This window comes from Pseudochaenichthys georgianus, chromosome 15 (assembly GCF_902827115.2).
Source record: "Pseudochaenichthys georgianus chromosome 15, fPseGeo1.2, whole genome shotgun sequence".
Lineage (NCBI taxonomy): Eukaryota > Metazoa > Chordata > Actinopteri > Perciformes > Channichthyidae > Pseudochaenichthys > Pseudochaenichthys georgianus.
In genome coordinates, this window is record NC_047517.1 from 25,814,681 (window position 1) to 25,884,053 (window position 69,373).

General features: G+C 41.3%; 1 protein-coding gene across 2 annotated transcripts; it reads left to right on the top strand.

Moving 5' to 3' along the window:
- Positions 1-11,759: 11,759 nt before the first annotated feature.
- pax2a (paired box 2a) lies at positions 11,760-40,989 on the top strand. 2 transcript variants are annotated; one of them, XM_034101394.1, is made up of 11 exons: positions 11,760-12,575; positions 13,997-14,162; positions 15,187-15,384; positions 18,925-19,010; positions 19,174-19,293; positions 20,200-20,244; positions 26,714-26,889; positions 28,777-28,897; positions 36,489-36,590; positions 38,000-38,086; positions 38,217-40,989. In XM_034101394.1, exons 1-11 carry the CDS (start codon positions 12,533-12,535, stop codon positions 38,291-38,293), a joined length of 1,221 nt encoding a protein of 406 aa, XP_033957285.1. In that variant the 5' UTR covers positions 11,760-12,532; the 3' UTR covers positions 38,294-40,989. The 2 variants fall into 2 exon arrangements, with proteins under 2 accessions (XP_033957285.1, XP_033957283.1); XM_034101392.1 differs by having other exon boundaries at positions 38,236-40,989.
- The last annotated feature ends 28,384 nt before the right edge of the window (positions 40,990-69,373 follow it).

Here is a 69,373-nt window from a genome sequence, read left to right on the forward strand (position 1 = left end):
AAACAAAACAATTGTGAATGCATCATAATGGGAGATGAATTAATATTGAAACAGTAATCACTGACCCCATGAGTGGACATGTGCTTTGATCAGCTCGGTGCATCCACCAAGAAAATGACGGACAAATTAGCATCACTTGCGCATGATTACATATCGCCATGTTGTATTGATCCCAGCAGATATCACCACATTTCCCAGAGACAGGTTTTAACAGAGACACGTTCAAAGGTCCGCTGCCTCAGAGTCGTAAACTTTTGCTTAGTTTGTGACCCATGCAGGAGCAGGTCAGTGAGTCAAATCAGGACCAGATTTGTCAAAGTCACCATGTGGGGATAATCGTTACACTTGGCTTTGATGAATCCCACACAAGGATCTGTTTCCTGTGACTACACATTATGCTGGAAATATGTGTGGTGGCATTTGGATTTTCCGGTTGTAGTCTTCTGTGCAGCTAAAGCTAGCCGGCTTTGCTGATATTCCTGCACAGAAACCGTAACTCATACATCTATTCAATGCATTATTTGCTTGTGTGAATAAACCCCTGGTTGCAAGCATTTCCGTCTGTGTAAAACAAATGATGTTTTGTGAACGTGCCCCCAACTTTCATTGTTTGACTCTGAGAGCAATGTAGCCTGGGTACATCCATCCTTGACCTATTTAATGGCTGGGTTCTGTTGAAGACCCCCGCGCAAATTGAAAAGTTTTCAGTCACTAAGTGAAATGTATGGCTCTGCCTCCGGTCCAGAAAAATTGGGGATTGTTCTATTTTAATTCCAAACTCAATTTCAGACATCCTCCACGCTGCGACAAAGTGGATTTCTGGCCCATCCATTGTGCCGTGTTTGTCGACATTTCAGCTGCCAGGACACACGATGAATGAGTGAATATTGATGAACACAAAAGATGTACCAGGGCCATTTTTTCCTGTTATTGTTGACGTGGAGGTGGGGAAAAGAGGAGAGGCACCCTTTGGAACCCTCCTGGGATTGAGGAACCCCTCTCCATATTCAGAATATTCCCTGTGAAGTTCAGAAAGAGATATCAATCTCACTTTGAGGCTCTGGGCCTTCATTTGTTTGTGAGAGATGCGGAGCGCTGCTCAGATGACTGTGCCAATTCTTCAAATCCCACTTACAGTAGGAGTTCACACACACTAAAGCACGCATACACACCATGCACAGCAAAGCATCTGCCACTTTCCTCAGCCTGTGTGTCCCGGGCGTCAGTGTCTTCAGCGCTGGAGTCTGCACTGTGCCACTCGGAGGTCTTGATTGAGGAAGCTCTGTCGGCAGCTGAGAGTTAGGAATACAAAATACACCATGGCTGTTTGAGCAGAAGCAACATAGTCTATATTGGATACATGGGTTTGGTTTTCTTTGTCAAATGTTGTGCAAGAAAAGGCATGTTCTCTCTGTTTCTTATTCCATATCTAACAGAACTGCTCGGGTCTTGATAGATTGAGTGGGGAAGTTCATGAGATCTTTCTAGAGGGTTATCAAGAATAACTTTTATCCAATGACCTTTTCCCTCTCTGGCTGTATCTGTGTATTTTCATCTTCTTATTACAGACACATGCATTTCCTAACATTCGGTCTATATGCTGTAAAATGTATTATCTCTTCGATTTACACACGGCATCTATTGCACGTCTGTCCGTCCTGGGAGAGGGATCCCTCCTTGTTGCTCTCCCTGAGGTTTCTCCCATGTTCCCTTTAAACTGTGGGGTTTTCTCTGGAAGTGTTTCCTTGTACGATGTGAGGGTCTAAGGACAGAGGGTGTCGTTTTTCTCATACTGATATTCTGAACAATCTGTGCTGTTGTATTTGCTGAAAAGTGTCTCTACTGTAGGCTATTTTTATTATATGTACAGCACTTTGGCTCAACCAAAAATCGTTTATAAATGAGCTATATAAATAAAACTTGATTTGATGTGTGTGTGGAAGAAAGTGGTGATATGGTTGTGTAAAATAATTTTATAATGCTTAGCTGGATGATTTTTTCCCCCAATGTGAGACACAGATTTGGGGGTTTTATGTGTTTATAAATAAAATCACACTTGATCTCTCAACAACAGTACACCTGGATAGAGTATTTTATAACTTAGATACAAAATAAAGGTTAGGAGACTCACGTTTTCAGGCACTGACCACGTAATCGCAATTTATTGTACATATTTGTTGCAGAATACCTCTTCTCACACCCTATTTCCTGTCATCTTAATATTTCTCTATCAAAATAAAGGCACAAATCTAAGAACGTAAAATAAACTACATAGAAGAAATGGTCCGAAATGATGTGCAAATTAGTATAACAAAAAAACTATAATGGAAATGTCTACATTCTTCCAGCATAAATATTCAGGGTCTTCGTCATTAAAATTGAAGTCATGTCTCACCGTTTTTCAAACCATGTTTAGCCTTGCTGCCTATTTGTATAAGATGGAGGAGGTGCTTGCCCTTATTTGGAGCGGTCTGATAATCATGATCAGAGGTAAGAGAGCAATTTGAGGGAAACACGTGTTAGATTGCTACAGTGGAACATTACACTTGTGCTCTGCATGTAGATGTAAGGTTCCTAGCTGCTGACAGTGCAGCAAGCAGGGCCAATAATGACTCTAAGAAGTGAAATAATTACATGCATCCCCACAAATACAGCCATTCCTCACCTCACTGAACATCCCCTCCCTCTCTCTCATGGTGTGATGTGTCCTCATGTAGCCCACTGCAACAAATAGAATCATGTTATTAGTTACTCATATTTACCGGTAATGTTGAGTATATCACATCATATATATACTTTGATTTTCTCAAAATCCCACTCTCTTCTTTCTGCCTCGGTCCCTATTTGACCATGTTTCCACCTCTCTTCCAAAGACACCAGTGTGGCAGGCGTCTAAACCTGGCTGTGGTTTGGTTTATAGCAAGGCAATGGGCCATGCAGGCCTTTTTTCCCCACAGTGGGCTTCCGAGTGGAGTCTTTGCCCTCACACGCGTTCACTTGGGCCTGCTTTACCCACACTATTGATTGCAGGTGATGTTCTGGACTCAGTCCAGCTGACCTTGAAGGGGAGTCCGATATATCATTGTCCGAAGAGGAACCTCTGGAGACAGGACAGAAGCTGCACACGTGTTAAACAGTCTGACTTTGTCCAGCTGCTGAATCTGTCAACAAATGCTTTGGACACGTGTTTGGGCTGCTTAGCATGGACCAGTCACTTCAATAGTGAAACAGAAATTATTTTAGAAGCCCACAGACAACACACACCCATGATTCAGCTGCCGTGTTTCTTGAATGGCACCACATGGCACTGTTTCCTTCTGCTTGCCAATTAGAAATCTTAATATGCAATAATTTTAACATTGGGTCTAATTTGTGTATCTTTGTTTCTTACACACCTCACAGCAATTGATGGATATCCAATGAGACGCAGAGTCGCTGCCAAAGGGAGTAGTTATGCAGCTTGTGACACATCGCTGAGGCTGGGGGGAAGTACGCCTTAAATTAATTAACATCGGACCTCTTGTAGCTGCTCACTTCTGTAAACAAACATTTTAATATGCAGTAATTAATTAAATCTGCCAAGCTTCTCTGCTCCTCCCATAGATCTCCCTTCATTCTTACTTTCCCCGTCTTGTTAAAGAGTTTATTATCTGCTGCGTGAGATGAGGAGTACATTCAGAACTTTGCCCAGCGCCATCTCTCCAACACACAGATTTCTACATTTCTACATGTAACTGCGATCAGATGTGTAATATTGTCATGCTAGTTTCCCATTCCTGCCCAGAACTCACATCACATGTAGGGTGAAAGATATAAGCAGCAAATGTTACTTGGCACTTGTGAGGAATGGACCAATACATCGTACATCGCACCAGTCCTGCCCTCTCTAATAGCTTCTGGGTTCTGACTGTGAGAGAATAAAAAAGGTACCAAAGCCTCTTGGGCTACTCTGACCGACTGCAATGAATAATGTTTGGTCTGACAGACAGTCACAAATGTGTGTGTTTGACATCCAATATACTGTACTTGTCCACTATGAGTGTGTGTCTAATTTTATGGTCCAATAAGATGTTTTCATGAGATACATTGTATTTTTCTTGTGTTTCTTTATGTACCTGAAGATTAAGCGTTCAACCTTTGAATTATGCTAAGCGTTGATATATAAGCAGTTGAATTGACTCTACTGCAAACATAATCTCGTCGAGTATAAAATCAGATCAATGTTAATGTGTATGGTAATTCTAAAAATAAACAAACAGACATTGACTGGAATTTCTAGGCTGACTACAGTGCATTATAATACAACTGTGCCAAATATCAATGGATTAAGATGTATTTGGAGAGATTTCTTATTCAAGATGAATACATTAAAACTCTTCAATAAATCCCTCAAATTATCTACAGTGCATAGTTTTGCATTTATCAGACATGGGGTGAAACAAAAATATTGCATAAGTTTATGGAAATCCACATCAGCAGGGAATGAATGCAGACTCAAGGGGCATCACTGCACAGGTAAGCTGCTTTTGGAGGGTTCATGTAAATCCTAAAGTCCAAAAGTCAATTACTGGGGCATCTCAAGCGTGTGTTACTGAAAGACTCTGATGTTTTATTGAAGAGAGGCTTTAATTCATCAGGCTTCTCAGCTCCCTTTCATGCAGCTTGGAGAGGGAGAGCAAGGCACCTCCTTCAGATGGCCAGTGTCATATATCACCACACACACACACACACACACACAAAGAAAGAGAGAGAGAGAGAGAGAGAAAGAACACACTAATGCCCAAAAACAACTCTCAGGTGGTCTGCTTCACTCCACTGACCAGACCATTACCCACTACACACACACACACACACACACACACACACACACCCCTCTCAGTCCAGACCACACAGACTAAGCATACAATTCATCCATGTGCTTTTCCTGTGCAAAATTAACATTTCAAATTATAAAAAATGTAAATGACAAATTTCATTTACACAAAAAAAAGGATCTCCTAGTGTGACCACCCACAGTGTTATTGACAGTCGCCCTTCCCGCTGCATTGCCAGGCCTTGAGATGTTTTATTTTTGATGTAATCCTCAGCACCTTGGTAGCTCATTTCCTCACAGCTGGTTTAATGTTTTGGGAAGACGGGAGGTTTTGTTCCAACTGCATTGTACCGCCATTCCTCACACTGCGTCTCTGTGCTTTGTTCCTTCTGGAATATTCATAAATAAATACTGTTGGCAGGCTGACACAGTCCCATCACAACGGAACGAGCCCTCTGTCTCTAATGTCTCCACAGCTGGAATGAAGGCTCATGGTGGCATTGCCCAGAGTGAGGCAAGCAGACAGCTTATTTTTCCACCGTGATTAGCCAAACTGTGCTGCTCATATACAAATGGAAATGGGATGTGCATGAGTGTCCTCCTCTCCTCAGCCTCTCTCTCTCTCCCTCTCTCTCCCATCTGTCAAGACAATAGATTTGAATCTTTAATCCATGAGCAGCCATTGAATACTTGAGAATTACAAATTACAGATGTTTTACTGTGTGTTTTTTCTCAGACGACACCTCCTGCCCGCTGTCGGTCGGCCCCTTCAGCTATCATGATGTTACCACACAAAGGTGTTCACACTCGAACATTTGCCACAAACAAATGTGTACAACAGAGACAGGGAGAGGGAGAGACAAACATACACACGTACTCACATTACACTCCCTCATTCTGTGCCATCATGGTACCATATGACACTGTCATCATTTGGTAATTAAACCCTTGCTGGCTTTAAATATGAAAAGCTGGCAAGAGTTGATGATGATGATACTGGCTGTCGCTCAGCCCAGATTTCCAGCAAACCATCCAGACACCAGGCAGGAAACATGTTGTCCCGTTGTTGTCTTAGTTTGGCCATTTCCCATTAGAAGAAAATAAATCTGATGCAAACTATATATTTTAAAAATGAGTATACTGTTAAGAGATAATACTGGCATAGTATTTATAATATTGAAATAATTTGTCTAAAGAGCTAACTTCAGACCTCGGGGTGATAAATGAGGGGCACAGCCAAGTTTCAGTGGCCTCGGAGTGAGGAGAGGGGGGTGGTGCCAGGGAGAGATGGGGGGCATGAAGGGTGAAGGAGGGAGGTTTATTTAATGTTCAGCCCATGAGCAAGTGGGACACTATTTTTTTTTTTTAAAAGAGGAAAGGAGGGGAGGAGGAAGAGGTGGCTGTGTGGTGGGGGTCTGGGAGGATGCAGGGTGGAAGTGCAGGTGAGAACTTTGGCTTTGTGTGGAGGGGAGACAGGAAGAGAGGGTTTGAAGATACTTCAACATTAACCTGACCCCCACACCCACCCCACTCCCACAGCGCACACACACACTCTCCCTCCCTTTCAGCCCCCTGGCAATCTTGAACAGAGTAGATAGCATTGACCAGTCTAATGGACTATGCCATAAGATCTCTCTCCCCCCACAACGCCGTCCAACCAAAATCACTCCTCTCCCTCAATTTTCAATCTGCCTCTCCGGACTCCGGTCATAACCCGTAAATGTGCTGTGTGGCTCTGAGAAGAGCTTAGGTTCCATTACTGACAGCCCACACAGCTTTATGGCCATTTAAGCTTCTCGATTTGGGTTCCTCCCATTCGGATGTTCCTGCAGACCCCCAGTGCATCGCCTGAACAGATAGAGGGAAAAAACACTTATTAAGGTCATTAATGTCAAGATTACCAAGGCAGACTTAGCTCTTACTGCTGGAAATGTATTTTTAATACTCACAGCAATCAACAGTTACAATTTAAACACAACACTGAGTGTGTGTGTGAGTGTGCACCACCCTCTAAATCTAAGTTTGTATATTAGCATAAATTAAATATATTGGCTATTTCTTGCTTGCTGTTGATTATTTTGGAGAATTTGGATAACTATAATTCCATAAACTGTTTATGGATTATTATTTTTTAAACAACATTTCATTGTATAGATTATTTTATATATTTTCCATACAGGATCATACAATTTAAATTACAAATATAGATATTAATGTGCATCTTTTCTTCTGTTTGAAAGAAAGACATTGCAATGTGCAAGGTTAGCTAATGTTTAAATGACATTTCTAAAGAGTAAGTAAGGAACAAGTCATTTTTAAGCTGAGTATCTCAGATATAAAGTGTTCCATAATATCCATTACAGGTCCTTGGTCCAGTGGCAGCCTTATTACAATTTCTGAACTCAAGCACTGTAAAGAGTCTTATAATACAGAATGTTTGTTAAATAGCCAATAGAGAAGCTATAATCTTTTAATGTTGAATTTTATAGCTTTATCACGCTCTGTCGTTCTTGTGGATATTGTAATATTGCATTTTTACTGGTTATTCATCTGTTAATGTTCCAGTTACTAAGTTTTATACTCTCCCTTATACTCTTTTTTGTATTCCTTCACACTGTTAAACACACAGAGAAAGTTTCCTCCGGGAAGTTTATGTATCTGTGTGATATCTGACTGGACTTAATCTCTTGAGAAGCACTTTGAGAAAACTGTGGGCAATGGTCAAAGCATTTGATAAGGAAAAATGCGAAGAAACTCAAAATATCAGATGTGTTCGACGAAGTATAGGCTTGATAAATAAATGTATAAGTATTAAGTGAATTCTGAATGTTCACTATTGTTTTATGCCTCTATCCTTCCTGCCCCCACCACCACAAAGTGTGCGTGCGTGTGTGTGCACGTGTGTATGTGTGTGTTTGTGTGCGTGCGTGCGTGCGTGTGTGTGTGTGTGTGTGTGTGTGTGTGTGTGTGTGTGTGTGTGTGTGTGTGTGTGTGTGTGTGTGTGTGTGGTGTGTGTGTGTGTGAGAGAGAGAGAGAGAGGAGAGAGAGAGAGAGAGAGAGGGAAAGAGACTCATTATAATTTAGTAAATGTTTACCAGTGTTGTCATACGCCTGCACTTGAACGCGCACAAGTTTATACAAATAAAGAAATCTCATTTTAATCAATTATTATTATCCAGTAGTGTTTCCAAAGCATGTTGAATGTTGGGCAACTTCATGACTAATATCGATTTATTATTCTGTGTTGATATTATTTCTGCTACAAAAATTATTTCACAAAAGAATGACAAAGCTATTCAACCACAGCCCAACTCAATATATTTCCTGCGTTTTCAGACAAAACGGAGTAATTGCAATTAAATTAAATCCAGACTATTGCAAATATAGTTTTTTTTTTTATTATTATTATTATTATTATTATTATTATTATTATGTTATCGATATAGCTGAAACACTGCTCCAGCTGTTTGGTTACTAAAATTGAGGTTTTAAACACAATTTAAGCAAGTTTAACAGTTTGTTTAATTCAGCACCTGCAATGCTCTTTTTGTATTTACTTCATCAAATCCTAGTTTATTGGAGCCGGGTTACTTCCGCTTTTTGTTGTCGCCTAAACCGTTTAGTTTTGGATGATCGGTCAAAGATTCTGACAACCAGCGGGGAGAAGCTCGACGCCCAGCCGTGGAGGGAGCGCAGGAGGCCGGACTGATCTACTGGGCTGCATCGGGGAGACGCACCATTAGATAAGGGGAGAGCCATGCCTCACAGCGCTGGTCGACCAGGTAAGGATTTCTCCGTCTGCCTCATACTAATGTCACTGTTTGTTTGCAGTATGTTGGAGCACTGTGTGGGACAAAACTGCGAGGAGGCTCCCATACCTATGTGTCTGGATTTTATTTTATTTTTTACTTGAAAATCAAATAAAGCATAGTTTTATTTGTATTGCATATTTTGCAGTAATTTCATCTGTTTCAACTTTTATGTCAGAAATTGCGGTAAATATTGTATATTTTGATATTATTATTATTATTATTATCAATTTTCGTTGTTGCAAATAATTGCTCGTCTATTAACATCACCTAAGCTTGGGGCTGTAATTGAAAAACATAGATCACAATCTAATTCACCTCTCAATTTTGGGTTTAGATGGGAAGATCAATGGAAAACAGTTGTAATGATCTAATTAATTATGGCAAAATTAAAACAAGTACAAAATCAATCTGTGATGGTGTCGAGGATAGAGTCAAATTGATATCCATCTGCTCCCGTTATAAAGCACATGAATAAGCAATCTAAGGACGCAGCTGATATCCTGCAGTTTGGCATAGCCTTCCCATATGGCTGTGGGTGTCAGGAGACACCAAATCATTGTGGGGTAAAGAGACTCCCGGTATTATGCGGATGTTTTGACTAAAAGGGAGAAAAGGGGTCCAGGGGAAATGTATACAGTATTACAGTAAATAAATAAGAGTGGAGAGTGAAATGAATCTCATCTTGCGGTTGAGTTTATTTAGTGTTTACTTCACTGACACCTTTCCTCAATATACATTAATACTTACATTTGTAATGGTGAAATATTCTAAATAGTAAATAGGCCAATTGTTTAGAATTTTAAAAATTTGTAAAAAGGCTCATATGGTAAACAAATCGAAAACGAAACCTAAATAAACTAACGTTCACACAGAGCTTGCATGGCGAACATGTTAACAAGCTTTACACACTCAAGAGTCAAACTTTAACACGCAGTGGGAAATATAGTGGATCCCAAAGTTGGAGAGGCCAGGGGACCTTAGGGGTCATACCAAAATGTTCCTAGAAAAAAACGTATTTTAATTCTTGAATGTATAGTCTATAGTCCGCAACTTCCAAAAACAGATTTGTACAATCAGTTCAAATTTAATTTGAACATGTAATCACTGTGAACGGTGATCAAAGGGTCCGTCACATGAAAAGATATGTGAACCTCAGCATCGTCTGAAGCTTGCAGTAAAGACCATAGGTAAAGACACATCAGGAAGATGAAAACAGCAATATCGATTGTTGCGTTACAGGCCATATGTTTCAAAAAACGGATGAGAAGGATTTGTTTTGTCCTCTGAGGAAATTCATCATCCTCCCCTCCCGCCCTGTCTGCTGTCTTTCCACCTCAGTATTTTATTTAAAAACCAAATCAACGGAATTTTTATTATTATTATTTGTAATATTATTATTATTTGTATTATTATATTTAAATGTACATTAACAATGGGGATAGTGTATTTTAGAGGAGATATTAATCAGAATATGCCTATCTGAAATTAATTTAAAACAACCCATATGTTTAGAAAGGAACGATTGTGTGATTATTCACAGTGTTAAACAATATATAAGAATCAACTGTTTTCATAGTGTGTGACAACTGTGCCGAGGCTCTTTATTGTATAATGGAGTCACAAAAAAATCGAAAACAATAATCGCATTAGGTCCTTGGTGGCTGGGTTTTTAAAGGGGTGAATCAGGACTAACAGTTTCTTAATTATCACGCCGTTTGTTTTGCTGTAGTGCTGTGACATGGGGACGTCATCGTAGGAGTGCAAGAGGTACGGGGGGCAAATCGGGGTGTTGTGGGGGAAATAGCAGCAGCTTTAGGGCAAAAGTGCACTGACGTGTGAAATTACAGCCCATGGTGCTACATATTGTACCAGAAGCTCCCTCCCAAAAAAAAAAAAAAAACAGAAACAAAAAGAGGAATCGTCCTCAAACTTGTCCAGAGGGCAGATCTGGACGCAACACAGAGTCCTTTTCCATAAAGACCACAACCCTTTAAATAACGTTATTATCATTTGTAATAATTATATTATTTATATTATATTAATGGTATTTTACAGATGCCTCTTTCAACAAATACATACATTATACTGAATACAATAAGATTGCTGTGTTATACGTTGTAAACCACGAGTTGGGTTACACTGTACAAACACTATCCTGATATAATAATGCCTAATGCATATAAATATTTTTTCAATTATATTTTTGCTTAAAAAACTACTTTAAACAGCAGTAATGTAGACAGAAGAAAACATAGAGGCTGTAAAAAATACAATTGTTTCCCCTCGGATTGAGTCCTACCGGAAGATATTACGAGTGCATAATACAGCTAGGTTCCCCCCCCCCCCTCCCACCTTTGACCCGGCCGGCCCGGCAGCATCGACCTCCTGCCTCTGTCTGAGGACCACAGCGGGCTGTAACCTACTGTATGAGCGCCATCTACAGAGCAATGCTGCACACAGGCGGGGAGTGGATGATGATGGTGATGATGATGGTGGTGATGATGATGGCCTTCTGACTGACTCTCCCTCTGCAGGCTGCGAGCTCACCTTGCACACATCCTGTATGACCACACACGGATCAAAACAGTCAGGATAAAAAGTAGCAGCTCTTGTTTTTGCATCATTATTGAACTCATGTAAATACTTTTTTTGTTAAAGAATGTTTTCTGAATTATTTAGGAATAGGAATATAGGAAGATAAAGCATTGAGAAATTGCTGTAAAAACACACATTTTCAAAATAAAGATGTTATTGCAAAAATGGTGTCACAATGGGAAACAAATAATAACTAAGTTGTGATATTTGAGAGTTAACACTTTGAACCAGAGGCTCACAACGTGGGTAACTGGGCCTCTTGTTGTGTTTTCAAGATGAACAAATTGTTAAATGTATTTTTATTTAAATTATAAGAATAAGATACATTCTAATTATGATTTTTTTTTTTCATATATCTTGTTTTAGGTTCTTTAAAATCACTTTTGAAAATTGTGCCAACATCAAAAATATTCACACATGAGTCCCAGTCTCATCAAGGGTTTCTATTGGGAGTCTTTCATATGAAAACATTTGAGATATTCTTTAAACAACACACAGCAGCCTGACAGTGCTTTTACCTCTCTTCAACCCTCTGCCTTTAATTTCCTTGATTCTTCACCTCAAAGTCTCATCATTTCCCATTTCGTCTCCCTCCCCTTCCTGGCTGTCGGATGCAGGGACCTCCTCATTTGAGCTGCAGGTTTTTACGTGGGCGAATCACAAAGTGTTGGAATCTATTGCCTTTGTCTGACAAGTCATCCATCTCTATGCGAGGGGATCTGTGGGATGGAGGTAGGAGAGGGGGGGTGATCTGTGGGACTGCAGCTTTTAGAAACAGACACACAAGGAGAGGGGTTTCATTCTCAGCCCAAAGCTTCGCTCAGGCACAGCCCATTCCGGAGGAGAGGGGGACGCACTGCTCTGTACTTCGCCGTGTCCATGTTGTTGTCATCTCCGCCCCTATCTGATTAAAGCACACAGCCCGCCGTCAGAGGAGAGGGATTTCTCGGCCACAGATTCGCAAGCGGACCCGTGGAGACTCAGTTATTCGCCTTTTTGTTTTTGCTCATGATGTCCTTAAAAGACAAACAGTGACACGGTTTGAGTCAATGTTGCTGCGACTGGTGCGCTCTGCACACGCCTGGGTCATGCTCTGCACCTGACAGCCCTTCAGAGACACTTTTGAGTTTAGACTTGAACAGGAGGAAAACTTAGCATCGCCCCGAGAAGTTGTCCACTGCCGCGGACTCTTCGCACACGGACTGTTGTTCGCTGCTCCGAATTGTAAATCTTTGTTTTTTCCAGCTTTAAGCTGCACCACAGAGGCGAAACGGCGACCTCAGTCGATTACCTTTCCTTCCTTTGCTATCCAATGGATATTCACTGCAAAGCAGACCCCTTCTCGGCGATGCACTGTGAGTATACAAACTAGTTTACACACGTTTGTGTTTTGACCATATTTTTTGAATTAATACAGTCTAAGTACCGCATTAGACTATGTTATGTAGGCCTACTTTATTTTAGATGTTTAATATTTTTATTATATATTTTAAGTCAATTAAGGCTTGTTATTTGCCATCTTTTTATTATTGTCTTAAACATGTTTGTATCTTTAGTTATTTTCCCAAAAGAATATTGGCAAGGGTTTGCAAGAGTCACTTGAAAAAAAATATTTTGTTGGGTAAATTTAGGTGTTAATAAAAAGGGAAATAATAAGCAGAGAAAAACCAAATATAAGGCTGCTAAAAATGTTTTTAATATAAAGATATTTCTGGCTTATTCCTATGAGCACGTGTCACAGGAGTTTTGTTTGAAATGTCTTTGCTAAAGCTTTATTGAGTCAGAGTTTAATCAAATTGAGAATATTTGAGCTGTTTTTAGCTAAGCTACATTTTCTTTGAAGTTATAAATAGAAATTCCCAATTTAAATACAAAGCTTTTATTGCCTGTGAAATAGCAGATGCTTCAGACAAGGGCACGCTGTGTGTAAATGGATGTAACACTTTATTTTTCTCCCACTTTAAAGTTAGATGTTTAGTAATAAAATGTACGCAGTTCATCCAACTGTTAATTTTCTTCATGTTTTCTTCTCCATACGATATGGGTAAAGAAGACCCGGGCTGCGTGTAAATTATTTATTCCTCCTCATTCGCGCCATCCGCGTTTGTAATATGAGTTATCAAAGCTCATTTTAATTATTTACAATAATTGTGCGAGGAAAATTAAACAGGTTGAAACATAATATCTGCGACATGTGTTAGGCTGCAGTGGAGGAGGTGCTCTTGGAAAATATTGCCCATTGCCAATGCACAGAGAGAAAGGAGTTTTATTTTTTATTTATGTGGTATCCAAAGAGCCATTGCGGTGTGCTTTTATTTTTCTATATATTTCATGTTGGTTGCTTGTTTGTTTTTTTTAAATATGTTCTATATTTAAAAGAGACACTAAAATAACCTTATTGAATTTTACTCTGCTGCTATATCTATCATTATTAAAATTACGTTAGCCTAATATTATTACGACTATTATACATTGTAATAGTGTTTTTATTATTTAAAATCCTACCATTGTTTATTTAAATGTTTATAAAATGTAATATATCTTTTTATTTCAGAGATAATGCAGCAAGAAATATTGGTGTCAAAATTAAAATGTGCATTTGTGCAAGTGTAACTCTTTGCATGCATGTGCCCTATTCATGTGATTTAAACATTAAAACCAAAACACCCACAAAATAGAAATGAACCTCCATGTTCTCCACCTCACGTGAAGAGAGCGTGTCTCCTGCAGGTGTGTAATGTTATGCTTCCCTGTGCTGCTGTTGTGTCCCACGCAGGGCACGGCGGTGTGAACCAGCTCGGCGGGGTGTTTGTGAACGGCAGGCCCCTCCCGGACGTGGTGAGGCAGCGGATCGTGGAGCTGGCCCACCAGGGGGTCCGGCCCTGCGACATCTCCAGACAGCTACGGGTCAGTCACGGCTGTGTCAGCAAAATCCTCGGCAGGTAAAAGGGGGGGATCCACTACCAACAGTGTGTCAAACATCAATCTTCTATAGCCCGTATATATGCGCACCCAGCTATATTTCAGCCTCAGCCATCGGTTATATAGGCAGGTCATTTTTTTCTTTCCTTTAATCCTTTCTCTATTTTTGCTTGAACACAGCAGTTCTGCGTCCGAGATTTTCTATCCATCACCTGCAGCCCTGCAAGAGAAAAGCATCATAATCATGAAACAATTTAGGAGCAGAGTTTACAGCTAAGCATTATACGGACAACAAATATCACAGAGGAATATGAGGCTGTATTAATATTAACAGATGAAGAAAGCTTATAAAGTAGCACGAAGTCACTTTAAAACTGTATTTTCAAGTCACGAATGGGAACCTGTCTAGCAGATTAGGAAAATAAAGCAGTCTACGTCAAACACACCTTTGAGTATCATAATCCTTTACAGAAAGCCCATAATACACACGTTATGTTCATATATTTTTCCATCAGTAAACGCTGCTTACATCCTGATAAATTAGGTCTACATCATTATACATCAGAGCACAAATGCTGTGAGATAATATTTTGAAATATTTTTTTCAGCTATCAGAAGGCATTTCAGAGGTATTTCATTTCACACACACTGAATGTTTGTCACCAACATTTACCAATAGGTCATGGTGGCATGTCGTGCATGCTACTGTAAACTCATGGAGATTGGAAATTAGGTCTAAACTTTGCTTTTACAGCTAAACTGTCCTTTGTTCTGTCCGTCTCACTGCTTATATTGTGTGATTTTAATTACACTGCTTTTCGTTGAAAAATCCGCTCTGTTCACCTTCCAGCTGACACTCAATTAGGCCCATAAAACAGCACACTTCCACACCAATACATTTAAGCCGCCATCATATTTTTAGGTTTTTTTCTTCACACTGTGTACTAAGGTCGGCGGGGATTTGTTTACACACAACATATATTTAAGCCACCTTTTCCATCCAGACAGACTCCATTCAGAACCATTCACTCTGTCCCCATGCAGGTACTATGAAACCGGCAGTATTAAACCCGGAGTTATTGGAGGCTCCAAACCAAAGGTTGCAACTCCGAAAGTGGTGGATAAAATAGCTGACTATAAGCGCCAGAACCCAACCATGTTCGCTTGGGAGATAAGGGACCGACTACTGGCTGAGGCCGTCTGCGACAACGACACCGTCCCCAGCGTTTCATCCATCAACAGGTAGGCGAAATAGCCGTTTTACATTTGATGTTGTCTTGAAAACCATGCCGGATTGTTGCAAAGTGCATTTTTATTTATTTCTATACGTGTTCACGCATGTAAGAGAAGATGTTTGAGTGGGAACAATAGAACAGAAGAGGAAACAAAACACGAAACCCCCTTGCGTAAACTGGAAATGACCGTTTTGAAATAAGCACATAACTATTTTATCTATAGTCCCAGCCGAGCCTAACCGGGGTGGTCTCACAAGTGCAATTCAATCTCTTTTGCGGCCCTCCACAACACAGCCAGCACGGGAGCTGAGGATGGGGCCACGAAGAATCACATCTGTCTCGATAAAACCCGATCAATACCGCGTAACCAGATCCAAAGGCAGAGGGAAATACCCAACAAAGTCGTTCAATACGCGGACCACACTGCGACAGAAGCGGCAGCAGCCTCTTTATTACCAACCAATTGCTCTGTTTTCCAACACCGAGGTGAATGTGGAGCGACAACAGACCACACATTTAGACTCATATAGTGTAGTTGGACAACTCTAAATGATTACTTTTTTTAATTACACATTATAGTATTATTATAATAATTATAAGTACTAATAATTAATAATATAAAAAAACAATAATAATAAAAAAACAATAATAATATGTATTTTTGCACTTAACCTATATTTTTCATATGCAGTCTAACATAATTGTAATTACAGCATGATTCAAATGAATTCAGAATGTGACAGACCATATAAAAAATCCCCCTCAAACAGTGTTGATCTATGGGTAAATGGACTATAAAAGAGTTTCTGTTCCACTGAAGCAGCTAAAGCAGCAGACACCCTACACCTTCACCTTTCCACATGAAGCGGGACAGCAGTGGACAGAGTATCTTTAGACAGAGGACGCCGGTGAAAAGCCCTAGTGCGTGTGTGCAAAGTGAAAAAAGCCCCATAGTGCCTGCGAGTGATGAACTTTGGTTAGGAGGCACTGTTCCAGAGAGCTGGTCATCGGCATTACATTTTAATGAGCTGAATAGAGTCTCATAACACATCCAGCTAAATGCAGGAGATAGATGAATCTAAACAGAAGAAGAGAAAGGAATATTATTATCAGGCTGTGATGGAAATTATGCTTTCAACAGGTCCTTTTCGTGCTGTTCACTTGTTGTTCCTAAAAGCAAAGGAAAATGTATTTAACTGTGTGTGGAGGCAATGTTTTATGTGTGACTATTAAAAAAACATTTCTGACCATCTGCTTGGTTTTAAACTGTGTGGAACAGCACTATTACAGGAATGTTGTGCTCTGAAACTAAGTTGGCCTACGCATTAATCATTAACATCAGAGCTGGTGGCAATGCATAAAACAAACTGCATTTTTCATTCTTAAAGCATGTACTTACAAGTCCTAACCTAGTTTCATTCTTAAATGTCCCTAAAACGTATATTAGCATTTAAGAATGGTTATTGATATGTATCATTATATATATCATAATACATGTAGAGAATGCGGCAGATTATTTTGGAATGTATATTAAAGAATCACACCTATCATTTATAACTATAATTTCCAGGCTATTTTAAATGTCTACGGTTATTTATTGTTCTCACTGTTGGTCTTAAATAAAGGGAGGATTGGGAAAGTAGTGAGGAAGAGGAATAAAGAGGCAGTCAGTGAGAGAGAGTCTGGTGGTCTCTGTGGTTAAGAAGCTGACCTCTGGTCTGTTGACTAAAGAGGATGTCCTGGCTTTAAACACATTTTTCCTGCATGAATTATTAAAGATTACACAGAGACTGGGTTGCACTTTGTTTTGTCACTGCAGAGAGGAGTTTCCACCCACTGCAACATGCCCAGAGGACAGAGGCGAACATAAGGTCCTAAGCGGCTTTCAATCATATTGATCCACATTTTAATCATTCTTTGGGGACTTTTTTTTTTTACAACACCCAAAAACCACCCATCTAAATTGCTTATTCAATATCAATAACATAGACTTGAAACAAAGTCCTTGAATTTATGAGGCTCCCTAGAGTCATGAGGTCAGATAACTGTTGTGGTGAGATGTTAGAAATTCAAATACAATATTGATGTGTGTTTTCTGGAGGAGGCTGCTAGCCTTTGTTGCCGTGCCTGAAGGAGAGAGTATGGAGGACACATGAGATAGTGAGGGGAATGAAAAAAAAGAGTCTGATGTACATTATTTGCCCCCGAGGAAGTTAACCTCGTAGCTGCCTGATTCAGAATTGATAGCTCATTGCTGGATGCTGCATGCACATGTGAAAGTCATTCGCCTCATCTGCAGTCTGTAAAAGTCTGTTTTTGTCACACCTCCCGAGTGAGAGGGCTTCCATGTGGGATGTCTGTCTCTGCACAACGCTGCCTGTTATTCAATGATCTCACGTACATCTGTCAATCAAAAGATTACCATAGTCATGGTTTCATGTAATGCGATCATGTCCCATAAGAGCGATCGCTGAGCTTGTGTAAATCCCACTGTACCTTTACAATAATCCTCATTTTAACACATGTAGCATTATGTCGTATTTGAAGTTTTCAGTTTATTGTGATGCCTTCTTTTATTTTGTACTTATTGAATTCAAAGAGCACCCCGGATTAAAATACAGCGGATGTGGCAGTGGTCTCAGGTTGGGCCAATGAGACACTATTGCTTTTCTGTCACATATCATTTATAGATCACCATTTGCATTTGCTGTTCCTCCCTGCCATTCGCCGTCAACTTTTCTATCACGGTGTCCCAATCAATAGGCTCTGATGCTCAGTGAGCCTGGTGGATTCCTGTGTGCTACACTGAGCAACACAAATACCAAACACTACAGCAGACGCCCGAGAGGTGACCGAGAATAAAGAGAGAAATAAAGACATGATTTGGAGAAGAGTTGAGATAGAAAGAAGGAAAGAAAGAGATAAGGGTTTTGAAAGACAGTTATTGTAAAGTACAGTAAAACGTAGAGCACATTGGACAGTGAGGCCGAAATGAGAAAAGGGGATGAGGTGGTAAGAGAGAGGAGTTAAAGATCAGGTTTGAGAGATGGAGAGAGTACAGAGAGAGTGAGGGGAAAAGAGGGAGTGGGGAGCAGGAGAGGGAGATTATTAGACTTGGCCAGGTAGAGCCAGTGAAGCTGATCATTGAGGTGAATTGATGTGATTTCATGCTTTGTTTGCAAGATCATTCAGACCAAAGTGCAATGAAGACTTTCCCGCCACATCACATCTTACTGGTATGGGGACTTTATCATATTTCTAACCTCAGAATCCAGCTAGATTGAATCCACAATCCCAGGGGGCAGCCCCCATTCAGCCTCACACAGGAGTAGAGAGATTGCCCCTAAAGCCCAGAGATTGGCTATTTGTGACAGAGGCCTGAATATGAGGATACGAGCGCCCCAAACGATGGAGCACTTGTACATGCACGGGTGTAAGTGGAAGTGATGTGCCGTGTTTAAGTGTCCCGAGGCGGCCGGGCTGGTGTGAAATCTCCATGCTCTGGAAGCAGTATTGATTGATCCGTGTCTGCTGTTCACTTTACCAGGATTATCCGCACCAAAGTCCAGCAGCAATTCCACCCGTCCCCCGACGGATCCGTGACGCCGCTCTCCACGCCCGGCCACACCATAGGTAAGTGTGAGGGAGGCTACACACAGATTACCGCACAGTCAGATGAGCCGCGGAAACAGGAGGAAAACACCTAAATATAAACACAAACATGCATTTTGAAGTGTATATACACCTGAACACACACATACTGTACACACACACTAACTCAGCTCTCTCCCATCAGTGCCCAGCACAGCTTCTCCCCCTGTGTCCAGCGCCTCCAACGATCCCGTAGGTTCCTACTCCATCAACGGCATTCTGGGTATCCCTCGCTCCAACGGCGAGAAGAGGAAACGAGACGAAGGTAAGGAAGACACAAGATCCCTTTGTTTTCCATCCTTCTAATTCTCTCCATCACTCGTCTCCTACTTTTTTCCCCCTGTGTGTGAAGAAGATGGCATTTATGACAGCGCTGCAGCCAAATGTGTGTCTGTGTGCTGTCTCCAGTGACTTGTTATGTTGTATATCAGGCAGGGCGAGTGTTGAGAGAGTGTTGCGATTCAATCAGCTTTTTGATGCCCTGCGTTTTACCATACGCCTACAGAGCTGCATCTCAATTTTATACCATGCTCAGACGTACTGTAGATATATCCCATATAGCTGTCATACAACTCTAATCCCCCTTGGCAAGGCATCAGAGCTACTGCTCCTCTATAACGTAATAAAACACAGAAAGAGAAGCTCTGTTGTGTATCTGCGCCTAGATACTGTCAGTTAAATACTTTACATGTAATAATCCTGCACTGGATACTTAGATATATATTATTTTACTGAAGATAATCTAAAAAAGCATTAAAATGTTCTATAATAAAGTTTTTTTTAAGACTACCAGGGCAAGAAATGAGACTTAGATATGCTCAAAGATTACGTAAGTGGGAAGCCTATCCGGTCCAAGCCAGAATTTCCCATTCCTATGCGAGGAAAGAGAGTGGACACACACTGCCTGAGGGCTAATAGATTATCGGTTCCGCAAACAATTGGCTTTTTTAATGCCTATGAATTAACATGTCCCCGGTGGAGGCCTGAACAGGTGTAGGAACAGACCGGTGGAGGCAGGGAGGGGGCTGCATGTATGTGTGAACATGTGTGTGTATATGTGTGATGCTGTTGTACTGTTTAGAAGTGGCTGATGGGATGAAATGGTTTAAAATGATTCCAAAGAGCACTCATCAAAACAGGCCACTTCCTTCTTTTATGTTTCTCTCTTTAGTTCACTGGAGTGGCAACCACATGGATGGAAGAAAAATAGGACATTGTAAGTTGAAGTTGGACTACCTTTTCTTTTGCTTTGGTCAATCAGACCACAACTCTGTCCTCTCAATGACTGTTTCTGCTCTTCCCGGGGTTATGAGTTTATGGGGACAAGGCGGGGAAACATTTTCCAATAAATAATCTGCAAGGAAATTAATTACATTTTAGCAGAAGTAACAGTGGAAAATCTAATTGTCCATGTAATGGCATGCAGTTCAATATACAGTAAAGCACAGTATAGCGGCTCACAATTAAAATGTTTTTTATTTTTTAACAAAAGGCAGACCAGTTACCTGAGCTAGCTAATATAATTTCAAACACAAAAAGTTACCTCGTCAGACAATTCACAAAATATATACATGCGTAAACAGATAGTAGTAAGTAATAACTTCTTTTTTTTAAAGGGGAGATATAGTGCAGAAAATATGTTTGATGTTGTTTATAATATTGTACAAATGACTCTGTTGCATGTCTGTAAACAAATCAAAGATGTTATGCTTGAAATCCTCAAATGCTTGTTCCTACATTTTGATCATTTGACCATGATGAACATGAAAAAAAAGCTATGTACAGTTCTTGTACCACCGGTGCTGTGATGGTGGTGGCGTGTGATCCATGTGTGGCTGAAGTCAGCAGTTGCCCTTTGAAGAGGAAAAAGGTCCCCATTACTGGAGGGCTGTAGAGATAATGTAGTGTGACATGCGTTATGTACACGGGGTCCCCGTAAGACGAGCTTCAGGGACGTAGGTGCCATAAGAGCCATTAATCTGTCCTTGTCATGTGCTATTGCAAATTAAAAGTAGCATGTTACACTGGACGGCTTCAAGTGAAGATGGGGGAGGTACAAAAAAAGAGAAGGTAGAGCAGCTGAATGAGAAAGTGGTTTAATAAGGGGAGGAGGGCGGAAGGAGGCCCTGGCAGCCTAAAGAGAGTCCAGCATTGTTTGTAAAGATCTGCGCATGCTTAGGTAGACACCTATCTATGGAAATGTGTACGAAGTGTGTCTGTTTGTATCTCTGTGGCTTCAGATGCTCCTCACACATACACATACATTTAAAATAATTTGCAATTCTGCGGAGAGAAGCTATTAATTCACAAATTAACATCTCACCCCCCCCCCCCCTCCCTTCCTCTATCTTGGATGTGCAAGCGATCGAAAAGACAAAAGAAATAGCCTTAAGGGGGGAAAAGAGAGTCTCAGCCCTATCTGAGGAGAGATTGGTTTGCACGTCTGCAAGCAGTGATACCAATTATGCCAGTGCTGGGAGAATGCGTCTCAATGTGCCCCCTCCCTCCCACACACAACCCCCCCCCCAACCTCCTCCCACCACCACCACCACCACCACCACCATCACCACCACCCCAACCCGAATCTATCCATAGCCAGATTTATTTATTTGTGTATCTCATTACAGAATGTTGTTCCTGCCAAATGCATTAATAGTGAAGTGGGGAAATTAGCCTGTTGTACAGCATGCTCTCACTCAGTCATTCAAACCTATGGTGGAAGTGGAAGCCAAGAAAAGGTGACAACTGCTGTGGGATTGTCAAATGTGCATTACAGCGCTAGAAGTCCATGCACTCATTAAAAAAAGTTTGGGCCAAATTATTATGTAAAACATACCTGCTCTAGTTTGTTCTAGTTTGAAAAGGGAAATCTGTAGAGGTGTTGCTTTATGTAAATGCAGTGTTTTCCTAGTCTTAGCACACAGTGACAGGTTAGCCCTGCTGTTCAGGCAGGTTGATGTGACCTAGCTGTATGTATGTCTCATCGCTGGATGGAGCCCAGTGGAGCTCTGGGGAGGACAGGCAGTCGGGAGCTACAGTGATAAATTAGATGGAGAAAGCAAAGGTCATAACTTGTGATTGTAGCGTGGGTGTAGGATGAGTGTAGAAGGAGTTGATGATTGTGTGAGCGGGGAGAGAAAAATATGGCCTAGCAGGTTGTTCATTCATGACATAAAAGAAAGATCGCACCAGGAAGCCAGAGTCATATCCACCTTGTTCAATAGCCTAAGGAAACATGAATAGAGTCACTGGTTTGATTTGTTCAAATGTGATACTTGGCCCTTTTTGGAGATCGTCCGGTGTGGATCTTTTAACACATGACCCATTTGTGGAGTTTGAATCAGTTAGTGTATGGATTTGAACCTGGGCCTACACTGGTTGGCTAGTCAAGCCAGTCCATGACAATGAGTCAATAGAGGATCACTTTAGAAAATAAATGCATCCAGAGCGAGACAGAAATAAATGGAATCATGAGCACCATGATGGCCCTGATGGGGTGTGTGTGAGAGAGAAAAGCCCAGGTTTGAGAGGGGCCACAGAGCGTAACATAGAGACAAGAAGCTGTTAGGCCCCCGACAGTAGAGGAAGACACAAAAGGGTCCACATTGCATTTCACCCCCTCCTCCTTCACTTCTCTATCTCTGTCGTTCTTTCTCTTCAACATTTCATTTCTCCTCTTATCGACCCCTTCTTCATTTTGAGTCTTGCAGGTTAACCATTTGCATTCAGCAACATGGCTGCGTGAGACCCCACGTTTAGTTGTAAACAATATACAATGAGGGCCGTCACAAAAAATATTAGGAGAGAGAATTCACTCAATGAAGAGGAATCATGTCAGAGAAAAGTCAATTACGGGCAGCGATGCCGGGAATTAATGGAGCGATGCATTACTCAGCTTGAGGAGGGAGAAAAAGGCAAGAGAAAAGAGGGGATACGTTAATTGCATTTCCACAAATACTCGCCACACAGGGTGGCGACGCTAAACGACAGAGTGGTCCAGAGGAGGACAAAGAAAAACAAGAGATGGGAAGGGAGTCTTGCTAAAATGGGAGACTGCAAAAATATATTTCCTACCAGGTTATTTTTCCACAAATGAGTAGGGGGGAAGATTATTTAAACGTATTTACAAAGAAAACCAAAGTGTTTTAAGATTTCTATAAATAAAGTTTCCTGTTGTGCAGCAATATGCTTCATAATTTATTGTTTAAAGACATATTAAAATTTACAATTTGCAATAAGTAATATAAGTAGCCAGGAATCATATTGCCAACCGTACAATTTAACGCCAACTCTGATCTACTGCCACTCTCTTATTAATTAAGTTATAAACTCACAAACTGCTTTCAAATAGCGGTGTACTTTTTATTTATTATAAAGTTCTGCTGTGGCCTAGATCTGAGAGTTTATATGAAGGTAAATAAAATAACTAGAGTGCTTGAAAATACTATCAACACAGCCTCAGTGCTGGCAGTCAGTGCAAATATCAAATAAGCATCACTATGCCTGCTGACAGTCAGTACACTGGTTGGTGGTGCTAAATCGAATTAATAAAGCTCTTAAACACGCCACAACATAACAGGATCTTAACAGCCATGGCAGCGTTGCTGCTTCTCCCCCTCTCTCTCTCTCCCACCCCACCCACCTCTCTCCTTTCCGCTTCAGAGGTTTCATAAATATCGCTAGCTTACAGGGAAGGAGTGTTCACCCTCTGGGTATACCAGTTTGTTTGTGCTCTCTTCTATTTTTTTCAAGCATAACTGCATTTTTAAAAACATCAACAAATGATCCACAATTTGCGATAGCATCATTTCACCTATCAGAGAGGACTCCCAGCGTCTGATCTAGGAAACCAGTGTCATTGATTTACGGAGAGACACAGGCGGTGTGTAGGAATTCATTTGCCTTTCAAACAAGCCCCCGCCTCTACTCTCGCTGAGTTATCTTATCAGAGGGACAAGGGAGATGAAAGAAGGACATAAAGTGCCACCATGCCACCACAGGACGTTAACATCCCCCTTAGAGACAAAGAAAAACAGAACAGCTTTTGATAACATTGTGGTCTGTCTCACAGTCTCTATCGCCGTTGGTTAACGCTGTACGTGTGTGATCAAATGGCTGAAAGAGCATTTAGTGAGAGTGATTATAAGTTTATATTGTTAAACAATGAAAGTCACCCTTTCATGTCCATTGACTGAGTTTGCCTTTTGGTCTGGTGGTAGTCTACTTGAATGTGTTGTACTTTTTTAATTAATGTAAAGCTTTTGGATACAACATCCTTCTGTTCAAGCTGATCAAAGAACGTATTCACTGGAAAGTGCTTTTCTTTAGGGTTCATTTGTGAATGTCACCACTGAAGAGTCTTGTTTTATCTTGGGTTTGTCTCCTAACACTTTGACGTTAAAACCAAGAGATGCAATCAGCTGGTGCTCTAGGAATGATAAGAGAATACCTGCTGAGACACCCAAAGGGGTTGAAGAAACACTGAGAAAATGAAGCCAGTCAATGAGAACACACACACACCACACACACTCACACACACACACACACACACACTGACAGTTGGGCTTCACACTCCACTTGACACGCTGACTGTCAAAGGATGAATCTGATTTATTGCTGCTATTTTATGATATATGTCAAACATGAACCTCTAATGGCGAGTTCTGAAGATAAATGATTTAGTATTATTTCCATTTTAAGGCCAAAAGTAGTAATTATTTCACCTTATAAATGTAAAATGTGAGTTAGGGCTGAAAAGAATGTGGCATAAATGAACATGATTAACAACAAGGCCTTTTTAAGTCCAATGTTGTAGTATAGTACAGGTCTAAACCAACCTTTAAAAACACCACAAGGATTTAGTTCATGTTTATTGTGTTGTAATGCCCGTCAATCAATAAGCTTGTTTTTTTTATTTAGGAAGTGAGGCTTTTGTTTACATTTAGATCACGTGAAGGGCACCAAAATGTGTCCTATGATTGGAAGGCATGTCTTTTGAAGCCAGTACAGAAGGCCTGATTAAGCGATTGAGGGGGTGCTGAGTATAAGCATGCTCCTCCATAGTGAATGACAAACCCTCGCTATTGATCTGCACTTGGCTCTTTTCTCAGACCAGCTGATACGTGGAAATTAATGACTCCATTTTCTCCTGTACCACAAACAACTATTTAGTTTTATACAGCACAACTAATGGTGAAACCCTAACCCTACACCCAAGGGAACTGTTTGAAAAAGGGAAAAAAAGCCTGTGATAAATAAAAATTGGTTAACTGATGGAAGGAAAAACACAGGTGGCAGGAGAAAAACTGATTCCTTCATAAATGTTACACAAAGCTAAAGTCAATATATTTTAAAAGAGAAACACACATATACACACACCCTTCCATCTACACATACACACACTCTTACCCAATTGCAGTCCTCCATTCCATTCTCCCCATGGATCTATTTCTTGGTGCGAGTCGGGTTCATCCTATGGCCTCAGCCATTGAAAAAAGGTCAAGCAGCCGAGCAGAATGGCAATAACGCCCCTGAAATGGTACCATCAGTGGAACATGATTGATCAATTGAATTCCATAGCACAGAAAAATGTGGGATTAAGTAGAGTATTATACGCACAATGAGTTGAGGCATGATGTTCATTCCAAGTTCATTTCGCCTCCCTCCTCTGCTGGCGGATCAGGCAATCAATAGCGGCCTTGCATATCATATATCACCGCTGGCTCGCCCAGGAGAGAACATAATCTGCTGCAAATTTAGAATGACAGATTTGTATGGGAGCTAAAGCCCTCATCCACTGTTGGCGGTGGGATATAGCGAGGAAGGGAGGGTGGCGGGAGGCAGGCAGGCAGTGCAGTGGAGGTTCCTGGGATGCTGGCTGGAGGTTTTAGCTGCAGATATTTTTTCCTTTCAGTGTTCGGGACTTGATGAGTGAGCAGACGGAGAGCTGCAGCGGCGGTGCTGGGCTCCCTGGCCGAGTTGATAGGGTCAGAGATCAGGAGAACGAGGGAAGCATAGACTCATTTGTTTATATAGTGTGACTGAGTAAGGAAATGCATACGCTTGCCCTCGTCGCCCCGTCCTTATTCGGCCCTAAGTACCGTCCCCACTCCATTCTGTTTTCCAGAAGACAGGCAATATGTGGGGGATGGAGGGAGAGAAAGAGAGACAGAGAGAGGGAAGGGTAATATGTTCAGGAGGAAATAGTACAGTTAAATAATGGCCCTCCATTTCCCGCTGGCAGAATGAGAGGATCTGTATGTAATCGCCAGCCCTACTTTCTCCTCCTGAAATACACGCTCTCCCTTACAAGTATGTATTTGCACTGAAGGTAATCCATCAATTACCATAGACCTATCACATGATGACCGTGCTGATGGTGGCCACAAGGAGAGGTGGGGGGGGGCAGGGAGCTGCTTGAGTGAGTGTGTGAGAGGGAGAGAGAGAGACAGTGAAAAACAGAGAGGGGGATAAAAAGGCAGACATGCTGGTGGATCTCCCTGAATTTACTGCTGCTCCTCATGCCATCACTCTCACACCCGTTGAGCTAGATAAAAAAAATCTGCCTATGCTCATCTCACATGGCACGCCTGCTAGAATATCAGGTTAAAAAAAAAGTTGGAGCTTTTCCCTGATGCTAAATGTTGTTGCTCTTCCTTCCCTTCTCCCTCTCCCTCCTTCTCTAGATGGCTCTGATGGCTCAGGCCCCGGCAGCGACTCTCAGGGCAGCGTGGAGAGTTTAAGGAAGCACCTGCGGGCGGACGCCTTCACCCAGCAGCAGCTGGAGGCCCTGGACCGTGTGTTCGAACGTCCTTCTTACCCTGATGTCTTCCCCACCCCAGAACACATCAAACCTGAACAGGTTGGCCAAACTAATTTCGTACACAAAGCAACCTACAAGCTACCGCCTATTAAAGCATATAACCTTTATTTACATTGATAAAACTTAAACAACATGAGACTATTAATTTTCCATTGGAACTCTATGTGGGTGCCCATGCAGCCTTAGCAGTGCCCTAATTGAGTTCATTTTCATCTCTGCGCGATCGCAGAGAATTACAGCAGCGATAAATCAGGGGGACAGCCCCTCAGCCTGCTATACAGCACCTAATGCAGCTAATTACCAAAGTGATTTCTACGGCAAGATCAATACCAAAACGAATTGGAAATGACTTGCAATCACAAAGAGTGGAGGAGAAGGTATTAAAAAAGCGAGAGGAAGGTGGAGGAGGGGGAGAAAAACGGCATCAGAATGGTCCAGAAAAATCAGTTTTAATTTAATGTAATATTAATCAGGCCGCTTTCCACTCGTTCTGTGCACCTCCTTTTTTCTCCATGCTCCAACACCCCCTCCTTTTCTTAAACTGGTGAAAAGGTGGGATATTAGGCTATTAGGGGCTTGTCTGGTGTCTGCGTCAGGGCATTAAAAAGCCATTTTGAAGAGGCCAGGCTGAATATGCCTCATCCCTCCCACACTTCTGGCAGCCATGTGGTCAGGTCATTCAGGACCCTCTGTGCTTGCCACTCGCCCTCCGCCCAGCCCGGCCCTGCCCACAGCCCATCTGCATAACAAAATGGCTCTTGTGCTGCTGAGGCCCAGTGGAATAGAGAGGAACATCCAGCCTAGTGCCAGGGAACAGTTGTAAGCAGACAATTAGAGTTTATCTGAGATAGAGGCAGACAAGGCTGGGGTCACCAGCTCGCCCCTGAGGGACCCCTTCCCATTGAGACAAACAGATGCACACACGCACTCTGACACGACACTCACAGACACAAATGTGTGCACACACACTTATCCTTTTAAAGAAGAAGAGTCCGGTCAGGAAGTGTCATCTCATTAACAAACAGGATTTATCACAGCTGCTAGCTGAGTCTTAACCTGAGATTAAAGTGATAAATACTTAGGGAGTTGATTCTAACATGAACTTTTCTCCTACAGTCCAGCCGAGTATTGCAATTTAGTTTTTCGATTGAATTATTGTAAAACATGAAAGTCGTCTGCAGCTGCACGATATGTTTGATCACAGATGAAAAGATGTGCAATAAAAAAACTCCAATATAAAGTAAAATGTACTAATAAAAGTATGAGAGGGGAAAAACAATACACACTATTTTATTATTTCATCAACCCAGTTTTATGTGTTCATCCTATAGGCGAAACACAAAGGTTGATTTTGAGGTTGTTCCCCCCTTTAAAAACACACCACATGTCTCTCCTGTAACAAAGCCCTGAATGTCTCCTCCCTTGACTGGTCACAGGGATGACTGCAGTGGAGCACAAAGAGCCAGCTGACACCCCGTCCTTTCACTCCTCTCCCAATCCCTCTCTCATCCCTCTCTCCACTTTCTGCCTTTTCCTCAGACAAGCCCTAATGCATGCATACATCATAGGTATTGGTAAAGCATGGGGAGCAGGGTCAGGACGGGTTGGTGAAGAGGGGGGGGGGGGGGGGGGGGTTACAGAAATCAAGGGAAATATTCAGAAGGAAACACAGTGAGAGGATTACAGGCAGCTTCCTCAGATACACTAGGGGTTTCCTTCAGACATATTCCATATATGAATGCTGTTTTAAATCTCACACACGTGGGCTTGCATGCAGTGAATGAGCAACATTGACAATATCATGACACAATCTGATGGAATGTGAAATGTTTTAAATAAAAAGTGTGAATGTTTGATTGCCACCTTGAATTAAATGTGCATTCCCTTACTGATGTATTTTTGCATGTTTTGTGTATTTGTCTACAGGCGAATGAATACTCACACCCATCCCTGAACGGCGGCCATGATGACGTGAAGCCGAGCCTCTCCTCCAGCGCCAGCTCCGACCTCGCCTCCAGTGTCTCCCAGAGCTACTCTGTTGTGACAGGTACAATTTGACTCATGCTACATTGATCCCTAAAACACAGCTGCAGCAGGTCTAAAGAAATCTTCAGCAAGGTGCACAAACTAAGTGCTTGAACCCAGACAGTGTATTTAGCTCCGCCTCTGCTGCTGCGTTTTCCCGTATTGTCATGGCACGCTCCTGTTATCCAAAGGTTTTTTTTTGTATCCCATTTTTCCAAATTCCTCTCTGACCCTTTCACCAGCCAAATGGATCAAATTTGACTTATTCCTCATCCCCTAAATATTCTTCAGCTATAAGTGAGAGCAGCTGACAAATGGGACTATGTCTGACCTGAACTGAAAATGCACTTTTCTTCAAACTTGGTTAACTTTGACTGAGCATTGTAAAAAATCCTTTCATATTGCATCATCATAGAGTAATCAATATTTTTGACTGCCGCTTCCTTATAGCGCTACACATTTTCCCAGCTATATTAAATTCTTATCACCGAATGAAAAAGCTCTTTCGAGCCACTTTTTGAGGCACTCTGTGTATTTATTTCTCGGAGACAGAGCGAGGCGATATATCATCTGAGCCCATTAAATCCTACAGGCCTTTCACACGCTGCTCCTAACTGGCTATTGTGTTAGCCCGGATTGGCCCGCTAACAGATTGACTGGGAGCACTTCTCATAAGAGACAGCTGCTGTTCTCGCCGCGACACGACGTTGTCATCAAAGGCTATGATAGCCTGTTGATTGACAGCGGCTGGAGTAGCACCGTGGCTGGCTGGCTGCCTCATGCTGTGGAGAGAGAGAGGGAAGGAGAGAGACATAGGTACAGTTCAGACAGTAAAGAAAAACAAAAATTACAGTTTTTTTCCAATTCATGACCTGGCTGCTGTTTTTAATAGTGACTTTAACTGAGTGCCAACAGGTAATGGCAGGTGCAGTGTATTGAATATCTAGCTATCTGTATCATATAACCCACACTGACCCACCCTGTATTGCACTATGGCTCCTTTTTCTCTGCTGTCCAGGTTGATGGCCGCCTGGTTAATTGAAATGTTGTGTGAATGTGGCTGCTGAGGCTCTTTCCCAGGACAGGTTAGGTTTACTGACTGCAGAGCAATATGCCATTCTTTTAATAAAACACCCATAATTATGCAGTGGGCATCAGAGTCAATGAGTCCACTGTGTGTGAGAGAAAGAGAGAGTAGGTAAAGGGGAGGACAGCATGATTGAAAAACTTGAGTGGCCCTTCTCAAATGATCCCCACAGTCCAGCCCCGGACCCAAACACAGAACTACTGGAAAAGAAAGACCCCTTTTTTATTCCTGAATATGTGGGAGGTAGATTTGCTCCAGAAAGTTGGGCCTCACGAGAAGAAAGGTGTGTTTTTGTCTTTCATGCCGGGCTCCTCCTATGAAAGCAGTCTCGCTCTGGGGAGCACACTCATAGCAGGTGGTCTTCCAGCCACCTGGGGGACAGGGTCCTCCTATAGCGATACATGTGAGGGCCACAGATTGCATAATTAGGAGCCGAACAAGGAAAACTTTTCTTTGTGTGGAATATGACATCAAACTTAAGCCTATTGCTTTTGAGTATTTTGAGCACCAAATGAAAGTCAAAAGTAATTTCCAGTTAGCTGTTATTACTTAATTTGAACGACTATGCAAAGCAAAGCATGAAGCACTTGATTGGGTGTAGGTTGTCACTGCATAATATTATTTTTTCTTCCATTAGCAAACCCTGTAAATAGGAATGTATGCCAAGGCTGAAAAATGCTAAATTACCTTCCTCACTTAGGCTGGGATCCAATTATCAATAACTTATGCTCTCATACTGGATGGAGCCACGCGATTATATTCATTCTTTAAATGTTTTCTGCTCCCAATTAAAATTCATACAGTTATTGATCTTGTTGATTTTTATGTCCTGGAATTTGCATAATCTATTAAAGATGAATGATTAATGAAGTGCTCAGTTTTGCATTCCAAGAGCGCCAGGGAAAGCAATGTCGGCCATCTTTTGTGTCCTCTGTATGTGTGAAAGAGACAGTTACCTAGGAAGGAGGGCGGCAGCCAAATTAGGGCACTGAAACGCACCGCTGGGATTCAGTGTGAATCACCAATCATTGACAAATGATGTTCCATGACAATCTTTAGATTTGAAAAAGTGTCAAAGCTATTTGTAGTGAAATTATTTTTCTCATCGTCTACTAAGAGAAGTACAACAAATAAAGCATTTGTCAAATTTGGCATACTGGGTGAAAAAGAAAAACCGTGAACTTTCTGGTGTGTACAAGCTGTGAAGAAGCGTATGTGTCAGTGTTCACTGGAAAAACACACTGCTCAGTGCGTTCAGGTAGAGAACAGCATGTCATGTTTAACCTCTGGTCTCTGGTTCTGGTCCAGCATGTATGTGTCTGCCCAGTTTTCCATTGATACCTGAAAATAGACGGCATCATAAATTGTCCTGCAAATCCATTGACTTCTCTTCCTACACAAGTTTATATTTAGAACAAATGATGGTATAGAATTGTTACAACATGATCACTCTCACCAGAGCCTGTGGGGGGCTGAGTGTAAATGGGAACCCCTCTGTCCAGTCTCTATCAGATGTGAAGATTCAATGTTTTTACATCCCTCTCTCTCCCTATGAGAGACAAGAACAAACTGTACAGATGAGGTGAGAACAACCTCATGCTTAATTACACATTATTTCCAGCTGAAATGTACACCACACTGAGCTCCTTTTATAACTTGGCAGTAACAGCCTTTTGCTGCTGGGTGGCAAACAACAAGCAGCCACCTAACCTGCGCTGCCTGGTGTGAGGCATGGTGGCAAACAGCGTGTCTCAGCATCGTAAACGCCTGCTGACCCGGGCTCAAATTAATGTTTATATCAGCCCCCCAGAACACTAACCTGTGAGCACACTTTTGATAATGAATGACCTGTCCTGTGTATGGGGAATGTAAGCTATTTGGCCGTGTTAATATTATTTACTTATTTACTTTTCATTTGTTCATTTCTGGTGCAAGTGGTAAAATATGTGAAAATGTAACGTTTAATTTTGTCTAGACTCCTCTACAGACCGTACGTGCTACTACACAAGACACAAGTTTTAGTGATAGTGTAGTATAGTGATCTTGAAGATACTGTAGGATTGGAAAAAGTTCTCTGCAGATTGAATGTCAGCCTTTTGAAAACAAGAGTTCTTCAGTAAATGGTTTGCGCACCGAAGTTCCTTGGTGTGTGTTTAAAAAGGAAATGCTCACTTGAGAGAAGGCTGTTGTAGCTATATCTGGACGCATCACTCCAAGGACCATTGTAGGTTCTTAACAGTCCATTTCTATGGTTGATGGGGTCTGCAGACGTGGTATCAGTGTATCAGTGGTAGAGCAGAGACAGATGTTGGAGAACTCTATAGCGTCTCCACTCTCTCAGAGATGTGTTTGCTGGGGAGAAAAGTCCCCAAGGACCCTGAGTTTATCTTCCATCTCCATCATCAGGGCCTGTGATTTGACAGGCTCCCTTTGCCTGGGCTCTGCCTCGTCTCCAGGACAATAAGCAACACCATGTCTGATTAGTTTCAGAGTTCAGTGGTCTTGAACGCAGCGTGTGTATCGGTTGTTGTTGCGTCGTAACCTCTGTCTGTTTGACAACGGTTGCTCAGGCGCTGAGAAAACAGAAGCCTACAGCATGCAGGAAGTCTCTGATCCAATGTAAACATATCTGTGCTAGGCTTCATGTTTGGCAGCGTAAGTCTTTCACTAAAGTTCATAATAATGTCCCAAAGGTTTGGTAGGCCAAGCAGTTTCATACTTACATTAATGTAACTGCTCCTTAGACAACTACTTGTTTGTATTGTGTGAGCAAGATTCACTTAACACAAACCCAATCCAATGTTTAAAACTGTGACAAACTGTCATTGGATTATGTTTTTCAGGCCGACACTTGTTGCGCATGTCTTTTTCTACCATATGTTTTTTGTTATGGTTCAGGCTCGCTGTGATTGTTGTCAAAATCATAATGACGCTGATCAAGCTGTTCGTTAAATATAATGCTTTAGGCAAACCCTAAAATAATTTACTGTTATCCCCCCGATCAAACTCAGGGTAACTTTTGAGCCGTTTTAACTTTAAAAACTGAGTACATTTTAGATATAATGAACTGAACAGCAGAACTGAGGGCCAGCCATTTGCAGTCATTCTTAAATGCGGACCTTGTTTCAAATAAATTCATGACATACTTTTACAGTGCATGTGACACACTTTAGGTCCATCCAATTAAATACAAAGCCCTCTCATTAGAATATTTCTGTTCATGCCAGAGTTTTGTGGCAACCATGCTTTTAATGATTTGATCGTAAGTTCAAAAATGTCCTCCATAACAATGCTATTTGTCTCAATAAGATGAAAGTATTCTGTGTAATTGCAATACCTCTGTCTAAATCCCCATTTACAGCTGTCACAAAGACAAAGAGATTTGGAGAACTTCCTTTAGACTTCTATGGGAAAGCAGTCGCTTACGTTCCCTGGCATTAGGTGCATAGTACTGACAGGGTTGTTTCCCCCCTTCCATACAACAGCCCTTATCTTAATGAGGAATCGCAACACACAGTCCTGTTGTAAAATGATGGGGGAAGCAGCTAATGAGGCTATCATGGTGTCGGGAAAGAGCCATCTCTCCCTGCAGCCAACAGAACGGGCTCACGGCAGACGTGGCGAGGCCGGAGACAGAGCTCACATTGATTGCATAGGTTCAAGAGGCAGAGCCGGTGAAATGAAAGATGCCAAGACTCATCAGCCAAATTAGATCAAAGTGCAGAGTTCTGAACTGTCTGCGAGCCCATGTTTGGTTATTTGTGGGAGTGATTTTGTTGTGAGAAAGCAGCCGTGATATTATGTTGTTTGTTTTCCCCAGAACCTTTGGGACATTTTTTAGGCATTTGAGCTTGATTGATCAGGCGCGATGTGTTGTTGCATAATTTCACTGGTGTATGTTTCCACTTAGCTGAATGAATTACTGCTGCGTGCATATGAGATTATTATTATATACTTTGTAATTGATCAAATCGACTGCTTATCTATTCATAATTCATATGAAATGTTGCATCTTGAGTTGGTGAAAGAGTAAAAGTTAATGGGAACCGAGGAAAGAAAATGTTCTCCAATCTTCTTTATTTTTTATTTCCTACCTATTTAGGGTTAAAAAAACATCTTGCAATTTAGACTTTTTTTTAATTTAATTTAAATGTTACAGTATGTCTACTGTAGAGGACGTCAAGACCATTTTAGTTTGAAAAGACAGCCAAAATTAACAGATGGACTATGTAACGTATTATGGTTATAGAGTGATATTAATACAATAATACATTCACCTTTATTTAAAACGTAAATAAGTAATTGATCTGAACATTGCTGTTTATTTGGTCACTAAAAAACTAGTTTGGTTTTTGGTGAATCTTTCCAGATCTTCAAAGACTTTGTAATCAATGTAGTGGGAAAAGTACCTCATTGACTCCAGTCGGCACGGGCTGTAGGGTCATCTTGACTAGTTTGATGGATGTGGTCTCCATTTGACCTGCTCATAGAAACAAACTTGGCATTCCTGAGGCAATTCTCATTTTTCATGGCTCCACTTAAAATAAAAACAACAATAAGACATACGTGCTACTCTTGGCCCACAGAGGGCCATGTCTTTCAGCTCGTCCCTATCTGTCTCTATGTCTGTATCTGTGCGCTCATGGAGCCTCCTTTATCTTTCCCCCCCTTCTTCTTGACCCTCTTCTATCCCAGGTGTGAAATCCTCATCTCTCTCATCATCTGAGAGCTCAACATCTGAATCTCCCTTAACTATCTGGTGCAGAAAATGTCTGCTTCAGTTCCGTCTCCTGCAACAATATTGAGTCATAAAGTCCATGAAGATGGTCCTGACGTCCACTAGAATGGACATTTATAAAAGAGCTGTTATTTCAAAAATGTAATTATTTAATTGCTTTCAGAACTAATTATATAGTTCCTCACATCAACAAAAAATGGTTTGGTATGCCAGCCATTTTGGATGAGAAGAAAGAGGAACTTCCCAGCATGTAATTGTAACCAATGACATATCACTGGAAAGACCAGGATGTATAGTTAGTACATCAGGGATTGATAGAGTAGCTCAAAAGAGTAAAAGGAGATGCATGTTAACAAAATGTCCACTACATTTTCAATGGGCTGGGTCCCAGGAGGGTAAAGTAGCAATTGCTCTTTTACTGCTCTTAATCTTTTATTTTTCATTCATATCAGGAATCTGTAGAGATATGGAGTCTCGTCTCGGTTTGATTCATTGCACTGTTGTAGTGTTCGGCTATGCAAGACAAATCTAGAAAAAACGTATGCTGCTTAGTTGATTTGTGTTTGCAAATATTTTTTATTTTAGTTGTTGGACATTTAAACAGCTATACATCCATCCCTACATCCATCTGAGTTGCTGAAGTGAAAGTATGTAGAGTATGTGTGGATTTGCATGTCGACATCATTTCTATTTTTTTTCTTTTTCTTGTTTTCCACCTGGCAGACTCTCACCCATCATATCCACCTTCCATGTGCGTAAAGCGAGAGCCCCATGAGGCATCATTTGCCCCCTTCACCCCCTCCTCTACTCCCAGCTACCCTGCCCATACCCACGGCCCCCGCTACAGCCAATATGCCCGCCAGCCTTTTATAGCAGGTACAACTTTACCCATAAGGCCCTGCAGCCAGATACAAATCAAATCAAGCTCTCTATTTTAGTTGTTCATTTGTGATAATTTAGTAGATGTAAATTGAAGCATCCACCTCTCACGTTGCAAAGCCATCAATCCCATCATGCTTTGAGGCCTCACTGTTTTGTATACAGGAGTGAAACTGACTGTTTGCCCCTCATTAACAGCACATGTTCTATCCCCCTCTCGGGTTAACAATGGGCCTCCAGGTCCCTTCAGCCTCGTGACAGGCCCAAGGTCTGAGGGGTCGGAGGGGGGGGGGGGGGGGGAGAGCTTGCAGAGGGTGAGACTTAAGGCTGATGCTGCTTTGGACCCGCAGGTCCCTGTCCTGTGTGCACCTTTAACCTGTCTTACCCGGTCACTGTTAATTGAACAACCAAATGTGGTTCAATGCTTTTGTCACTTTCAAAAGCAGCTCAGAAAGTTGGTATATGTCCATAATAAACAATTCAGTAACTTTCCTCAAAATAGCACATATATATGCAATAATTGCACTGTGATATGGACTGGGGACCTGTTTGGGGAGCATCTTTCACCCGATGCAATGTCCAGCCCCTTGAAACCCCAGATAAGCAGAGCAACAGTTTACGTATTTGTTTTCCTGTTTATTACTTTTGAACGATTTAACTTGCATACTATGAAAAATGAAATGCTGTTATACAATGTGACAGCAAGTGGCTTGTCTTTGCTTGTTATTTTCTTCACTGTATGCTATTACCTTACTTTGGTGATATCAAGTATCGTGGTTGAAACATTGAATTCAATTTTCTTATAAAACCTGATGTAAATGCAAAAGTATAAATAGAAAATAAACATTCATACTGAACTTTTCTGCATTCAAGCATCATGTAAATAATTTCCCTCCTTTGTGCCTGCAGGTCGAGACATGGCCAGTACCACCCTACCTGGCTACCCGCCTCACGTCCCCCCCACTGGGCAAGGCAGCTACCCCACCTCCACACTCGCTGGAATGGTTCCTGGTAGGTACCACTACTCCCTTTTTATGATGCCATTCATTTTAATCTTACAGCTTTTATTTTCAGTAGGCAGTCCCCTTCAGTTGATCTTGGTGAGGTCACTTTAAGCTAAACAAGTAGTAATACTTCTCTGTGATGTCTCTAAAAGTGTGCATGTAACACATACAACAACAAATCACTCTTTGAATTACTGAAGAAACCTCAAGGCCTTGCTCTTGACCCAAAGGATTGAAGAGAGCTTGTTATAGCTTTGTTAGACTGCGGTTAGCGTGTGGTTAGCGTCTGCGGACGAGGACATTAGATGAACTCGATAGGCGATCACCACAATCAGTGGCCGTGTGATAGGACAGTTCCTCTCAGTTACACTCCAGCTCCCAGCGCTCATTACCTCCGCCGTGTCCACACAGCGCACTCGCACCAGCCCCGTCGATAAACACTGCTTTTGCTCCTCTCCTTGCCTCCCCGGACACCCAGGGCTGCAGAGCGTATCTCTTTCCCCTCTACTTAACCTGCAGTTCAGGTTCACAGCAAACAGTTAAGGGTCAAAACACAGAGGCGTGGAGGGCCTGTAAATATTTAAATCACTATCTCTCTCAGGGATGAGCTCAAGTTACACGACCAGCACTGGGGATGCTATAGCTGGCAGCATGTGTAGATCTCTCCTCCAAACAACTGAAAACACAATTCCTTTTATCGCTCGGAGACATGTACCTATCACAGTAACCAATAATCAAAGCAGGCGTGCAGTATTTACAAGTGAGCTCACTGTGAACGACAGACATTTTAAGGAATACATGGAGGTAAAAGCTGAAATCTAAATGAATACTATTGTAGAGTGCTTATGGATCATACTAGCACAGCTGTGTTTTTAATCCAGAGGTGGCATTTTTTTTTTTTATCTGGCGGGGAGTGACTAAGATTTATTGACTGGCCCCAAACACTGTTAAAGCAAAGGCCATTCTTCAGCAGCTTCAAATAAAGCTTTTATAGTGTCGTAAAAGAAGGAAACCTGTGGACCCTAAGCATCACTCTCCGAAATCCCCTCAGCCTCCCGTCCTTTCCACCACGACCCGCACAGGGAGGACAAAGAGCGAATGAGAGTCTCAAAGAACCTATTAGGGATTTTTGAAGCGAAGCCTCATCGCTTAAAAGCACTGCAGTCCTCACTTAAGGAAAAAATAAGACTAACAAAGGATTAATAAAACAATCAATTCACCTGAAGGGACCGAGGAGACAAACTATGCAAGTAGCTAGGATAAAAACGCAGCATTATCGAGTGACAACATTGTCATAGACCTGGAATGTGACTCGGTGTTAGGGCTTCTATAAAAGTGTAATATTTTAAGAAAGCTGTCTGTCATTTAATTTGTAAGATCTTTGCTAATGTTTGTATTTATTGATCTGTTTTCTAGGAGGGGACTTTTCTGGAAACCCTTACTCTCATCCACAATACACCTCATACAACGATGGATGGCGGTTCAGCAATCCAGCATTACTAAGTAAGAAACTTTCCAACATACTTTAACATTTTTATAATATAAATAAATCTCCAGGCTCTATATATTCTCATGTCCTACATGATGTTTGGCCTCGTGGTTTCCAACGGCTCGTTCTTCTGTTAACTTTCAGGTTCCCCTTATTATTATAGTGCCGCGTCCCGTGGCTCCGCACCACCCACTGCTGCCACGGCCTACGACCGCCACTAGTTACTATGGAGACCATCTCAAACTGCAGGGCCAGGGATATGGCCTCCATATTGTCCATGTCTGAGAAACACTGAGGTCAAAGGGAAGCGTGGTGGAATCCTAAAGGAAACCCTGTGACGTTACACGATGTGGAGGAAGGATCGGCGAGGTCAATGCCGCTGCATCTCGCCCAGCTTCAGCGTCACACACTTTGGGTCAAAATCGCCTGCGGGGCGTTCAGAGCCCACCCATCATGCCCTCACTCTCTCAAAGGCCCGAACACTTCCAGAATGACTTTAAGAGATTATATAAATATATATATTATAAAATATAAATTGAAGAAAAACAGTGTGAAGAATACCATGTGGAAAAAAATGTTGTGGGTTTTTATTTTTGTTTCTCTGTTGCTGTTGTTGTTGTTGTTATTTTATTCATGGATCCTCACTTTCCTTTTTTGTGATGAACCGCAGTATTTTTCTGCTCTTAAGAGAGAAGTCATGGGGAAATGGCAATGGTCCCATAGCTTGACGATGCAGCGTCTTAAAGCAGTGTTTCGAGGGCTTTACTCTGGTGCTTTGACTACGTCTTCTGCTCCCATCTCTCCTGTCCCACTGACATCATCAGCCTAACACAGCATGTCCTACAACGTTTACTGACCCTATATAGACCAATGGCAACATCACACTCCCTGTGGCAAACAATCAGATGTAAAAATGTAAATCATTTTGCAAAGTATTAAAAACATGGTGACCACAAAAATGGTCTCGCCAGAATTTGAAATACTTTAATTTATTTGTTCTGTTTCTGTTTTTTAATGTAAGAAAAAGGCTATCAAAGAGTAGTTCTCACCTTTCTCTCATTTTCCAGTCATGTCCATGTCGATGCATGATCGTCCTTTGCTCTTTTTTTGCACTATATCCTCTGCTTATTTATTTGATTTGGTACTGTCTAAGTGACAGTACCAAATCATTAAGTTAAATTAACCTACCATTTGAAAACATAAGTTCAAACTTTTTATGTTGGATAGTTTAGTTGTAAAAGCACAAAGCAGACAGACATGTGTGAACATCCTTTTCTGAGTAAAAGCAATGCTTTCAATGTTTCTGAGGACTTCGAAGCCTCATCCCTATGGCTACATGAACAAATTCAATTCTCCTGGGTTATACTCCATTCAGCTTCTTAGTCGTACCACTAGATGCCTACACTGTTTAGAAAGCTGTTTGCAGTTGAGCAAACTAACTGTAAATTAGCTTCAACAATTGCCTTACAAGCCTGTTCTTTCAACGCAAATTCATGCCTGTTCAACCAAATGAATTGCCTTGACAAACACATATTCACAACCCTCCTTGATTTACGTTCTACTCTCCATAGGGACTGAAAGGAAAAACTGATTCAGTTTGCTTTTTGGGAAATATTTTGTGAATGTACTATTAACTACATTTGCCAAAGACTTAGTTTGATATTTAATATTTTATTTACAGTATATGTATGCATAAATAAAGCAGTATTATCTTTTAAATGAGTAGTCAACACTGAACATGTATGCCGTGACTTTTTAACGGTCGAACAACATGATGCATATGACTGTAATGAAAAAGGTGAAATTCAGTTACTCAATACTCCGTCAGTTGCAACAAAATGCTGCTTTGTAGAATGGTTTGTGAATAATGTGAAGACAATTCTTCTCTGTAAATAATATCACACACACACGCAGCATATCATACTAATGTACTGGCTCCCTTTGTAGATATTCAAACTGAAAAAATACATTACATTTGTGTCTTAATGTAATGTTGTGCTCTGAGGAAAGGCATAACTACTGTATGACCTGTGGCTACACATACTGTCGCAGCAGGTTCCAGATGCTAACATCACATAGGTCGTCTTTGTCATTTGATTTTGTTTTCATGATAATGTTTTATGTCACTATGCAATGAGTTTAATGGCTTTCTGTATCATCTGTTGTTGTTGGGCTCAGAATAAGTAATCCCCATGGAGAACAGCATATAAATGAACAAGAACAAAAGACCTCCAGTGTGAAATGGTTTCTCTCTCATTTCACAAATTCTCTTAAATGAGGATGTGATCAAACTGAGGTCCTTGGCAACAATCAAAGATATTGTCCTGTTTGCTGTTAGTAGATGTTGTGATCATTATATTAATCCAAATTACAGTCATCTGTGGCTCCATGTGTAGAAACACATCCACACTTATTACCAGTCGCCCATCTCTCCTTGCTCCCATCACTCCCTCCGTCAATACAACGCTTTAGCAAAAGGCATCCAACATGAAGTTTACTTTAATTCCACACAAGCAAATACATCATCTGGCACCAGGGTGAACTGTCGTTGCAGAGGGCACCAGATAACAGAGAAACAGCGGCCCTGCTCTTCAGGAGAAGCTATCCTCTACAAATTGCACTTGGGTTTTTTTACCTATTTCTGTGTACATGTAGCTCGACATATCTGAAAATGAAACACTGGCGCAGAGTGCAAGCCACCGTCATTCAGGCGGAGTCTTTGCTTTAGGATGCGGAGCACCTCTAAAGGAAAGGGTCTTCTGCTGTTGTAAAGATGATACAGGAGAAGTGTCATGGACATAAAAAGGATTTCTGATGAAAATCTATACAGAAAGCCTTGTGGCCTCAATCATTGTTCTGTTTCAGTTCTGTTCCAATTCTTTTTGTGCACATGAGAAATAAATTCTTTTATATGTCAGTCGTTGACTCGGTGTCCCCTCATTATTAACCCCATAAGAAAATGATTCAGAGTTCAAGGTTTCCTGCTGCCGGTGTATTGATGTTTGGTTTTATGAGGACTAGAAGGCACTCATACGGGTTACAGCTCTCAAATATGAAATACAGAAACAAATGCTGAGCACGTTGCTTGAGTGTCTATCTGTAGAAATTATATAGATTATGATTCCTATTAAAAGTCGCCTTCAGTAAAAAGGAACAATTGCATTATGTTAACACATCTGTGTTTGTGTGCAAGACAGACGGAAAAAGAGAACAAGCTGAAAAAAATAAAAGGAGAGAGTAGAGGGGGAAACAAAGAAGCGGGACAGTTGGAGAGGCAGGAGAGCGTTGCCCCGGCTTTAGACTCAAGTATATTTAATGATGCATTGGTTTCATCCTGCCATACCACACTGCTGCTACCCCTTCTCCTCTCTAAACGCTCTACTCTGGAACACACAATTGTTATAATTAAATTTCACTGCTTCCTCTGCCTATTGTTTATTTCATGGATCCCCTGTGAAGCATCACAAGCTAGTGTTTCTGTCAGCCCCCTAACTGTCCTATGTGTTTGTCATTCAGGCCTTGTTAAAAGATAAAACACACACACACATACACACACACACACACACACACACACACACACACACACACACACACACACTTAAACTCTCTCCTCTCCCAGCTGAGAATTCCCAGTGGTAAAATTATTCCATTTAGATGGGAACTTTTTTGTCACAACCCTGTCTAAATTGGCATATCTGGCTCTCTTGTTGAAACCAATAAACTGTGAACCCGGATGCATCTGCCAGTCAAGCTCATCTTTACTTTAGCGGGCCAGATGACAACAACAGGAGAGGAGACACACACCAGCAGAATGGGGCGCACTGATTGGCTCTCATCAGTTAGGCATTACGAGAAGCACCTGTCATCCTCGGGGCTTCTCAAACCCCACTCAGAGAGGCCCTGCCACGGGGGCCAATGGGCCTCGCGCAAGATTTACTCAAACACTTCACCCTCATTGTCAACTTGGCTTGGTGATGCCCTACAGCTAGGCCTCTTTTGCCATGATTCATGTCTGTCACTGGTAATATATACAGTGAAATAAGCCCATTGTAAAGAGCTGGTAGATGGACACAGTCTGAAGCAATTCCTTGCAAAGTTTACGTTTTATTCAGACATCGAGATGTTGCACTAAATACATATTAAATTCACTTTTTTCTTAGCATTTCTAATTCAATCAACCAACACCAGTGGTGGAAATACTACTTGTGTACTTCATATCCCATTATATCTCTTGTATAACTGGTTCTTTTTTTACAAAGCATTTCTACTAAATATATATAAATGATTGGCTTATAAATTATGAAACAAAACCACAAAAAGCAAAGTCCCTTGTCATAGGTTTTTGTATGAATTGTAAGCCGTTAAACCTAAATTCCTTTTAAACTTCTCAGATGATTCAAATGATCAATTAGTAACTGTTCAAGGGCCAAAGAGGTCAAATTATCCAGTTACCTTGTTACTCTGGCAACCACTGGACCTAAATACCAAACAGTAGATAAAGCAGGTACAACTAGCTGCACCTGGAGCAGTAAAATACAATGCACTGATGCGTTAATTGTAACAATGCAATAGAGTGACACATGAGACTTAAGCAACCACAGCAGTGAAATAGTTTATATTTTTATACCTACAAATATAAATATACTTAACTTTCAAATGGAAGACTTTTAATCGTAATTGGGTATTTCTTGGTTGTTGTGTTACTTTGTCAGGGATAAACAGTGTATTTTCTTTAAACACAATACACAGTGACAAGAAGAGTGAAAACTCCTAGAATTCAATACGTAGTGATTTCTCTTTGTGTTAACCTCCACACCATGAGAGAGCGAGGCTCCATGAATCTGGAGGTGAGACACGAGCGCGGTATTGTTCAGAGACGAGGAGCGCTGGTGGTCTGGCAGTGACGTCCTGTCATCTGCCTGCATGGGAGCCTGTCATCAGCCTCATCATGTGGCTGTCATAGTTGATGCAGGCGAGGGGAGAGGCCAGCCCCGCTGTGTCAATCAACGAGCCCTCATTAGAAGCGGCTCTAATTAGTGGCTGCACGGTCGCTGTATTGTTCACAACGCCGCCTTCGTTAACTCTGTTAATCCCAAATGGATTTAGGTTGAGAAGAGGCAGCATTACAGCCATCCAGAGGTATAATATGAAGCTACTTTATGTGTTGAAACAAGTTATGTTGTTTGAACTCGAAAGTGAATATAGATATGAAATTGTCCCTGAAGAAGCAACTGCGTGTTTATCACCCTGGTCCAAGAATGAACGGGTTTTAAATTAAAACAAAGGTTTTGTGAAAATGTCCTTGTAGAAATAAATCATCATCTCATATTAAAATTATTTCAGTGTGGCAGGGGTGTCAGAGAGTTCAAGCCCGGTCTCTGATGATCCTGATCCTGACAGAACGATGATTATGAGGTTATTTTCACTGTTGGCGGGTGAGACCATCCAGGCGACAAGAACATGACTTTGTGATGTTTGTAATGAGTGAGCATTGATTGACTCTGCACAGCCTAAAGAGGCTTCCTCCATGTTCAAGCTCAAAGGATGCTCGGGCTGTGCGTGCATCCTGTGCTGTAGCATGGTTCTCAATTAGAATAATGAGAAGTCGCAGAGCTGTCTGGAGAAACCCAATTGCTGCGTTCCTCAACCCAGGCCTTATCTGCCAACGATTTATGCTATAATACCATTCCCATCCCAGTTAGATCACTCACCAGCGCAGAGCAATTTCCCTTCAGGAGCTAAATTATCGCTTTGAATGGCCATTTTGCGACACGTTGTGTAATTAAGCACCAAATATGCCTCACTACCTGATTATGTCACTCTCCAAAGGGGCTTAGGAGCTGAGAGATGGTGTTTGTGTGAGTACATCAAGTGGTGGGGAGGGATTCTAGGTTGGGGAGGAAGTGTGTAAGGACGTAACAAAAGGCCAAATGTGTAAAATGGGGTAGCACTGACCTGCGTGACCCCTTCAAGTTGAGAGAGGGTCTCCTGTCTGACAGAAGCCCAGCCTGAGGAGGGGGGGGGGATTGTTTGAGTCCAGACTGTTTTGATACTGTTTTGCAACACGAGCATCCAGCCTTCTGCAGCTCAAGTAGGAAGAAGAAGATGAGGAGATGAGGCAAAGAGGGGAGAAAGAAAAGTGGGAGGCCACAATCACCAACCCCCACCACCTCTGACTGGCTCCCCACACCGCTACATCCCCCCCAACACACACATACACACTCCCGGACGCCTCTACCCCCTCCCCTACCCAACACCCAGTCACTGTCAGGCCAAACACATGATGAATTGCCCTGTCAACAGAATTCATTCAGGGACCAATTAATTCAGCAGAAATGAACTAGAGCCATCAGTCGCTGAAAAACTCAGTGCAAAGAGAGCAGAGTAGCCCCACTTCAGAAAACGAGGAAGCGAGGGAGAGAGGAGTGAGCGTAGTGGAGACGAGAGGGCAAGCAAAAGAGAGAGGGAGAAAGAAAAGGAGAGGGAGAGAGAGAGCGTGGTGGAAGTTAGTCTGACAGAAATTGGTCATTTAATGCTTTAGCGCACTGGAGACAGCCCCTGTCATAGACGAAGGCATGGCAGGGGCTCCCCTGGTATTTTATTTATTAATTATCCTATGCAGCGAGGGGCCTTTAACTGTCTCAGTCCAGCCCCGTCAGCCCGACTCCCTGTCATTTTCTCTCCACAAACAGATCCTTTAACACCGCGCTCCAGGTTAATGGAGACAAAGCCAATATCCAACCAACCTTGCCTTCTCCCCCAAATACAGTATTCATCTGTACCTTATCCAGGTAATTATGTCTCCGACGATCTCCTGAATATGTCGTTGGGATGCTAATAAACCACTTTGGAGCGGGCGTGCAGAACACGTCTGACCTTTTCAACTCTCTGCTTCTTGGTGGCTACGCCTCCCAAGGAGGGCAGCAATTATTTACACCTTATCGGGAACTGCATGTCATCGAGAATAAACATAGTTCAAATAATTTAATGATGGCTGCATATTATTATTCAGGATATAAGCAAGTCAAACTCATGCACCCTCATAATTGGATGATGATATGTAACATGGTTGCATGTGAAATCGTTGTTGATAGAATAAATGCTTTGCCACGTACAGCTACCTGTCAGGAGGGATTTTACTCCCAAATATTTGTCATCTCAAGGGCTTCATCTCTGTTTCCTTAGCAGTGTGGAATAAATTCATCAGAACTGTGCTTGCCAGAAGCTGTTTTGTTGGCAGTGACAAATTAGCACTGTGAAGGGCGATATCAACACCAGCTAATTAAGGTGTTGTGTGATTTTGGGCTCCAGATCAAGAATCTGCTGATTCATCCCACGGGTGATTATGATGTCCATATGGTCAACGTACAGCGCGGTACACAGGGAAACACAATCGGCCCGCTGCAGCAATGGCTTTGCCAAAAGTTGGATCTTGTCCTTTGTGGCGGTGTTGGGTGGTGTTCATGAAGGCTCTGAATTATTAACAGCATCTTTTCTTTAAGCCCAGGATCCTCTAGTGGAAAACACGGGATGAAGGGCAGCTGGGAGGCTGCCTGCTACTGACTGCCCCTCTTCTCTGACAACAGGAAGTGAAATTCAACGCTATTTCCAATGTTATTCATTGATGGGCTGGTGTACCTTGGATGCCCTCTCACTTGGTTCAAGGAATCATCACAACTCAAGCAACAAAAAGGTGATTTTAATATAGATGATCAATGCTTCTTCCTCATCAGATACTTTTGTGTATTTTAAGCTTGACCAACTCCAGGGACTCTGGAGGCTAATAAACTCTCTCACTCCCATTCCTTTCAATTCAGTCTTGTAGTGTTAAGCACAGTGAAAATACACCTAATAGACAACACAGGCATACAAGCAAAGTGAACCTGACAAATGGAACAGAAAAGCTAACAGAGAAGAAAGAGGTGCTTAGGCCAACTGTCACAGGTAAAGTGCTTTCCTGATTTCTGTTTACTCACCATGCTTGAAACTTGACTTGTTTTCCTGCAGCTTACTGAAGAGATTCTGCCTGTGAGTCAGCTGGTTGTCAGCGTGTCTCACGGGCAAAACCGCTCATTTAGCATAACATTTGGAAGGTGGAAAAGTTCTGAGGTGCAGGTTTTTAAAAAGTATGATAACATACCAAATATATTGTATGACGTATTAAAAGAGAGTTTGATTCAACGAGAATACTACTTAAGCTTTAAGACAACCTCATCTGCCTCTCATTCCACTCACACATGGAAATTTGTTTTATGGAATATAAAGTGTAAAGAATTAGAATAATATAAGGATGGGAGTGAGACCTACAGAAATACACTGCATATGAACAGAGAGGAGATGTGCTGTAGAATATAATTAATTAAATGAGACTAATTAGGAACATGAGAGCAGGTGCCAGGCTATGAGCTGACAGGGAAGACAGCAAGACAACATGCCAGCACAAAAGAAGAAAAGCACTGCCACACACACACACACACACACACACACACACACACACACACACACACACACACACACACACACACACATGTAAGTGCACCACCAAACACACATACACACTTAATGCACACAAACACACAGCTGCGGTTATGAGGGTGTATCGTGACAGGCACGGGGACAAAACAACTTTCTGCGTTTTGTCATGTGAAACCCCGCAGGAATACTCCTGACAGGAAGCAGAGACCCAGGCACCGTGGGGGTCTCTTGCCTTTGTCTCACACACATTCACTTTATTATTTTTGTTCTGCAATGGTGGAAAGAAGTTTGCACAAGCCAAAGATTTCTCTCCCCTAATTATTTCAGCACTTGCTCCAGACTACAAGCGGTGCAAATTCACAGACTGCTTTTCTTCCTCTCTTAAAGAGCTCCCAGAGCTGCCGCAACAGGGTACATTTAAATTTGATATGGTAGAGGTTTATTGGAAAAAGTCACACTTTTCCAACATTTTCATCTAGGGATAAAAACTCAAGCTGAACTGAAATACACTTAATAAATGTCTACAAAATCATATGAAAGCCAATTATTTTGCTTTGTAAACTCAATGTAGACAAAATACACGTAGGGCATCCAGTATTTAAAACTTGATGTAACATGGACACAAAATGTTTTCATAAATTAATTACTGTGCAGACAAAACCTAAAGACTGTGAACAGTGTATTTAAAACCTAGTTCTGATTTTGAATCCTAACACTAACCCCAAAGCAAAAGTTAAATAGCTGCAGCAGTTATCACATTGTTACGTGCCAACAATTGTAATTTGTATCCTTGTTATGAATGTACTATATAAATGAAATGATACAATAATTTGTGTTTTATCCAACTGAATGAAGTAGAGCTGAAACAATTAGTTGAATATTATTCATCAGCTATGTTAAAATTCTAATTAAGTCTTCTTTTTTTTAACTGGATATGCCAAATATCTGCTGTCAAGTTCTTAAATGTGAGGAATTGGTGTTTATCCATGTGTTATATTATTGTAAATTTAAGCTTTTTAGATTTTGGTCTTTTGCTTGGATAGAAGTCACTTTGGAAATGTTATCAGGAGTTTTTTTTAGATATTTTTGATATTCCATATTGATTAATGAATAAAACCCAAACATAATCTGTACCTTAATGAATGATGAAAATATATTTATTTTCAGCTCCTTGCTTCCAAATTCACAAATAGTGGTTAGTTAGAAAATAATAACGAACTGTAGGACAAGCATGTAGCATTGTTCATTTTCATTCACCAGTATGTTCTTCCTTAGGGAAGAAGCCAACGAGAGAGAAAAGCCAACAGCTTGCAGAGTGAAAATAGCTTGTATGATATCACCGCATGGACTTGACAATGAGGTTAAATACTTCTTTGCAAAGTGCCACAAGTAAAAACCTGTCCCTGCCAACTGGATGTCAGTGTGCTGCTTGGAATCCATTCTACACAAATTATTGTCAGGTTTACAAAGTAGGCAAGCTTCTGTACTGCTGAGGAAAACAAAGCAACACAGAGGCTTTCTCTAACTTTCCATGAACAATATCAGCACTTTTACTCAGGTTCAGATTACAAACATGGCACTGTGAAGAGATGCTGTAGCTCAGTGGATAGTGATCTGGACTTCGAATCAGGAGATAGCAAGTTCGAGTCCCACTGTAGTCAGCATGCCGTTGTGTCCCTGGGCAAGACACTTCACCCCAAATTGCTCCTGTGGGTATTGTCCACAGTACTGAATGTATGTAAGTCGCTTTGGATAAAAGCGTCTAACAAATGACATGTAATGTAAAGGGGATTTAAAAAATCAACAATTTCTTAAAGACGTCCAACTGGAAAGCAATGGTTTCCAAAGATTACCGAAACCAAATGTCCTCTCTTTTTCATGTTAGAATTAATGATAGCAGAAATGCTGTTGTTTTAGCCTGAAATAGACAAAGAGGGAAATCATTTTGACAGGAAAAACATGATGAAACCTCAGACTTTCCCACTATCAAACACAGCCAAACAGCAAGGATCTATACCTAAACTTTCTCTCTAGATAAAACACAGAACAACAGCATTTAGAAAGCTACGTGGTCCTGCAGTCAAGACTCTGCGAAGCGGACAGCTCAATATCTAGCCCTAGTGCGGCTTGTCAATGCAACACCAAACTCAAGACAGAGAGATGGGGGGTTGGTGTGGGGAAGGCTTTTTTAATTATCTGTGGTTGGGTCGGACTGTGCATCATCATTAGAGAGACTAAATAGCAGTGGTCACTGACTCAGGTAGTGGTAAACGGCACAATTAACAAGCTGAGGAGGGAGAACTGTATTCAATTTGAAAGCCTTCTCTCCTAATCCATCTCCAGTGATCAGCAGTGCTGCTGAGCTGCGCCCTTTTACATTCAATTACATTAATCAGGTTATTACCCAGAAAAAGTCAACATTTTAATCAAGAACTGGCAAAGTAGGGCAGGACGTTACACCTAGACAGGGCTAAGTGACAGTTAGAAGAGGGGAGTGATGGTATTCTACTGAAGATCATCTTTTAGAAAACGGCACAGCACAGAGCGGTTTGTAAGGTCTTGATGCATTCATTTTGCTATTCAGTTGATTTTGATAAGCTCTATTTTTGTCAGCATTCACCAGAATGTATATGTCGTCATGTCTACATTTGTACAAGTCTGAATTAATCCCATACTTTAAGTGGGTACTTGATGGTGTACAGCATGTCAAGAATTCATTCGCCTTTTCTGTTTTTTTTAACGGCTCTCGGCTGCAAATCCACTGCATATAATCCTTGCAGGGGTGTTGTTAGCACAGCAGGTGTGTAAGAAGCAAAAAACACAGCAGCAGGGCATCCTAACTATCCTCAAAATCCTTTGACGCATTCTTGGAAACTACACAAGCCATTATTCATATATGGATGGAAACAACTTGTCTAAATGTATGTAGAGCGGTCCACTGTGGTCAGGTGGGGGATTATTTCATTCATTGCAGAAAAAGCCATTTTATATGAATATGTGCTTACTTCACAACCAGTTCAAGTGGACTTTGCTGACTGATTGCTGACTGCACACACGAAGTGAATCTAATTTAGTAGAACCTCTGGCTAAGCAGTAGTTTCTCGCCCATTTTTTCCCACTAACAGGGAAGAAATCAATTCTTGGGCATTTATGACATTCGGGAGATGCTTGTCTGGTTTTTATTTTACTTATTTCTACACTTCTTTTTGCATTTTGGCTTGTTAGGAGTTCTGTGATGGCTGAGCCGGGAAATGGTTTCTGATTAATGGAGGGAATTCTTGTTGTCCACCACATAATGAGAGAAGACAGAGGTGAGAACAGCTCAATAGGAGAGATAACCACTCTTTGATCCAAACGGTCATGCAGAACCTATACTCGCTGCATCATCAGAAAGTCAACTGTCAAGCTCCTTGTTTTGAAATCTCTCCTCATAAACTTTGAAATGGCTTTGAGATAGTTTGGTTTACAAATTGTAATATAAAAGTCAGTCTTTTGTTAATAATATACTTGCAAATGATAGCAAACTGTCTGCCCTTCGATCGTATTCTTTCCAGATCACGGCCGCCAGACTTTTGCAATATAATAATTGACTTCTTACACTTCGTTACACACAAACAGCCAACCAGCGATATGGCATGTTCACGCATATTCAAAATATGAAACTGTCTAAGTGCCATTTCTGAATCCCCACTAACAAGACCCATCTCAACTTAAGATGTCTTGTTAAATTGAGACCTTGTTCCCCAGTGGACTTAAATGTAAAACATATCTCTACCCTTGACAAGCAATGTTAATCCATTTAGTGTAACGAACTAACATGTCCCTAATTAAAATATGCCTTTTAATGATACATACTGACATCCTGGAAAACACTGTCACGCTTCCCTCCTTTAATACAGGAATATGCTAATTGCTTCAGTAACACTGGTGTTCAAATCCCAAGGCTACGGCCACATCCTGGGGGAGTTTCTGTGTTGGGGTTCTTCAAACCTTTCTGATCACAAAAGGGGCCCCTTTAAAATCTTCTTGAAGACTGGTTTGGCCAGCAGAAAATGTGAGGCAGCTTCAGGGACACTGTTGATTTCCATTCATTTACAGACATTCAATTTACCATCATCAGGAGCCTCACTCTACACCCCTTCAGTCCAGCTCTTGAACCTATTGGTGCTGGAGGGCAAATAGAGAGCATCAAGCTTACACCCCATCCCATGGCAGCTCATTTAAAACAAATCAGGCTGATTGCTGAGTTGCAGCACTCACAAGGCCCAGGTGATAAAGCAATTAAAGCCCTCTAACTCTTTGGTTCGGAAAGGGCCAGCAGGTAATTAATTATATATAATGGAATCCTTTTGTTGCCTCTGCTCCACATTTGATTTTTGTTTCCTGATGTGTGAGGCTGTTTATTTGAGGGCCAGTAAAGGGACAGGTTCATGTGGGAGGAGTCTGCAGCCCTCAGTGGCCGTCACCCTGGATGAGTGAGGCGATGGTTAATAGGCTCTCTCTGGACAGATGAGGTCCATTAGGAGGTTAATTTAAAAATGAATAGAGGACAAGGAGGGAGAAACGGATCTAGTGACAGAGAGAGGGCTGAGCACAGTTCACACATGGGAGGAAAATAAAATATAGCATGAAATATGTTTTCTCTGTGAAGCAATGCTGCTAACTACGCATGGGATAATTAAATAACCCAGGCGAACCATTTAAGCAGATTCTCACAAATGACCAAATGAAAACAAGGAAGCCCGCTCTAGACCGGCAGAACCGAACACATCCATGAGGCCATTTTCTTAAACATTGAGGCATTGTTCAGATGCATGGACTGCAGGCCCTGCCTCCAAATTTCCATTTCTTTCCCCCCTGCAGAAAGGCTGAATCTGATCCGGACCCATTGGTGTGTGGATAATGAAGGGGTTACCAGGAGCTGGGAGAGGCCCTGTAATTCCCCGCACCGGGGGAGTGGGTTTTTGGGTGGGGTTTGGATGAGTACCCCTGCTCCGTGATGCATGCACTATGTGAGCTTGTGACAGCCTTTACCCAAATCCAAGGCCAGACATAGAGGCTGCATGTATTATATAGAGATACAGTACAGAACAAGGCTTCACACATTTTATTGCTGCACAAAGCTTTCCCCCCCCCCACACAAATGCTGTATACATTAGTGTTTGTACTACTTTGATCTTCTGTATTTATTAAAAAAGGATCGTAGTGGAAAATCATTGCATTGATTTCAGTTGCAGTGTATTATTAATTAGTTTATGCATAATGACTCAAACAACTGATATCGTCATTGACATGAAATTATAGATAAAAATATGTAAATGAAATCCAAATCCCTCACGTGCTGAGCTCATCATCCTCTTTTTTCAGCAGAAGAGGGAGTATCTCAATCTAAGGTCACGAAAATTAGCATATCATCTGGCAAAAAGGGTTAGCCAATGTGTGGGCGTCTCCCTAAGGGGGGTCACCTTAAACATCAGTGTTAAGGTACCAAGAGACCCCCACCCACTCCAGGGGTTAAGTATCTCTACTTCATTATGATAAAGATGTGAACAACTACCTAACCTACCAAACGCTGTCAATAGACATCGAGTCCTGGCTCTTTCCAGCCTCTCTCAGGACTCGGCATGAGCCTTCATCCATCATCTGAATACTCCAGGCCCGAATCATTGCCGATCATTATCGTAACAGTGAGAGTCCTGATGATTGGCCGCGATTGTTAGATCACAGGGATCTAAGGGGTGATCCATCACGCTGGGTGGCACGCTAATACCTCTGTGTGATGGGGTTCAGCTCAGGGGTCAGGGCTAGGTCAGCCAGAAGAGAGCCCCTCCAAAGAGAATACCTCCAACAATCCCAGTTACCTGCAAAAGGTCTCCCAAAGTGCAAGGGAAAATCATTGCTATTACCTATTTGATTACTCTTGTTGCATTAGCAGCGAGTACCAATATATTGATTCGTCAAAATGTATTAATACGAGGAGATAATCCTGAGACAAACTGAATCCTTTATTATCACTTCAGAACAGCTCTCTGTGTTCCACAACGCGAGATGAGGCACTGACCCGATCCAACTTGTTTCTCAAAACTGGTGCAACACAGCACAGTAACCTGAGGCTATGTGTTGTCATCCAAATGAGATAAGTTTATTTTCCCTGGACTAGCATTTGTTCCATCAGCCTGTAGGGTCGCAGACCACAGTGGGAAGCAGTGGGGAGTCCTTCTCAGCACCTGCAGCTCTAGCGAGGTGGCCCGCTAGCGAAGAGAGGCTTTGGCCGCTGCCCAAATATCTGCCTGCGCCTTCTGTGCAAACGCACCAGCCTTAGGAAACCAGGAGGCAGCAATATTGTGGAACAAATGTCTCCTAATCTCAGCCTGCTGGTCTGGGGTCCTGGGTGAAGCCTCCATGTTGTGCCAACCAAACATTTAGCCTTTTAGCACTTAAAGTCTGATCCTGGAGGGTGGTCACACAGGAGAGCATTTATTTTAGTTAACAGGACACACCTACAAAGGTTTCACAGCAGCGTCAGGATCTAGCACTTGTTAGAACGATGTTTAAGGAGATTTCTATCTTTGACTTATCATAATAACTCATCTACTGTGAATGTCTATTCTCACATTTGTAAAGTTTCAAATATATGATTTACTTTTCTAATAAATATAGTGCACTTAAAAACACTTCAAATTTGGCACAACCCTAATAACACAACCTGATCTCACCAGAATGCGTGACTCCACCACGACTCCTTAACACCACAATGCGTGGTGGAGTCACGAACTTTGTTACATTTGCGTGTCGGCACCACGCAAACAACCCCAATGTAAAGTGAATGAGGCTCCTTTGTCGTGGCGCACACACGCATTTCTACAACGTGCATTGTGTGTAATGCAACTGTTATTTTTATTAAATTAGTTAGTTTTTAAGGAAGGCCAGAGCTTCAGCTGTGTCAAATAGATTGTTCCCTTCAGTTAACGTTATTTAAAAGATAATGATCATGTCCCCTGTATTGTATTACGAGCGTCCATTCCCATTGGATAACGGAGAATTTTACACCCGGAAGTAAGTAGCCTATTCCCCTTACTGTCGATTGATTTTACAGTGATATCTGCACTACTCATCGACTAAAAAACACCAACTTGTCCTTGTTAATTACACAACATTGATTGGTTTGAATTGTGTACAATGCTTTGGTATTTTCCCCCTTCGATTCGGAGAAACAAATATATTTTCGGAGTTTTTGGACGGCAGAAGACACTACACTACCCAGAATCCTCAGCTATCGTTTGGGACTACACCATGTGCTTAGCTTGACAAACCCCGTGATCAGTCCTCAACCTCTGTGATTGGATGCGCGACGTTTACACAGAGCGTCCAAAAGGACTTTGAAATGGAATGAAACCCATCTACGGCACACTATTCAAAACAGGAATTGAACGTGTCCTACCCCCCTCCCCCCCTTAGGTCACAGGCTCCTCCAACAGTGCTACGCAATAAAACAGATGCACAGAAAAAATAGTGAAATAATGCAATAAGAGTCTACAAGTGATTGGAATATGATATATTAGATACATAATTTCTAAGTAGCAGCCAGATGAATGTTATTTCTAAGTTCAGGTGTTTAATAGTCTTCTGGCCTATGGGATGAAGCTGTCTCTGTGTCTGGTGGTTTTAGTCCGAATGCTGTGGTACCGCCTGCCAGACTGCAGCAGACAGAACCGTTTGTGGCTGGGGTGATGGTGGTCTTTTATAATCCTGAGGGCTTTCTTTAAGGTTAACCTGGTATTTTTAATCCACTACATTTATTTTAGTTACTTTACAGATTTGGATTAATGATGTGAAATATAAACAACCCTTAAATCAGACTTTAGTTACACCTGAATGAAATTCAGTGAAGGTGATTGTCAAGTGCCAACAATCAGGCGAGATATTTGATAGTTGGTTGCTTGAGAAGACTAAATATTTATCTGCAGATCCGTTTAAAGCATATTCATTACTCGTTATTCTCTAATAGTTCATTAAAGACTGTATATAATTGCTATTTTGCACATCCCTTTCAAGATTTCAAGATTTTCTAAGGTTTATTGACATATCATATACACAACAGTGTAGTTATGCAATGAATGAACAACTTGGGTCACAGGTTCATCAACAGTGCATTACAAGACATCTATCAATGTGTGTATACTTCCACCATTACACTGTCGTATTCTGCACATTTCTTTAATTAAAGCCTTATTAGTTAGCACATCCTCCTATCAGGCACTAAACTGTTTTACTCTAGATATCATTTGAGTATCTTCTTGATATTTTCTATTCTATATTTATATAATTGACCTTCTACTTTCCCACTATTTTGTATGTACTCTTAATATTTGAATGTTTTCATAAAATATAACACATTCAAAAGTGCGTTACAAAAATGAAAGACATTAAGAAAAAGGCATTTTAAACAGTCATTAAAAAGCAACACAATCTTCCTGCATTGCAATTACTCTAAACGTGTAATAACGTGCTTTAACCAGTAGGTGGTTTGGGTTAAAAGGCTGTCAAGTTTACAGTGTTAACAAAATAAAATATACTGCTGTTTCCGGTTTAGTTTACGACGAATATTATTTTGTTATTGTTTTGATATTTGTAACACAAAAGCGATGGAAAAAACCCATAGCAACCAAAAAAAGATGGTCTTAACATGACCCAGTCGTCTAGTAGTTAATAAAAAACAATAATATCAAAACAAAATATTACTACTAACTTTATTGTGAAATTAAAACAGAACGGTAAAAGAATAGTTTCCGGTGTATTCTGATGCCCGATCTCTGTAGATAAATAAAGAACTAAGACAGATGTGTAATATTTAATGCAGCCAAACCATTTATTACAATGCATTCATGTGATGACTATCAAAGAGTAAAGCAAGCACTGCTGAATAAAGTATGATTTTCTCTTTTACGAAACGTTTTTTTTCATATGGAATGCAGTTGGAGGTCAACCAATCAAAGAACTTGAGGACTGATCACGGGGTTCATGGTGTAGTCCCAAACGATAGCTGAGGATTCTGGGTAGTGTAGTGTCTTCTGCCGTCCAAAAACTCCGAAAAAATATTTGTTTCTCCGAATCGAAGGGGGAAAATACAAAAGCATTGCACACAATTCAAACCAATCAATGTTGTGTAATTAAAAAGGACAATTTGGTGTTTTTTAGTCGATGAGTAGTGCAGATATCACTGTAAAATCAATCGACAGTAAGGAGAATAGGCTACTTACTTCCGGGTGTAAAATTCTCCGTTATCCAATGGGAATGGACGCTCGTAATACAAGACATGATCATTATCTTTTAAATAACGTTAACTAAAGGGAACAATCTATTTGACACAGCTGAAGCTCTGGCCTTCCTTAAAAACAAACTAATTTAATAAAATTAACAGTTGCATTACACACAATGCACGTTGTAGAAATGCGTGTGTGCACCACGACAAAGGAGCCTCATTCACTTTACATTGGGGTTGTTTGCGTGGTGCCGACACGCAAATGTAACAAAGTTCGTGACTCCACCACGCATTGTGGTGTTAAGGAGTCGTGGTGGAGTCACGCATTCTGGTGAGATCAGGTTGAATAACACCAGCCCAAACGACAACTTCCGTGGTCAAAAAGTGAAGTCAATGCAGAAGTGAGAGAATGACCCTACTTCTCACTTCACTAAACAATTTGCCAGCCGCAGTGCCCAACACTTTCAGCAACCTTTCTCAGACCATACCTATCTTCAAACGTTGCCTTGATTTTAACTCAACTAATCACCTGTAAAGTCTATTGACTGCATGTCCACTGACAGACTGGGCAAAGTATTCAAAATTGCTTCAGTAGGGTCCATTTTAAGTTTTTTCTTTTTTTAAATATAGATTGTCTTTGTTTTCTCTTTGGATTAAGTCAGCATGCACATATGAGGCTGTGAGCTAAATGTGTCAATAATTACAACAACAGTTATTTATAACATATAATGATAAATGATGCTCATAATACCCAGTGAGGCCATTTTGTTCCCCATACATTTCTTAATGAAAGGAAACAAACATGTGCTCTATTGTCCCCTAAATCAGTGGTTCTCAACTGGTCAGGCCTCGGGACCCACTTTTTCCTTAGTCAATAGATCGCAACCCGAAACTTTGAACCACTGAAATCTATTCAACAAAAAATCGTGCAGTAAAATATACTCTTTTCAGCATACATTATTAATTAAAGTGAAGTACAGTGCATATATCCCTTATATCCCTTCACAGAACTAAAGTATGCTTTTAAATAAGGTTTAATGAGATGATGGAATCAAAGCTGAACTGTATAACATAAAAAGGCCCACATGCTGAAAACCCAACCCCACAAGGGGGGTCCGGGGGGATTCTCCCCCAGGAGATTTTTTGAAATACTAACATATAAACTACCCATTCTGGTACTCTGAGAAGAAAATAAATAAATCTATTACCACCCGACATATTAATAATATTTTATGCCATTGTTTGTTTTTCACTTTGTTCTGACAGCTTGCTGCTCCTCATAGAGAGAAGAGCAAAGAGGAGATAGTCTGTGTCAGAGGCGGATTTAGGATTGTAGGAGATCCGGGGCTTAGCCCAGGAGTTGTTGGGGGGGGGGGGGGGTGCAGGGGTAAAGTGCTATTTTTTTTACAAGTGGGAGGTGGACCAAACATCCTTTAGGGGGGTCGTCGCCTCCTCTAGGGGGGTCCGGGGGAGCATGATTTTTTTTTAAATATTGAAGTTAAAAGCATCAATCTGGTGCACTTTGAGAGCAACATTAACCCTACCTTAATAATACCTTAAAGGGGACATATCATGCTATATTTGAACAATATATTGTATGGTACTGCATATTACTCCCGAGACATTTAAAAAAAAAAAAAAAGATTTAATTTTTTTTTTTTTTTTTTAAGTGAAACATCCGGGGCTTTTCAGAAAACATCCGGGGCTTGAGCCCAAGTAGCCACCCCCTAGCGCCGCCTCTGGTCTGTGTGAATTACTTTAAATTGTGGGTAAGGGTAGATAGCCCCCATTGTTCTGTGACCTGTCAATCATCAAACTGGGGGTCATATTTCATTATGTGTTCATTTTTATCTGAAGTTGTACCCATGGATGTATAAAGTGTAGTTCTACCGCAAAGTTATTTTCCGTGGGGACTTTCGGCAACAATCTTGATTCTGATCAAAGGCCAGAAGACATCAGCAAAGATGTTTTATTGAGAAGATGATCACTACGTGACAGAAGTTTTCAAAACCGTTTATGGTCTCCGGTACTTCCAGTCCAACGCCTACTGCATGCACAGCGTTAGAAAATCGGGCCTTCAAAATAAAAGTTTGACTTTTTTCCCCCAAAAAATAAATAAATACAACATTTTTCACACATCTGCGACCCACTTGAAACGGGTCCGCCACCCACTTTTGGGTCACGACCCACCAATTGAGAACCACTGCCCTAAATAAAGCATCCACCCATGTACACATATATATTAATACATATAGAAACATAAAGTCTAATTAAAGTCACTGCAAGAAAAGCCTAATAAGTCATGTATGTGGTAAATGTGTTGAAGCAAACTAGCACACCTGTGTTGTAACAGTTTTATTTTAATAACTTTTTGACAATTCTGGTCTGTTATTTAAGGTTCCGTGGTGACATCCTGGATAATTTTGTAACCCTCATATATGTATCATCTTTTAAACTCTAAAGTTATTACATACACTTGGTATATTTAAAGAAGATCATAAATAAGGCTGGCTTTGGAAAGAAAATGATCCCATATTATTCAGTAGAATTTATCATTTAGGGGAAGTTACAGCACGCAAAGCCAATTCCAGTCCATTCAATCAGTGAACAAGACCTGTGTCTTTTGTTGCCTGGCACACAAGAAGTTGTCCTGTGGAGTGTGTTATTGGAAAATAATATATGAAATTATTTTCCTGATCACTGGTTTATCTCTTGGAATTCTTCCACCAAAAGTTCTGCGATTTGAGCAAAACAAACAGAAAGGCAGTCATGTACAGTGACTGAAATCTATTTTTACTGTTCCAAAAACTGACTTTCCATTTCTCATAATCAGTTCTGATAGATAACAATTAAACGTTAGAGTGCATGAAAAGAAAAGAGTTTTCTGCTTTCAAATTCAGTATTCATGTTGCTCAGTGTTCACTCTTTAAGTTTAGTTGCATGGTGAAGAGAATATAAAGAGAACAGGTGAAACGGATCAAAGGACCATAAAAAGATCAAAGATTACTACTAACTGATCCTGTTAAAAGTGTGTTAAATGTATGAAGGCCTATATGTTTATGTGTGTTAACTTCAAATGAGCAGTGAACTAAGGGGTGGAGAGAGTATCTATGGCAACGGTCTGGTCCCCAGCTGTCACGGTGAAGAAGAAGATGGGTGCCATGAGCGAGGAGACCACTTAACCTCAGCTGCTCCTCAGCTTAGGGGAGTCAAGATGCTGCTGAAACCCTTACAGAACCTCACTTAATATGTAGACAATAACCCCCCTTCAACAGACAGAAGATGACTTCAAACCAGCCTGTTCAAAAGAAAAAAGAGAGAGAGAGAGAGAGAGAGAGAGAGATTTACGGAGGCCCGTCTTCCTCGAAGTGGAGTTCACTATCAGAAGCTCCAACACAGCAGATGGAGTGTTTAGGGGTACGAGAGGGGGGAAATTGGCAAAAACTAATTAGATCTGGTTTAACTGGAGAATCGCTTCAATCGTTAACTGTTAACTTCTGATAGAGGGATTGCCATTTTGCAGTTTTTCCCTTTTTAACTCTGCAGTTACCATCTGCTTGAAATACATCAAACTACACAAATAGAATACAAAACAAAACGATGGTAATAAGCGAGCATTAGTGTTTTATCTAAACCAATGATAATGTACAGCTGAATCACAATTTCCTAATAAATGTGATGTCTCTAAATGTATTACATTTACGATAATTTAACATGTTTACATTTGGGATTATAAAATGAGAGTTTGCTAGACTTCTAACGCTCTAATGTTAAACTGATTAACAAAACAGCTGGTATTTCATTTCAACTCTAAAAATGTTACTATCAGTTGTTTCTGGAAAACTAAACATAAAAACTGAATCAAATACAAAAGAAATACAAACATTACATATTTCTTTCCAGCGCCAGTCAAAGTTCACGATAGTTCCACACCATGTAACACCCCAAGACAGGTTGAGGGTTTAATCACAACTAATGACCTCTTCCTCTCTACCAATACTATGGAGCAACATTGCACTATAGAAAAGTAAACAATCATAAACATTAGATCTCTGTATTTCACCACTGCTGTTCAAAAAGTGAATAATTTGGGGTTCATCAACTGACAAGGTTGGACTGACGGACTTGGTTGGAGGGAGGGGTAGGTGGGCGGTGGTGGGGGGGGTTCTGACAGGGTGTCGTCGCGGCTGTGACACGTATTGCCCGTGACAGAGGTTAGGGGGTCAGACAGGAAGGTCTGTTGTTATGAAGGGGAAGCAGGCTGCATTGTTTCGCCCTCACTCCCTCCCTTACTGCGCAGCGATGGCCTAATCAGGCTTTGTCGCCCGCCTGACACAGACAGCACAAGCTCATCTGTGTTTTCTCCTTTATCCACCATTGTCTCTTTGTCTGTCCCTGTCTCCATTTCTGTTCTTCTCTCTCTTCCCCATCTTCTTTCCGTTTTCCCTTTTTACATGTATCCTTAGTTTTCTCTCTCCACATAAGTCTATCCCTGCGGCGTACAAACTCCTTCTGGATTTCTGTATGTGCATTTTTGTGTGTGTGTGCGCGTGCGTGCGTGCGTGTGTGCGTGCGTTCGCCTTGGGCCATCCCATGGGAGGTTTCACAGGCTTTAGAGGCCAAATGAGGTGTAAGTCTATTAAAAAAGGCAGAGCAAATGTGCGGATTCCCAGCTTGGCTTGTCATTCAGGTGCAGTTAATTTCCACTTGATCAACAGTAGACGTGTTTCAGCAGTGAGTAGGGGGAGTACACAAGAGTATAGGTCAGCTTCAACACATCTGCCTACTTCTCTTAGGAGAAGGGCTTTTAAAGCTCAAGCTACAGCTGTTTATGTAACACAAACTATGTTCCCGATCACGTGTAGAGGTCTGATCTAATTCCAAACACTGTCACAAGTTTCCACATAAATTCAGAGAATGACGGATCGGTGCTGCATCTCTTAGCAATTCATTTGCAATGGAGATTCTGTTGATAACCATTCATTGGAAACAGGCCAAAACAAGCATGTTTGTAGGCTACACATAGCCCGCTGCTAGCGTATATGTGCCATAAAATCCCATGAAAGGACAGAGAGATTAAATAGGCCTGTTTATTCATATGAAGATGACAAATGTAGTAAGCTGGAGGAAAACGAAAGGCTCGGAGGAGGACACACTATTCATTATAAGAGCGCCTGTGGGTCATCGTGTTTTTATCTAAATCAGGTCCCAGCCCATTTTAAAAACCACACCACCAGGCTAGGTGCATCTGTTTCTGCTTAACCTACTTCAGGTGTCCAGGTATTGTTTTGAATACATTGTCCCATAAAGAACATATACAAAACTGTTTCGATTGTACCTTGGCAATTCACTTCTTAAGGATAAAAGGCACTTAAAAAGTTAATTCATGCCCTGTAACTATTTAACCAGCACTTACAATGGTATGACTTGCTCAAAGTAAATACATCTGCAGTTTCCTTGATGTTAGAAGTTTTAATCTTTTTGGTTTTTGCACATAAGTCGCTTTGGATAAAAGCGTCAGCCAAAAGAAATGTAATGTAATACACAGAGAACGGATAGCCTATGAAATATGCTGATCACCACCTGAAAAAAAACAATAATAGAAATGTGATCCTTTTAATTAGATATGAATTATAATCAGCAACTCTTGTGAGTAGGTGTAAGCGGTGTGTGTTGGGGGCAAAGTGACACGAGAGCAGCGTAACCAGAGACTGTCAAGGATAATTACAGGTGATCGTGAGTGTAGCTTGCACTGCTAAAAAATTTAATTTGCTATTGATTTGATACTTAAATGGCCTACGCCTATTCCTATCATTATAACATGGAAGCAGGAATTCCAATACACAAAGACCACTGACTCCTCTCAGGGTGACTCTCTTTTTATATACTCAGCAGCAAATTAATCCCCAGAATCTCACGTTGCTAACTCACACATCCTGGCGCTGTCTCTAAATGCAATATGATAACACTATGTGGGAATGTGCCTTCATGTTTTACTTTAAAAAGCCTACAAAATATTACACATTCCAAACACTTTTATAGATTTCATATTAGTATATTGCGTATAAATGTGCAGGAGGCAGGAGATTAGTACTCAAACATACTGTACATCTATTGACTTCCAAATATTGAACTGTGAAGACATTTACCTATGGATTATGATTTTATCGTCATGGAACTTTCAATGTTATCACTTAGTGGATTTACATTAACATGCACTTTAGTATCCTGCTTTAGACTCTTATCTCAGCTTTGATGTTAATCAGGATATTATACGTTTACACGGAAAATGAGACGAGAGAAATGACTGTTTGTATCTCTGTATACCTTTCATAATAGTATTTATGTTGTAGGTTATCAGCTGTCTGAACTCTGCTGTGTTTACCACTGATGGATTTAGCTTCTCAATCTGATGATGGACTGTAGCTACAATACAATGTATGCTCTTTATTATCAAAGTCAGATTATACCCTCATTTCAGTACTACATTTAATCGTTTCTCATGAAAAAATACGTTTTACTGACCAATAACTTGAATTGATATTGCAATTACAAACATTACAGACAGTGATCACATGACCTGGATAAGGTGTGTGATACTGAAAAATCTGAATAAAGGCTCATTTAGATTTTTAGAACCATGAATGATGTATGACATAAAAACCTGACCATAACCATGGATGCTAATTTCTAAATAGCAATCTGTGTCCAAATGTATTACCAACCAAATCTATGCCGTCATGTCCAGCAGACTGAAAAACACTGGTGCCTCAGGTTGCTCATGCTTCCAATCTGATTCTTAACCTATTCCTGTATGACAGGTTAAAGTTAAGATAGTTCCTCACTGGGAAACATTTTCTTATTTCTCCCGAGATAGATGTTTGTAATATGAAGATGATTCAAGTCCATCGTTCCAAGAAAGAGAGCAAACGGGTTCATGAATTTGAAAGCCTCATTTTACATGGCACTCAACGAGATTGCAAGATTTGTTGAACCGTGAGGCGATGATGAGTTGGATGTGGCGGTTTACTGACATCACTGCAATGGTAAATTCGTTTTTGAAAGTCTGCGCGTTGGTATGTTTTGATAAAGGTGGGTGGACACAGAATCAGACGCCTGCCACTGCAGTCTGAGTCAGCCAGGGAGCGGCGGCTGAGAGGGGGGCCGGGGTCAGAAGTCCTGCTCTGACCTCTCTGGGCCTATTTCTCTGATAGACATTTGTCACTCTGCTGAGGGCTCTGTGCCGTAATAGATTATTGACCACCTCAGCAGTCCCATCACTCCACACAGCTCAGCCACCTTTATCGCCACACAGAAGAAAAGAGGGAGAGCAACAGTAGGAGGAACACAGGTTATGATGAATGCAAAGCTGGTACTTTAAATTCAGTGAGAATCAGTGAGTTATTATATTCACGTGAATTATTGTGTCTTTTTCAATCAAACACCTTAAATCCCAGCATTTACTAGATGGATTTTCAGAAAGAATAGCAACTGAGCATTGTTTTAAATGGGGTAGAAAAGTAAGTGTCTGTCTCTTTAAAAGAGGACACTGTCTCTGATGAATTAGAGGAAAAGTAGGTCTTTCCTCCATATTGTGTATTTTGGCACATTCTGGGCTCCTTAATTGTATGATAATTCATCTCGGAGCACTAATTTACCCCCTGCCAGTCGCTTTAAATGTTGGACCATTTTGTGAACCGGCACTCAGAATTAGAAATGAGCCGATAGCTCGAAGGAGTGTGTCTTCCAGCTAAGGAGCATATTTATACCCATATTTTTTAAGCGTTTTTTCAATCATTAGAGCTCTCGGCACATGAGTGCACATATGTGGTATTTTCTAATAAAAATACGTTTTAACGGTTGATGTTTCTTGATTTGCCTCTCTCCCCTCTTCCTGAAATACTCAAACAATGATGTATGATCAAATAAAGCTTTGCCTTTTCACTGAAAGGCTTATATTCTGAGAAATAAATAATTGTGATATTTAAAAGCAAAAACAGCAGTAAATGTTGTGCAGCAAATACGTCTTTTTTTACCACACTCAAACGCACAAATAATGATTCAAGTCCAGCACAGTGTGATGTTTTGATGTGGCATCTTGGGTCTGCAATATGTCCATCTCCAGCCATTCAAATAATAACTACCTGCTGTTCTGATTCTTGGGCCCTGTCTCTCATGCGATCGGGGGACATTTAGGTTTATTTTGCCATTGCTTATTTAGCCACGGGAGGCCTATTAATTTCAGCGGGTCCTGTCCTCTCCAGGGGCGATCGCTACTCGCAGCACGCGCGTCCCATTGTTTAGATCCATTTACATCTGTGGTCAATGAATAATGACAGTTCCCGACACAGCCAAACACATACTTGCACACACATGCACAGGGACACAAATAGACAAAAGATGAACACAGATTTCCCAAATGGGGTTAACTTAAATAAAAAAAGGAAAACAAAATATCTGTGTTTTATCTGTGGAGAATTATGATTAAAAGCTGCATAATGGCAAAGGGAGCTGTTCTCTTCTTTCTGATTCTCCACCCCGTTAGAGATTGTGCTGGTACGTCTGTTATTTTGGCACCATCCCAACCGTATTTGACCCATTAAATTAGCCACATTGGTTGATATGGTGCCATGCTAATGCTGAGGGTTTCTCTCCATCGGGTGCACAGACTCCTGGCACCCGCTATTTCACTCTGGCTGTGCAAAAGAGGCTGTGCCACTGCTACCACACATCATAGAATATTAACCCTTTTCTGTTCCCTGGCAAATGCACCAGATGGCACAGCACACTAACAGCTGTCAATTTCAAGGCAGTGCCTCGTTGGTGGATTTTTCCCCCTTGCTCTTTGGGACGCTGGGAGGATTTTTAAGACATAATAAGCGAACTGATGTGCTGTTTCAGATCTTAATGAATCCAATGTTACAGTGGAGCAAGAAGCGTGTTTCCTCCCTGGGAAACCAAAGAGGTGTTGCAGAGTGAGTGCAACTGCAAAACACAAACACACACATAAAGACACACACACACACACACACACTGCCACTGATGGAGCCTTGGAAGAGATCTTGCACATTGAAATGTACGGCACCAGGTTCCCCTCCTTCCACCCGAGCGATCGTGGCAGTCATGAGAGGAAGTCCCTGGTGTCCCTTCAGCTGCCACTCTAGTTAAATTAAAACTGAGGCCTCCAAATACATTCCTCATTGTAGGCCTTAAGCGCAGGAAAGTTGTATTTGGCTCAAGTGGCGGCTGGGGAATTGTCCCCCTAACCCAGTCCCAGTCGCCTTATTTACATGATAAAAGCTGGAAGTCAGGAAGAGCCACAGGCCCCGGGCTGATATTTTTTTCATTTCTTTACCAACATCACTTCTCCTTCATCAGAGGCAAGTGACGGAATCATAGTAGCAATTTAAATGTAGTTTAACACACTCCCTGGGAAACAAGACAGGGAATTGCCTCTGTGCCTGTCATGTGTCTCACAGGGAGTGTTTTAAATACCTCCGGCTGCCCCACCATGTTGGGATTTGCCAGTATCAGGGCTTCCCCGGTCATGTTTTGAATGGTGCCATTTCTCTAGTTTTCAAGAAGACCCAACCTACTGCAAAATAACAAGAGTATGAAAAAAGTAATATGTTTTTTGAGTCTCGTTTTCATTTCAATCAACTGACTTTCTCCAGCTGGAGTTATGAAAGGCAGACACAGACTGTACTGTCACAGAGGTCATCCATCCCCCCCCCTTCATACTGTGCTTTGTAAATCAATTTCCCACCTGGCTTGAGCTGAGGGCGACACACAGAAGTCAATTCCAATAGCGACTCCCCCAAAGTGCATGTTCAATCGAGAAGTCTGCAGTTTAACCTGAACGGACTTCATCAATCGCAGAGTTGAGGTAAATCAATTTTGAATTGACCCAAGTCTCAGCGCTCTCTCGGGGTGACACCACACTGTCTATACATGCTGGCTGTCCGCACCTGACTCTGCTAAATGAATCTGACTTAATGACATCACACTGGAGCGAATAAATACCATGCTTGGCAGATATCCTCACACTCATTTATTTTCTTTGAGTCTTTTTATGCCACAGGTTTCTGGCCTTGAGGCTAAGAGGAGAGCAGTGCAGTCAGCAGGAGGTGAAATCCATACACATCTCCTGAGATCTCATCACACTCATCAGTGTAATACTTCATATAATCCTACTAATGTCTGCAGGCCTGTCAATAGCAGCTCTCACTGAGACAAAAGTGTCCTGATTAGAAAATGAAAGTGCAAACACACTTAATCTGTAGGTGTGTGTGTAACAGAGGGAGAGAAAACCAGATGATGAACAGCTAGTTAGGTGAGGAACACACACACATCATTGAATTTGCATGAGAGGATCATCTATTTGTAATTTTCATAATTAGCAGTATACCTTTCACATCTACAAACGCCCTCTTCATATCCCCCCTGCCATTTCCCCCGAATGGTATCCTCCTCCTTTAAGATTAATTGAAGCTGGGATAAAACAAAATGGTTCCCAGGGGGTGGCCCACTGTTTGTTATTCATGTGGGTCTGAAAACAGCAACAGTAAATCCTCTAAGTTGTTGTTAAGCTGGGGATATTACCATATGTGTGCCATTTCCATAGACTGACAGCTCCCTCTGGATCAACTGGGGACTATTGATCTTGCAGCACTCCATTTCAAGTTAATTGTGCTTGAAATGAGGTCCACACTCCCAGGCATACCTTTGTTTGAAAGGTGGATATTCTTTTTTATTTGGCAGGATGTTGATATCAAAGACACAGGATATATTCTATATTTAGTTTATGTTTATCCTGCAGCAGCAGTTTCTCTTGTAGTGATTGGTCAAACAGTCAAACACTCATAATAGGCTGAAGAGCGTTAGTTTGAGAAGGTTGTTTTTCTTGGTTGTGATTGGACAGAATAGAGCCCCTCTATAATCTGTAAGGACACATGCATTTATTTTGGAACATAGGTTTTTGGGGGATAATGTGTACATGCATTTATGCATTTACAACGAATTGTTGTTTTATATTAAAGTAGCAGTTGTTTTTGTTATCTTTTGGGTTAGGGTTAAGGTTATCTGTTTTTACGGAGTGCTTGACACAGAGGAAATGTGTGGTATCAAATAAGACTGTTTCCAGCCAAGAAAGCAGACTTTACCACCAATTGCCAAAGCACAAACAAACACTTGAGTCAGTATTTCATCTACTCATTTGTGGCGATTATTCAAAGTAAATGCCTTAAAAGCTGCTTATGCAAGAGTTCTACCCTGCGAACTAGACACAGAGGAAGGTGAACCATGCTGCTGGAAAACACAGCCAGAACACTGAAAGTTTCACAGCTTTACGGCTACTGTATGTAGAGCATAATCCTTGTCATGATCCTTTGCAAATCGGATTAGTGTATGTGACGTGTGTATTTTTACAGCTACTTTTGACAGCCCGGCAGGAACAGAGTGTGAGAGGTAGACTTCCAAGGAATGAAGCAAAGTACAACCTCGTTAAGACAAAAGAGAAAACAGTGATGTAAGCTCTGTTATGGCCCAAATACTGCCACTCTCACTGAATAAACCTCTCGGCATCATAATCCTGCCTGGAACTCAAGAAGACTCTTTAAGAGGTGAAAAAAAGGGGACACCAAATGAGTGTCAGTCCCAATCTGAAGAATATCTTGGAATATCCCCATTGCTTGTCCCTCCGGGGCAAAAATCACTCTCCTGGGATAAGAGAGGAAGCAAATGCTATCTTCCCCAGTAATCTCTCCCATACCAGTCTCAAGTCCCTGACTGCTTTCCGTTTGCAATAACAGACCACAACATATAAAATATGTGTAATGGAGGACATTAAAGGGGCCAGTGTATAGGCAGGATTTAATTTGCATGGCAGATTAGCCTTCTAGTCCCACTGGTGGGGCCACAGCCTTGGGGGCAAAGTCACCCGTTTTCTGCTTTCCTCAGTCTCTTTTATTTCTTTATTAATAGGATCTAGTCACTTCAATCAATCAATCAATCAATGTTTATTTATATAGCCCAATATCACAAATGTTAAATTTGTCTCAGTGGACTTCACAGTTTGTACAAAATATCAGTATGACAATACGACACCCTCTGTCTAAGACCCTCACATCGTACAAGGAAAAACTTCCAAAGAAAACCCAGTTTAAAGGGAAAAATGGGAGAAACCTCAGGGAGAGCAACAGAGGAGGGATCCCTCTCCCAGGACGGACAGACGTGCAATAGATGCCGTGTGTAAATTGAAAAGATAATACATTTGCAACATAGGTAGTCCAAATATTTGGAAATGCATGTGTGTATAATAGGAAGATGAATCCACGAGGATATCCGCCCAGGACCGATGATCCAGGACCACAGCCACGACTCAAGATCCAGGGCTCGCGATCCAGGACACAGGACCGCAGGATCATCCATGACTCCGGATCCCGGCGTATATAGACACCAAAAAGAAAGACATTTGGTAATCGGAACATGAGAGTACACAGGTATAGACAGAGAGAAGGAAGAAGTAAGATGTCCCCCGACAAACTAAGCCTATATCAGCAAAACTATAAGCTTTTATCAAAAAGGAAGGTCTTAAGCGCACTCGTAAAAACGGATAGGGTGTCTGCCGCCTTCTTCTAGTCACATTTCCATTAAGTCAATTGAGTCGGCCAATATACAGTATAATCTGATTTCAAATCCAGCAGGAAAATGCTTAACCAGTGGCTGCATGCTGGTTTTCCTCTTCAGGCTACTTACAGAGGGAGGAGGAAGATAAGAAGGCAACGCAGAGGGAGGACATCTCTGAGAATCACTGAGAAAATGCAAAAGAAAGTATTGTGTTCTTCAAAGAAGCAGCAGTTTGTTTCAGGAAATGCTCAGAAATACTTTGTTTATGTTCGAGTGACAAAGCCCTCTAGAGGCCGTAGGTATGATGACGTTTTGTTCGTCAGGAGCAAAGAAGGACAAACAAATTACACTGTTCTGCCGATACCTGTATGTTATACCTAAAGGATCCATTTTTCAAATCTTATAAAGTATAAAATCCTCCAAAAAGCTGATGATTTTATTTTGACCAGCCACTGAAAAATACGTAAAATGTACTGCATGAGCATTTGCAAAAGCGCAATAAAAAAGAAACCTGAGTGTTATGTACAACATAAATACATGTTACATCTTCTGGGCTACCTATTTCCAAATCCCAGAGGAAGAGGGAGAGATTGAGAGAGATTGAGAGAGAGAGAGAGAGAGAGAGAGAGAGAGAGAGAGAGAGAGAGAGAGAGAGAGAGAGAGAGAGAGAGAGAGAGAGAGAGAGAGAGAGAGGGAGGGAGAAAGCACGGCTGGAGGCTTTTTGGTCTCTGCCCTCTGCGCACTGGCCTGACTGGGGCCAAGTTTCGCCTCAGTGCTCCGGCGAGCCTCAGCTTTACACAGGCAGACAAATACACACACACACACACACACACACACAAACACACACACACACACACACACACACACACACACACACACACACACACACACACACACACACACACACACACACACACACACACACACACACACACAC

Excerpts from the sequence above, each read along its gene's own strand:
- pax2a (XM_034101392.1), top strand. The coding sequence starts at position 12,533 with ATGGATATTCACTGCAAAGCAGACCCCTTCTCGGCGATGCACT. Across the intron at positions 14,163-15,186 it reads GTCAGCAAAATCCTCGGCAG|GTACTATGAAACCGGCAGTA; the intron begins GTAAAAGGGGGG and ends GTCCCCATGCAG. Across the intron at positions 20,245-26,713 it reads TGGAAGAAAAATAGGACATT|ATGGCTCTGATGGCTCAGGC; the intron begins GTAAGTTGAAGT and ends CTCCTTCTCTAG.